Genomic DNA, 57,653 nt, shown 5'->3' on the forward strand with positions numbered 1-57,653 from the left:
TGGTTATGAATAGATGTTTCATCCTCCTCCTCTAATGTTTTTCCTCTCTTAACATTTGCAATGTATCCTTCCTTGTCTTTGATTCCTGTATTTGACAGCACGGTAGAAAGGAAGTTACCTATTTCCAAGGCGTCGCACACGCCTTATTTTTTCCCAGCCGCATTCCGCGAAGACCCGCCCTACTCTACCTCTGATTGGCTTGCACTCGCTGCCTCCGTTGGTTAGATTGGTTAGATTTAGGCATGAGGAGTGAGATGGTTAGCGATAGGCTAAGAATATCAGCATTAGAGCCAATCAGAGGAAGAGTAAGGCGGGTCTCCGCAGAATGCGGGTGGGAAAAAATAACGCGTCGCACACACTTAGTTTGGCTTTGGTATAATGACACATATTCTTAAATCTTCGACAATCTTGTCCTTGTGAGCAGTATCCATATATTATTTAGCTATTCATTTACCAACCGCGAAATATAGTAGGTATGTACAAAGCTTTCATTTAAGCTAGCCAAGCTACCACAAGGTCAAAACAGTAGCTTTCGAGTGAAGCAGCATGGGAAGCTATTTCTTTTAGTAATGTTAGCTCAGTATCGTCAGCGAAATGTAATTTAACAGGAAAGTCTGTGTGTTGCTAGCACTTGGCAATACACAATGCAACTTGCACATTAGACAGTATCAACATCTGGTTAGCTAGTAGAGCATTGAAGTTAAGCGTGAGTCATGTAGTGGTGACTAACTTACAGCTGACAGTTGTAAGTTACAGTGAAACAGTGGCAGCGCATATGCTGAAGTACATCAAGTTTTAATGTACAGTAGTCCTGTATTGGTCTTTAATATACAAAAGTCATGTTTCCTTATAGTGCTGGTTTACAGCAGCTGCACAGTCTGCCCAAGTTATGGTTGCAGTATGACATGAATGCTAAAACCAAGGAGGACCAGAAGCAAAACTTTCCTTCATTCTTTATGGTAGACCAATGTGAACTAAATGTGGTGAACAGAGTAAGATATTTGGGTCACATCATCAGGAATGATCCATGTGAAACTGTATGCACAAGCCAATATGCTGGCACGCAAATTTCATATGTGTACATACGATGTTGAAACAGCCCTTTTCTAGAGCCTGCTATACTCCACTCAATACAGCCCACTTGTGGTGCAATGATAGTAAAGCAAACATGAAAAAACTTCAGGTCGCATTTAATGATGCATTCAGAATCAAGCTCCCAAGATGGACAAGTACAAGTCATATGTTTGTGACCTTTAATGTTCCCACCTTTCATGTTGTGTTGAGGAATTTTATGTACAAATTTATGTGTCCATTAACTTTGGCCTTAACTGAGCTTACATGAAGTGATACAAAGTTCTCCTCTTGTTTTTGGAAACACTGGAACAAATGTCTGTATGCGTTTTTAATCACTGTGGACTTGTGAACTGCAATGATTATATCTCTGTGTTGTTGTCCTGGTATATTGACCTATGTGTCTGAAATAAAGTTAAATTGAAAGTAGGTCAACCAGTTCTACCTGTATGCTTTGAGTATTTGTGCCTGTAAGTTAGGTATGTTGCTCATGTGTTGACTGCAGCATAAAATTTGTGTGTTGTTGTATCTGTAGATCAACAATAACAGGGCCACCATGGGGTTTCTGCTGTCTAAATCCATGGATGCAAACTTTAAAAAGCAGCAAGAGTTCATGCTTCACAATTCACGGCTGCAGGTGAGTGAACGTGTACCCACACATAATATAGATAAGAACACACAAGTTAAACAGGATGTGTCAGTTAAGGCTGACAACTTCCCCCAGGGCTACCAAAAGCCTAATGCTCACTGTGCGGTAATTTGATAAACTGTATGTTTGTTTAGCAATACGGAAAGAGTTCCTGTGTCAAAATCTAGGTTTAAGACTGTCAGTATCTTAGTTGATACTGCACTTACATGGTGCATATACCTAAAAGAAAATCTTTTTAATTCAAAGTACCACACAGCAAACACAAGGTTTATTCCTGCAGATGCAGAAAGTGTCGCACACATGAACCATAGTTTTGACTTTTGGTCATGATACAGACTCTGTTTTAAGCCTCGCATTCATACTGTCTGTCATGAATTGAACTACAATTAGTTAATGAATCGATTAGTTGATCAACAGAAAATTAATTGGCAACATGAAAGTAAACTGAACATCTTTGGATTTTGGACTGTTGAAAAAACAAAACAAAAGACATCAACAGAAGACATCATCTTGGGCTGGAAGACATTACAACATGCATTTTTTACTGTTTTCTTACATTTCATAGACAAAACAATTAGTCAATTAATCAAGACAATAATCGGCAGATGAATGGATAATGAAAATAATCATTGGTTGCAGTCCTGAATTGAACAATGTCAAAGCCAGGGATACAAGCTTTGGTTCAAAGCAATGCTTTTCCAGGTTTTATTGCATTCGTTATGATTATTATTATTGTTATTATTCTTTTTTAGTTTTTTCATTTAAACAAGAGATTTTTACTTTGATTTATTTATGCCTGCAAGCTGCTGAGCAGCAGGTGGGATTTGTGACTCTTATAACACCAATGATATTATCCGACTTACGCCCAAAAGGTTGGTTGTTTTGTTTGCCCCTTCATTTTCTCCTCCTCTCCCAGCTGTAAATTTGGTAGATGATGACAAATATTATTCAGTAATGGCAAAGGTTTGGCAAATGAGTTTCATAGTGCCCTCATTTGGGTCATGATGATGACAGGTGAGTATTTGGTGCATGATTAAGCATCGCTATAGTCGATCTGCATTGTTTCACCTACTTAACTTACTACAGATAGTTTGATAATTATTATTCATACTTACTTTTTAATTTAAATTATTAAGATAGGCTATAAGCATTTCTCATTTTACCATTATGAGTCTGTGTTCTTAAAAAAATTGAAAACATACTTTAGCCCCTATTTCAAATTTTGATTAATACATAGCCTATAACTTTTTAAATCATGGCTGAACAAAACACACTCAGACGTCAACAAGAAACAAAAATCTTAAGGATTGCTAGGGGTCAAATCAATCAAATAATCAAATAATTTTGCTGCTTATTCATCTTGAACATTCAAATTGTATTTTGACATCACCAAATTTAATGGATGAATTGACCCTAGCAATTTCAGAATATCTGTGAAGCATCGCTGTTGCCTCCCCCTGCATTAAGATGTCAGAGATGATTGCTTGTCAGTGTTTTCAAGTCACATCAGTCATAGCTAATTGATCCTTGCCACTCTTGCTTTGTGGACTCAAAGCATTGTGCTTGAATCATTGGATCCAATCATTGGGTACTTGAAAATTCAGTGAAGATGAGTAAGCTTCTATGACGCATGTCTTGAAAATAAATGGCAGCTCTATAGTGACGTAAATTATGTTTTTGTTCACTTTATATTGACGAAAAAGCCATGGCTGCTAATAGCAGGGTTGTGCTTTCTATTTGCAGTCATTGAACTTTAGTTGGTTTGTACAGCTTATGCAAACACCAGATCACAAAATAAATAAAAACTGTTTGTGTTGAATTTTTCAAAAACATACATTTTGAAGCACTGTAAAGAAAGTAGACACATAAAACACAAAATACATGTAAAACATCCATGATTAAACAAAGCTAAAAGCAAAACACGTGGAGGAAAAACAATAAAAAAAAAGATGAGTTTGTACTCAGATTTCACCTCTACAGATTTAGTCATTCTGACATACTTGGGTAACTTTTTCAAAAGGTCACACCATCACTGCAAATAAATCCTGTAGTTATAAATTTGGTTGGAAGTTGGTCAGATTATTGTAAAAGTCTTGAAACACTTCAGGAGGTCAACACTGGGTCTTCTGCCATGTAGTGGTTCGTAGGTGTTCTGGCAATAATCATAAAATCAGTTCTAATAGGTAGACAGGGAGCCCATGTGTATTGGCTTAAACAGAAGCACTACATGTATGATCTGATCTTAGTTCAAACCTGGTCAAGCAAGAGCAATTCAATTCTTTGATTGTCCACTACAGGAGTTTGTACACCCCAAAGTTAGATAGCAAGCACAAGAAATGTTAAAACAGCTTTTGCAGTGGTGTCATTGCAAATAGATAAAATTCCTGTTCTATCAGAAAGGGACCAAGAATGGTGCCTTGGGGAACATCCACAGCTTATCAGCAGTGTTGGGCAGTAACACATTACAGTTATGTAATTACTTTTTTCACTAACGACAAGTGTAAGGGATTACGATTTAAAATTCAGTAATTATACTACAGTTACAAATCCCAATAACGCTTTATTACATTTACACTGGGGGTGCAGCTGATGTCGGGACTTCTAGAGTGCTGTGTGCAGTCACTGAGGCTATGCTAACGCTAGCTGTTGGATGCGCAGTAAATCCTTCCAAACTATGTGCTACCTGGTTGTCAAACCACAAATTTCTGTTTCTACTGTTCATGTGTTAAATACAGAAGACGCAACATGTGAGTGCGGAGGATTTTGAGTTGTTTAAAGGCAAATTGGACGGAGCTGATGGCTGACTAATGAAAGTAATGTAATGAGTAATTGTCACGTTTCTTGTGCTGCTGAGTAATGAGTAAAGTAATGTGCTTTTACAATGAGTAATGTGTAATCCAGTAATTCAAAGCATTAACCACCATTCATATCGTCAGAATTTTGTTGCTTCGACTTCAAAATATTTTGCTTGTTGGACATGCGCATCTAGAATTATTTGTATTTGTTTTTCAAAACATTTACAGATGATGCGAAAGATGAAAAATATTTTATATTTGAATTGTCAGGAAACTTGGATTGCTCTGTCTCTCTCTTTCTCTCTTTGTTACGTTGACTTCTTTCCCTCCTTTCAGTATGTAGACCGTGATGATTCGCGAGCATCTGTTTTCCAAGTATTGTCTCATTCTGCATGTGTTTGTTGCCTTTAGGAAATGTCAGTGAATTTCCCGCTTATGTTTCAGCTCTGCTCTCACTTTGTCACCTTCAGAGTGGACTCGTCGTGGCTCATTTCTTCTTTTCACTTTTTCTTCACTGCTTTTTCCCGTCACTGTCTCACAGTTATCCTCCACCGCTTGTCCAAGCTTGCCACAAAATCTATTGGTCATCCCTTGAGATGTTGACAGTGAGAGACAGGATGTATATTTTTAAAGTGCACGTACGTCAAAGGTATCACTATGTTGCTTCGTCATCTTGTTACTGTAAGTGCTCATATTTTGCCAAACATGGGTTTAAAAACTCAGTAAAACTTACTTTTACACTTATAATCTTAACATGGAAACAGAAAGAGGGATCATGGATATGAAAAATGATAAAGAACAGTAATACCAGACAATTACCATTTCATTTAGCACTTGAGAAATACAGGAAGAAGGCACACATTTTCTTGCAGAAAAAAGCAGAAATTAGATGTCAGATCTGTGGTTTTGGTTTTGGTTCTGAGGACTTTGCTACTGTTTTTGACTAGGAGTGTGGTGAAGTGGCAGATGGAGCAATAGAGGGGGACTGGCTCTTCAGTGCTTCGACTCAAGGGGAGCAATAGGTGGGGTCCAACAGAGAGGGTGTTGAGTTTCCGGATGGTGGCAAGCTTAGAGTTATGATTGTTTTTTATGATTTGAAATGTTTATTATCAATGGAACCCAAATGCTCATCTGTGTATGCATTAAATTTTAATTTAGCCAAAAATTGTCAAAAAAATGGACATGTGGTTGTCAAAAGTTAACCAGGGACCGATATTATGTTCATGGAAGTTCATACGGTGGAGGGCTCAGACTTTTAAGAGTCAGCAATACTTTTGTTGTTTATTTGTGTACAGATTACAACAATTACATCAGGGTTAGCTTTTAGCCATTTAGCATATGCGGTCCATGACACACAACCAATATAGAACAGGATTGCAATCGCCTGGGTCTTTTATTAAAGGGGCCATATTATACTTTTTTTGATTTTCTGTTATTTATATACTGTTACGATGTTGGATATCTACCAAAAATGGTCAAAGTTCCAAAACTTGAGGGTAATGTATGTAGAAATGCTCCGTTAAAGTCAAAAGCCAGGGTTGTAAACCTGCCCTGAACGCTTCATTTGCAATGGTTTTACGCATGTCCCTAAACAGCCATCCGCTCCATTGCCTTTGTTGCTAAGGTTGTTGCTAAGGTTTTTTCCATGTGTTGTTTGCGTTGTCTACTCTCATATTTCAAATCGGATTTCATGTGCATACATGTACGGATGTATTTTAGGTGACATTTTGAGTAAAGGATGAAAAAAAGTTGTGAAATCCTACTATTACTATTTGTTGCCGTAGCCTTAGGAGCTGGCGGATGTCTGCTGAGGGGCAGCTTCAAAGAGCTGGCCAATCACAACAGAGTGGATGGGAGCCTTAAAGAGGCTGCGTAAAAAGTTAGTAAGAGTTAAAATTAGGGTTTTTTAAACTGTAAATCATGCAAAGATATAGAGTAGTAGTGCTCCAAAATAAAAAAGTATTCACCCGTAAATTTGTCCCCTGTAAGATGATTTTACTACTGCACTTGAATGCATCACTCAAGAAGACTTTTAATGAGCCAGTTTTTTGTTTTTTGGAGAGAGATGGAGATGGAGAGATTGGTGTCATCCAGTCACACGGCAAGCTGTCAATAATTAGGTGTTGGCTTTTGTTTTAACAAACATCTTGGCTACCAGATTTTGCAAGTCTAAGCTACAAACTTGCATTGGTCTCAAAACAGACCAATTCTGTCAGAGTCCAAAGTGATCCCCTAGGCTAGTTCAAGCACCTTACAGACAGTTTGTTACCTTTTTATCAGAAGAACACTGTCAGGTTTTTAGACTCAGCTCCAGTTATCTTTAGACTAATGTTTTTCACTAACGCCCAGTCCAGCCATTGGTGTCCATTAGTCATCAATTTACAGAGACTTGATACTTTGTTGTGAAGAGATTGTATCCTTATATTTCTGTCAAAGTCAGGATGTGTTATCTTTTTGTGGTAAAATAGTCAGACAATGTGTGTTCAGGTAATTTTTGCAAGGTAGGAAAATTGTAGTGATCCACAAGTTGATTAATGAATATTTTGGAAATCTTCATTTGCTCTGGAAAATATAAATGCAAGTTTGTGAGCACTGCATGAAATGGTCATTTTACAGTATAATGTGAAAATATTCTATATGTTTCACTTGACCTCTCATTAAAATTTTTGAACTGAAATAATCCATCTTGAACAGCTAATCTCCAGCTCCTAGTCCAACAGAAATACAAATTAACAATGAAAGGTTATGTGTTTACTTGCTGGACAGACAGTTCGTCCCAGCTATATTTATTTACTTACTTGTTATCTAATTATACTGGGATCACCTCTTCTAAGACAATTTCCATCTTTTTCAACTACTTTTATCTTCATTCGAGTATTCTTCACCCTCTTTAAAAAAGTCCAAAGACTTACATGCTGGGAATTCAAATGAATAAAATAATGATCACTAACAGGAATCTGGTAGTTTCCAGATGGTTTTCAACATCCAGTATCTCTGACCTGCTTCCTGTTTCATGATCCAGATGAGTGAGGGGAGTACTTCACAAGATGAGACATCACCAGAAACTCTTCTTTACACATATGAAGATTCTGTGAATGGACGTGCAGTTTCCCCTCACCTCCTAATTGAAACCTTGACTCAGTACCTGCTGCATTAGGTTTTTGTTTCAGCTTTCTCTAATTTAAATGAGGCACCCTTGAGTTCACTATTGTTCACTAATTTAGCTCAGCAGACCCTGCAGTTAGACAGCAAACACAGATGTTGTTCCTGTGATTTCCATAACCTTGAAACAATACTCTACCAGCTGTGTCTCTTGCACACCAAACTCTCACTCACTCATGTGGTTTTAAAAAGTTTGTCGCTTCCTTCTTCCTGCTGCGGGTAGCGGTTGTAGTCAAATTGGTTACCGCAGTGGATTCCAAAGGATATCCAGTTTCACTACAAAAACGTTTGTACATACATGGGTGTTCCTGCATTATGAATAGGTGATATTTATGGTTGTCCCTTCTTTAATGTTTACACCTTAAATGTGTTTTTTAAAGTTGTGAACCAGCATTTTTTTTTTTTGCAATAACTACACTGTATAAATAAACTGCAACTAATGCTTACTTTCATTATCAATTTATCTTACAATCATTTCCTTTTTTAACTCTTTTGGCTATATCATATAATATCAGAAAATAGTGGAAAATGTCCCAAAGACACCCAAAGATATTCAGTTTATGATCATATAAGACAAATAATCAGTTCATCAACTAATATTTCAGCCCTAAAAACAGTCATCATCAGTTATCATTGGAGGTAACTAATATTAAATGTTACCAGGTAAATTTTAGACAAATATAGGAAGGTGGTTGCTGACCTACTTACTTGCAACTCGATATACCGAGTGCAGACTCACTGCTGTGACGTTTGTCTTACGCAATAAAAAGAGCAGTTGTGATCAGTTCTGCTCAATAACAAAATCATTAATTCTGCAGCAACATACATACAGACATGTTTCGTGCCAGTGGAGTGGTGTTTGACTAAATTAGTCTTAAATGTTCACACCTGTTGATTGAACTCTCAGCAATTAGACTAACAGCGTGCATAAAAAACATATTAGATTTATTTTAAGGCTTGATTGTGCTTCATTAACTTTAATTGTACTTTTACTTACCTGTGACGTCGTAGCACAATGATTACAGCCCAACCTTTCTCCTCTACTACCGGCATTTTAGTCAACTAACCACTCCACTTGATGCTCTTCACATGGTTACGTTTTAAGTGTCGACCACAAAAGGTGTTTGATTAGTGCTGCTACAATTAGTTTTATTAGGTTTACCCACTGGCATGTAGAAATGTAGAATGCAAAGCTTTTCATAACACAATTAAAAAGGACTAAATTAGAATGACTCCATCGCATTATATCAAACTAGTGCAGTACCCATTCAAAACATGCCTATTCGAAACAGGCCGAGTGCCTATTATTTCTCGAGAACCACATATATATGTATCAATTGACAAATGTATCAATTAAAGCAATAAGGATTTAATAAATGAAGTGATTTAAATCCAGACAAAAACTTCACCAGTGAGACTAAACAGAGGTTGAGCCGTAGAAGCAGTTTATATCCTTCCATTGGTTGAAGCTGCTGCAAATCAAACGTGTCTGCTCTCCTAGTGGCTTTTTTTACTGCCTCCGTCTCTATTTTTTCTCCTATGTGCACTTGTTCTTCTCTCTTGGGTAGTTTAACTGAGCGGGGCCGCTGTGATGTGACGGTGTTTATATCAAACAGCCTCTACTGCGCTCAGACACAGAGCTGAGCAGCTCGCTGTTAGCTTGTTTATTTAAAGTTTATTAATATTAAACATGTCAAGTGTCAAAATTGCACCAAATTCAAGAATGCACCCGCCAAGTGTGAAGTAGACCAGATGGTTCTTGAGATATGCAAAGGACAAACAAACATACATACAAACATACAAACAGACAGAGATTCCTTGCTTTATATAGAGAGATATTTAGTTTGATTTTTTTTCCCACCTGGCTGGAAGATAGCTGCCCTGTTGGAAAACACTTTTCCTGTGTATGTGTCTATGTATGTGTCCTTTCCCTTAGTGAAGAGTGGTCCTGTCAAGTTAAATAACAGCCGTAACTCATGATGCACTGGTATTGATACTGAGAAAGTATAAGTTGAATGAAAAAAGTAAACACTTCCTCAAAACATGGAGGTGATGTTAAGCTAGATGAACATTAGGAGTGACTATGAAGGAAAAAGTGTGCAATAGATTTATGAATATTGCAAACTAGGCAATCCGGGCAATTATAGAGAACCAACAAGCAATTTTAAGAACTTTTATATAGTAGAACTAAGGATTTTATTTCCTCATTATCACTCCAGTCGTATATCTGATGGCCGCTTTTCTGTCAACTAAAAGCTGCTGGCTGCCAGCCTGGAGACTGTTTCTCATGCCTACTGTCAGGCTCTGAGGGAGGGCTGACTGATCATGCTTGTCCTTATTTATCATGCTCGACAAGTTAAACACATTTAGATCTGGGAGCTGGTTTTCAAGAAGCCAACTCCCTGAGAAAATAAAATTAACCGGCTTCTTCACACAGAAGCTCTTGTACTGTGTAATCTTGCTAAAAAATATCTCATCCTCCTTATACCAGTACTCTGTGTTCAGGGATTTCCAGTAGATATACCAGTAGAACCCCAGAATATAAATATATAGACATGGAAATGTGCATAAGTTCTCTTTACAGAGTTTTAAGTGTATATAATGTGCACAGTTATATCAATCCATCAATGTGGGCGAAGTGTAATGTGTATTTGTTTGTTTTATAATTCCATGTATAATTAGATACAGTTTTTACACAATTAGTCACACCAACTACAGTATGGTGATATATTAAAGCCAGAATATGTAACATTTGATAGAGGAAATAACACATTCTTCCTCTTACAAATGAAAAGTTGAACTCATAAGCAATAAAATGCACCTCTGCTCAAATCATTACACTCAGGGGTTTTGCAGCTACAGTCATATTTGTTCTGGTATGACCAATAGCTAACAGTGGCTAATGTTACTGGTAATGTTACTTTAAGTAGATATTCCTCTATGATGGACATTACTGAGTCTCTTTTTTGACTGACTTTTGTTTACTTGTGCTACTGATACACTATATTTTAGCATTTATTATTATCCTGCAATTACACAGAGTCACTTTAAGGTGTTTTTTAAATTCACTCACTGGCACAACTTCTTCATATCATCATATGTTCCTTCCTTTTCACACTTCCTGTGTGAAAAATGTTTTATATGCAGACAGAAATAGACACTGAAGAAGCCCCACCTTTATAATGTCATTCACTTTAACTTCAATACCATGTAATTTTCAGCCATTAAAGCGAATAAACAGAATTGTTCATGAATACAGTTTGTGGTGCAGACTGACAGAAATCAAGACGTTTCTCCGACATGTTGTAATTTATGTCATCCACTTACTTGAATGGCACTTGGGGTCATTTTGTCTGACCTTTGCATCACCAGTGAATTAGAGTCACTTTCCTTTTAAGTGGAAATAAAAGCTCATCTTTGACACATTCACTTTTTGAGAATAAAAGCCCTTTAAACGAGAGTGTCAGTCAGCTCGTTAGCGATTGTCATGCAGGAAGGATGTAATGTAGACGTGAGTGTGTGTGAAACAGGAAACGGCAGACAAAAGACTCATCTGACTGAGCTCATCAGTATGGATGCAGCGTGTCTGGCTGCCGACTGTACTGTTTTTATCTCATTACATGTGAGCAGACTTTATGTTCAGAATATTTCTCTCACTTGCTTTGATTTCTCTGAAATATGTAACAATGTCCTCAGACTTCTCTATTGTACATGTTTAACACGTCGTCCTTCTAATAAAAAATGTGAAATGTACTGTGTTGCAAAGAGTTTAAATGGTCAGAAAATGACATGTCAGCTGATATGAATGTCTTTCATAAATACATAAGATCAATGAACATGTTGTCCTTTACATTTTATTATTATTATTATTATTATTATTATTATTATTATTATTATTATTCAGTTTTTAAATTGTGACCTGCAGGATATTTTACAGTTTAAAAGGCTCTCTGGTGGACAAACCATTAAACCAAACATATCCTCTGCATTTCTGTACTGCACAGTCCTCTTACTTACTATCCATCATGTACGTCACTTCCAACATATGTGCAATATCAATCAATCAATCAATCAATCACACTTTCTTTATATACAGTAGCACCTTTCATACTAGTCGAATGCAATTCACAATTCTTTATAAGTGATTGATAAACGCACCGGATGATAAATATGGATTGGGAGACTAATACACACCAAGATACAAGTAAAATACCAGAACTAAAACAAGCTGACTTGTAAAATGTTTATCAAATAAATAAATAAAATATAATATAATAGAAAGAAATAGATTTAATAATAAACTAATATCAGCCTATATATTGGCCTGGGTGATTTAGCGGTCGTGTGTGTACTATATTCCTGCTAATCTTTTTTCAGATCATTAAATATTTCATGTTATAACCTTGGGCATTGATTCGCAGTGTCCATATTTGGCTTTAAAGGTCTGTTATGCCTGATGACGTCTTTGGTGTCCTTTTGTGTCCTGTGCGTGTGTTTTTGTGTGTGTGTGTGTGTGTGTGTAGATGGAGCGTCAGATCCTGATGCAGAACCAGATGAGAGAGAGACAGATGGCTATGCAGATCGCCTGGTCCAGAGAGTTTCTCAAATATTTTGGCACTTTCTTTACCGTGGCCACAGTGGGACTCACTGTAGGGTGAGTTTTGTATGTAACAGCTCATAGAGGTCCACTCAGAGGTGTCTAGTTTAAGATAATGTTCACCCGGGGATGATCCTTTTCTACCACACACACACACACACACACACACACACACACACACACACACACACACACACACACACACACACACACAGTAATAATCCACAGTGCCAGTTAACCTGGTAAAGTATGAGCCTCATTGAACTCTGAAGTCTTCACAACTTCAGTATTAAATTAAATCACGCTTTGTAGTCCAGTGACCTTTACTGATAAAGGTCTGTATGATGTTTTCTAATCAATAGTTTCAATAGTCACATCAAGTTAAACTGTTTAACAATTTAACAGTTAACATTAAAGTCTCATTAAAAGCCACAAGCCACCTATAGGTGGCACTATGGCAAAAGGACACATTTACAACTCAGTAGCCATGAGTCTGACTCACTTGATATTTTGCACAATTTGTCCTTAAAATTCAAGGTATTCTCCAAAAATCAACATGCTGGTCTGTTAGTTTGTGTATTTTGATGCAAATCAAAGCTGTTATTGTCTTTTTATCGCATGTTGAGAGTGAAAAATATTCAAACTTTCTTCTCTTTGTCTCTGCAGTGCCATTAAAAGAAAGAAACCAGTCCTGTTGGCTCCCATCGTTCCTCTCGGCTTCATATTTGCCTACCAGATGGACAGCGCCTATGGGACACTAATTTATCGTATGAGGGGTAAGACGAAGCAATTATCATTATCATAACACCCACATAAACAAACACTTAATGTCAGCCATAAAAAATAAGATTTGTCAGTTTGCTTCACATTAACGTCTCGCATACAACTTTGAATCCCAACAGAAGGAAACACCAAAAGCAGCCGTTTTCTTTTCAAGAGTCATAAGATTTCTGCCAGTTTTGCCTCAAGACATAAAATCTACCAGAGCTGTTTAACTGCTATCCACAATCATCAAAAGAATATTAAACAAAAAAATCATCAAAAGAATATTAAACAAAAATGCCTCTATTACAAAAGTTAAATGTTAGTGTAATTCTGCAGCACTATTGCAAATGTATAAAAATGTAATTGGTCAGACATTAATATATATACTACTAGATATATCTGTGTCTTCTCAAAATATGCCCACTCACTCTTCAGCATCCTGTTGTTGGGCGGCACAAACACTGTGCCACACAAACATGTGTCTGTATGTCACATGTCAGACTGCAGAGTAAAACCAGCTATGATACAAACCTCAACTACAAACCCCATTAGTGCTCACCTAATTTGAGCAGAAACCCAATAATTAACACTGATTAGCTGACGCATGGTACGTGTGTATATGTGGGACAAATTAAGTTGGTTTCACAGACACCTGTTTGCCACATCACATGGGAATTGATTTGTTTTTCCATCACACCTTTAGGGGAGGCTGAGAGTATTATGACATCTGAACATGACCGACTGGACTTGCCTAACGGGACTCCAACGTTTGATAGCATAGAGAAGGCCCGCCGCGCTAGAAGCACCCTCACTTCCTTCCTGGAGAAATGACGTGTTGGTTGTTTGACAACTGAGACAGAGTCCGAACTGTCCAGTTGGTGCCTTCATCTGTACTGCTTTTGCTTAATTATGGGAAAAACAGTCAAATACCACTTGCCTTTTCTGAAGTTAATGAGTCCATGGTTTGCACTAATTCTATATCATGGACCTTAAGTTAAATTAGTCTCAATATTATAAATATAATAGTGATGTTGCTGTGTTTGTGGGTTATTGTTGTTCGAAGTGTATCAGTTGCCAAAATCTTTTTCAGCACTGGAGCTTGTACTTTATAAAGGAGACTGACTTTCACTAAACTGAAATACGAGTTAATACTTAAATTAGTCAGTCAGTCAAGTGTCATATCATGAATTGAATAAGTATTTGTGTCAATAACATTTATCCGTTGTAACATAATCACCTTGAGTGAATATGCCTCCACAAGTTGTGTTTCTATGCTTGTTAATTACATTTTTAATTAAAGCTGCATTAAGGGATTTTTGAACACTGGAAGGAAGAAAAACTCCAAAACAAACTCAATAACCCTTTCCCATAATCCCCTTTAATTCTAGTTTGGTTGACAAACTCCTAACTTACTTAAATTTTGGGGGTTTACTTTGATTTGTGCAACAGCTGCCTGCATTCATGGAGTGATCAAATAAAATCTTAATACCAAAAGTATCACTTAATGAAGCTTTAATTGTAAAGAATCTCAACACTGCAAACAGCGGAAGATGCTTCTTACTCTTAATTAATTGTTTAGTTAATCAACAGAAAATGAAGCTGCATAACACATTTGAAGGCATCACTTTGGGCTCTCAGACCTTGTGATGGGATTTTAAAAAAATATGTTTTATAGACTAAACAATGAATCAAAAGATAACAAGCCAGATTAGTAAATTACAAAAACAATTGTTTCTGAAAGAAGTGCATTTGTTAAGGTGATGAGCTTTATACTAAAGGTAGAGATACCATTGGGGCATCAGTATGTTTTATTTTTATTCTTATAATACTATTCAATGGATGTAAAATATGACATGGTGCTGCTATTTATGCATTGTATATTTAACATCATTTCAACTAATTTTTGACATCATGGAAACTACATTTGTAAATTCAATAAAAAGAAATATTGTTCTTTCCTCCAGTCGAGTTTTGTGATTAGGTGCTACTTGGATGCAAAGCACAGAACTAACTTAGATAAACACCTTTCTAAAATTTCATTAACATGTCTTTTTTTTTTTTAAAGCAAGGATGGACACAGTGGAAATAGAAACCCAAACCTTCACAATGAAGAGTACAAGATGTCACAAGTTCCCTCATATAGTTTGTTTCAAAATGTCATCACAGCTACTTGCAGGTTTCCCAGCAGTGCACACGCACACTTCACATTAAAAATATTCCTCTAATATTACTACAACAAAGAAATAACTCCAAGTACGTCATTGTCATCAATCTAAATGACGTGTGTGTGTGTGTGTGTGTGTGTGAGAGAGAGGGAGGGAGGGAGAGACGGAGAGACGGAGGGAGGCTTGGGGTTGAACGCATAGGTCGATGAGTGGACTAGTGACAAGCACTATATAAGCTTGTGTCTACTGAACAAGAGAGAATAAGAAGAGGAAACAGAAGACCGATAAATAGAAGCAAAATCAGCCTCAACAGAACTCACCTAACAGAAACAACAAAACAAGGAAAACCAGCAGGATTTGAAACACTCATCAGATCTGAGGTGGAACTCAGCTGACAAGGAGGCGGCTCGTTTCTGTTTAGTTTCAGCAAAGTGAAAAAAAAATGCTCTGGAGGTTGAGTCTTGCCGTGGCCGTGGTGTGTGTAGGTGGCATATGCAACTGCGTGAAGGCTGATGTGATGAGCAGACTGATCGTTCCGAGGGACTACGGGGTGAAACTGTGCGGGAGAGAGTTCATCAGAGCCGTCATTTTCACCTGCGGCGGCTCCCGGTGGAAACGCTCCGTAGAGGGAGACTTGGGTGAGTTAACCTGACAGATCATTTTCCACAAGAACTCACTGTAAAATCTACATGTACTTAGTCACAAAATATATTCTGTTGCAGCAGAGGTGTAATATGACAAATTGATTTCTCAGTAGGGCTAAAGACTATCAAAGAGAAGAAGAACTGTAGTTGATTGTTTTCCTCATTCCTAAATAAGGAAAAAGAGTGTTAGATGTGTGTTATTGCACTCCAAAAAGGTTTCAATCACATTAAAGAGCCTGACAAAATCGAATATTTCAGCACCATGGTCAGCTCATGTTAATCGTTTCATTCATAATCTCATCTGCTTTGTTTTTTAGTACAAGTAAAGGTGCTAATGACAAATGATATGCATCAAGCTTTGTAAATTTGTTACGGTTAATGAGGAGATTTCTTCATTGTCCTTGAAGTAAATAAATACATTCAACATTTATCTTTTTTTCCTCCTCCAGACCCCTTTCAGTGGAGTTCCACCAGTGACGTTACAGTGGAAGACCACCAGCATAACTGGCAACGTGACTCAGAGTTCACAGACAGCCGTTCTCCTCTCCACGTTCCCTCCTCTTACTCCGTGGCGGACCTCCTGGCCCTTTACGGGGCGTTAGGAGACTGGCAGCAGCCACTGACTGACTCCAACCCACTGGAGAAGTCTCAGCAGTCCACAGTTTTAGGCAAGCAAGAAGGTAACCCAGCGGTTGCTGACTGGCCCATACCCAGCAAGAAAAAGAGGAACTTTTCTCTGGGTGTGGCGGGTATGTGCTGTAACCAGGGCTGTACTAAGAATGATATCGGACGCTTGTGCTGAGGCAGGGAGGGGAGGGCAGGGGGTTGGGAGGAAGGTAGAAGGGGTGGGTGATGGCAGAGGGATGGTAGCATAAAGGTAGTATGTACAATAAGTAGTAATAACAAACTGACTCATCGCGTCACTACAACTTCATGTCTCTCTTAATTAATATTTTCTTAAATGTTTAAAAACATATTTTGTTTAAAAAACATGTTCTGTATGGTGTTTACTGTTTGTCTCCCTTCCTTGAGAATAAATTTTAAATACTGTGTAAATATGAAACATTGAGTGGTATCATATATTGTCTACAACACTTGCGGCAGGATTTGGAGCAATAAAGAGCATCTGTATTCTCCCCTGCAGACCAACTAAACTGTTTTCATACTAGCACCGGCTAATATAGCGCATTAATGCCATTTAGGCTGCTGTGAACTTATTGCAGGTCTATGCTCACAATGCCTGCATGATCATTTTCTGTCAACACCCTGAGGACACGACAGCAAAGAGAGGATTTTAACCCAATTAAAACATACATTTGACCCTCTGCAGAAAACCCCTCAAGACTAACCAGCTTTGGTCTAAATGTAGAAATCATTTTACAGCCTTCTGTTGAAAACTTCATCTCTTTCCACACATTCGGAAGATGTGTAAGCTGTGTGACCATGGGTAGAATATGATGAAGCTTCATGTGTAAAGCAAGACACGTTTAGATTTTAAAAAGGTGCAATGTCCATGTCCATAGTACTACAGTATGTTTTGTTTTAGTAAAAGCATTTACACACCTGGAATATACTACATATCTATCTTTCAATATTTACATCTATCTACACATTAATGTAATAAAAGTAACTCCATCTGGAGAACCAGGATTCATTTCATTCAATCTGCAACAAACTTGAGATTAAAATTGAAATGTTTTATCTGTTCAAACATCTTTTATTTTTTGAATATCTTTAAAAAAAATAAATTATGCGTATTTCACAAATAATCATATTTGGTTTTACAAAGCAATGGACACATATCACAGTAATAGTTGTAGGACTTGAAAATGATACAATTATGAATTCAAAAATAAAAAGTCTTTTAGGCAGCAACATTTGCACTCTCTACAAACTGACAATCTTAGTCAAAGCAAACAAAAGTCTCATTCATAACCCCCCCCCCCCCCCCCCCCCAAAAAAAAAAAAATTCAGGATGACCAGATCATACTGTCCAGAGGTTATGGTGTGTTTGTGTGTCAAAGTGCGAAAACTTGCTCTTTACAGTGACTCATACTAATATGTGAAAGGGCATCAATCCTTTGACATTTTGTGCATGTGTGTGTGACCTGTGCTTGTATATAGATATAGATATAGATATATATATAATGTGTATATATATGTACTAACACACTCTTGGAAAGTCTTTTTTTTTTTGAGTTTGAAAATAAAAAATAAAGGTACTGTTCCACAATCAACTTTTAAAAAATCCCCTTGTGACCACTGATTTATTTATGGCAGACAATGTAATGAGACGTTTTGACATGTCGCAGCAGGAACAGCACAGGTGTAAATAATTAAATTACTGGGACACTTGAATAGAACAGAGCCATTGTTTATGTTATCGTGTTATTCCTGCTGTGACAAGTCAAAATGGTACACACATTCAATATATATACATGCTCAGCAACATCTTTAAGGGGATGCTAAAATAACGACAAGTCTTGCAACAAGCTGCTACAGAAAGTAAAAGCGTCTCCCTTCAGTACTTTTTTTTTTTTTTTTTTACAACTTCTGCAACATATCCTTCTCAACTTTTCACATGACATATCTACAGGTAAATAGCCTCCCAACATTGTAAACTTCATACTGTATTTATGAAATATATACATATCCATTAGTAATTACAATGGCAACATCATAAATTTCTGAGCTTGTTTCCTTTAGAGGGAAGAACGATACTGTGCGAGTGCGTGATGTGATGTGTGTGTCCATTTTTCAGACATTGACGAGCAGTTATTGCCGTCTCTTGGACATATTTCGATGTTTCCACATTGCGTGAAATGATGTAAACAAATATTAGGCAATCGTGTGTTAAGTTTGACCTCTATTGTGTAGCTGGTGTAGTTATAGCAAAAAAATACCACCACTCAAAAGGAAGATCTCTGGATGTTTCTGCTCGGAAAAAACACTGAATCATCCTCGATGTGTGATGAATATCTGTAAAACACTCCACTGTCCATGACTCCAAAATCAGGTGTAGGAATCGCACAAGTACAGGTGGTGCTTTAACAATCATGGACTGTCCTTTATCAGTCAAAATATCAAGCATGAGTCTGTCTGTGCATCAGCAGGAGGAGCCCTGCTCAGTTCCACTGTTGACTTCAGGTGCAGTCAGATGACTAACAGTCTGTTAAGAATCCCATGGCCTCTTTGGTTAGACAAAACAATTTGCTGCTCATGTTATCACACTAAATGTACAAAATCAAAGGACTTTTTGGTGATCTATACATGTTGGACCAAAGATTGATTTTAAGGCTTAAGAATTCAACACAAGTTACTTAAAGTATAGAAAACATCAGGTTATTAGAGGAGTATCTCCTCTCTCCAGTCAATGACTGTCGTCAAATTCAATGTGTAAAACACAGCATGTATGAATACCACAAACATAACACAATGAAATCACACAATGAAATGTTCTTAAAAGCATCAACAATTCTATTTTGTTTGGTGTCTGAGTCAGATGTAGTGTTCTAATTTATCAGATCACTCATACACTTAATATGCTAACAGACAGAAGTGGGTACACTGCTAGTAGAATGGATCATCCTTCTTTGAGTAAATGTTAGTTAAACTGACAGACATACAGAGCACCAAAAGAAGAAAAACAAGTATACTTCAGACTAGTGACTGCATCAGAGCAGTAAACCCCAGACATCACACAGACATTCATCATTCTGTTGAGGTCTGCATGGGCTGACTCCCAGGAGTCGACAAAGGTCAAAGGTTCAGGGACCAATGCCGCTCATCCGTCCTTGCTGTCTCGCGCAATCTCCACACTGTGGATTAATGTCTTGAAAGTAGGCCGCAGTCCTGGGTCACTGCTCCAGCACTCTGTCATAATCTTGTGAATCTGAGGGAAGAATCAGAACAAAGAATATTAACGAAGAAACAGAAATAAAATATGCATCCTACTTCTACAACTACAACAGAGTTCTCTCTTCTATTTATATTTGATAAGGCATTTTAATATCACCTAGTTGTGATGCTTAGGGATAGGGATAATATTTGCAGGGCTAACTGTGCTTTAGCCACACTGACAAAACAATCTGTGTTTGCACTACCCTCAAACCAAGAGATGTCTTCATTGCATCATATTGTACACTAAAAAAACCCTTTTGCAGTTTTTTTGTAGTGTGTATAGATTTACTGACCTCCTTTGGACAATGATCAGGTGCAGGTAACCTATATCCTTGTTTCAGCAGGTCAATCAGATGGTAGACAATCATCTGGCCCTGCTTCTCATTTCCCATCTTGTCCATAAACACCTTGAAGAAAAAAAAAGAGGTTTTTGTTTGGTTTTGCAGAAAACAGCTTCGAAAAACTTCACAAAATTAAAACTGCCAAAAAAAACTGTTGAGAAGTGCCTCCTGTTATTAAAAATCTCTGCAATAGAGCAGAGTGCTCAATCAACACTATAGCTTTTATAGCTCAATGAAGTTTGCCATGGCCTGTTCTCTTAAACTTCTTTTAACCTGACACCTTAACAGGGCTCTGCTTCTTGACTCACACATTAAACAGCCCAACTCACAACGCTGCAGCTGCCGATTCTGTTGCCTTCATTTCGCTGATTTATTCTCACTTTTAACATAACAAGCATAACAAAAGACATTTCTGAGTCTAATGTGAGGTCAAAGATGATACCAATGCCCTGTTCTACACGTTTCCTACATGTTTGTTGAAGAAGCCTTGACTCAGTCCCTTCCTTCCTTCCTTCCTTCCTTCCTTCATAGCTGATTATTACTGGTATCCCGTAAATAAATGGGCAAATTGTGAGAATATAATTTGCAACCCACACAAAAAATGGGTCTAACAAAGATTGTCAGAGGGGTGACAAAGCAATTAAGGTAGAAAATGACAGAAAGAAGTAACAGAAAGGTCAAACTGTTGACCTAAAAAACTACAGTCAGAGTGCCGTACCGCTGGTGGGCTGCAGTTCTTGTCGCTGTAAGTGAAGAGTTCGTAGAGGACGACACCAAAACTCCAAACATCTGATGCCACAGAGAACTTGCTTTCTGTCAGCGACTCTGGAGCATACCTGGAAAACACCCACAACACATTATATATATAAAAGTCTTTTTTTTAATGTTTTCTCTATGTAAATCACATGATCTTATTTATTACACCTTTTCATAGCTTTGTCACAAAGGGTCACAATATTTACTACAACTGTAGCAAAAGCTGCACAAAAACATTCATAAAGTACCATTTTTTATGTTCATAAATGTCAACCCACAAAACTATGAAAACACTTTTTGAACTGCTAAAAAACAGGTGCAGTGCCTCTTCCTTACCAGAAGATGGGGCTTTCCCCGGGCTCTCTGACAGTGTAGTACTCTTTGTCCTGTGGCAGCACCTTGGTCAGACCGAAATCACCGATCTTCACCCTCATCTCGCTCTCCACCAGAATATTTCTCGTGGCCAGGTCTCTGTGGATGTAACGCTTCATGGCGAGGTAGTCCATACCCTGGAAGAAATTGGTTAAATCATATCATAACTTATACCATAATCATCATTTTAATGGTATTTGAGACAGGAAAGATGAGAAACAGAAAGCTCCCAGACCAGATTTGAACCCTGGACAATTACCTTACAAATCTGTGATGCATAGTGTAGGAGTTTCTGGGAATCAAAGCGGTCCTTGTGTTTGATGAGATAATCTCTCAGGCTGCCGTAGGGGAGATACTCCATGATCAGCCGAAGGTTTCTTCGCCCTGAAAAAGAATGGCGTTAAAGTGCAATATGTGCGAGCAGCAGAAGCGGAGACCTCGCCTAAAATGGCATTTCTAGAGAAAATCTAGATTTATTTGTTTCATGGGCATGGTCACTGACGCCCTAGGCAGCAAATGTGGGGACTGTCAAGATGTTATTATGTACAGTATAACATAATATGCTGGGGTGGTAATATCAAATCAAGGAGCAGTTGTAGGCTGCCAGAATCGGAAAAAAGGGACTGAATCCCTTCTACTGTACATCTTCATTTAACAAGCTGTCATCTAATGTTTGTCTGGAGCCATATCTGTGTAAAAGGTGTGTTCTTTTCATACGTCAAACGTTTGTGTGATTAATCTTCAAATACGTTTTAGAAGGAAACACATTTTGAGACACAGAAGGAAAGTACATACAGTATATAATCTCAAACAGTGGTTGTCCACTGTAGACAATGTCTAGTTGTGATCCCTCATGGTTAAAGCCTGCTCAAAACAAGAGATGTTACTGTGAGCAACCAAATAAAGATTTTTCCTTCCCAGACTGTATCATTTGAAGTGTTTTTGGGGGCCTGAAAAAATGTTGGTATCCAGTATTTCATGAGAAAAAGCTAAGATTAGAAAAATGTAAGAAAAGAAAAAAACATAATTAGTATAAAAGAAATATACTTTTTATCTTTTATTACATTTAATCAACCCTGTGGGGAGCCCATATGGTGAATCACTGATCCACATGAGTTGTATGACTAACATGGGAAAGGACGCAAAAAGCTTTCATTTTGATTACTGAATCATAACAGGTTGGTGAGTCATTTTATCATATTATTTTATGTCTCTCAAGTTTGCTAATAAATCAAGTTATAAGACAAGTTACACAGGTTGAAAACTGAAGACTTTCTGGCCATTTCATATCGCACAGGTAGAAACGATGTGCTCATACCTGCACTATAGCAGACTCCTTTGTATTTGACAATGTTTTCATGGTGGAGGGATTTGAGGATCTCGATTTCCCGCTCAAAGTCCCGGAGGTGTTCGGCCGTGCTGTGCTGCAGTTTCTTCACCGCCACCACCTCCCCTGTGCTGTCCTGCAGTGGGTCATACCTGCACATCTCCACGCTGCCAAAATTTCCCTGTGGTCAGAGGGAGAGCAGAGATACAGAGACATTTCATCTAGCTGTTGAGCACATGTTAAATGAGTTCCTCTGCTGTCAGTATAGTCCATTTAGTCAAGTCATTTACTAGGATGGGATCAATGAGCTGCCTAATCACAAGATGAATTGGTTGTGACAGAAGGTGTCATCATCCACAAAGAGAAAAACTGAAGAATTGCCTTCTTTCATATCAAATAGTGCTGACCATACTTCATGCTGTCTCAAATGAGAATATCTGTGATGACAGCTGAAACTGCTGATTAGTCATGTGGGTTGAATGTTTGCCACAGTATATCATAATTTATCTGACAAAGGCATTTCTGTTACCCATTTATTGTACCACATAAACACCAGCAAAAACAACCTCAAGAGAGGCTGAAACTCTCTTGTAGTGTTGAGGAAGTTTTAACAAATCTAGCTTTTTCATCCAACAACTGGATGAGTGAGTGAACCATGTGTGTGTTTGTGTGTGTCTCACTTTGCCCAGCTGTTTGAGAAAGATGAGGTGTCTCTCCTCAAACTGAGCGGGCTCCTGGTTCTCGGAGGTCCACGGGAAGCCGAAGCCTCGTGTCCTGCTGGGCACCATGTCGCTCTCCACCAGCAGCTCGTAGTCTGCAACACAACAAGATGCAACTTAGTTTTTTTTATACATGCACATATATGACTGGGAAACACAAAAATACACTTTTGCATATATCAATGTCTGCCAGGAAGTAATCTTCACCTATAATAGGTGACTCTGACACATGTTTGTCTTCCTACCTGGTGTGAAGAGACTGTTGAGATCTCTGATAATTGCTCTGAAGGTCGGTCGGTGTGAGGGCTCATAGTCCATACAGCTGTTAATCAGATTGGCCAGTTCTGTCCATTTAGGAGCCGGCAGCTGGTGCCTGTCCTCATAGAACAAGTTCTTCTGCAGAGAAAATAAAAGAGCAAAAGTCAGCACCTCCATTTTTCAGCTTAGCTTAATTTATCATAAAGACAAAAAGTGAAGCGTAACATGGTTTTGTGGGGAGGTTATGTGCTGGAACTACTTCTTGGCCAGAAGCAGTGATTTCCTGGAGTCTGTCAGGTTGCAAGATAACCAGCCCTAACACTTAATTTGATATCTCCCAAAATGTCAAACTCTTCCGATAATAGAGATTATTGTCATTAACTGAATTAATTCTCAGAACATCCATTGTTTTTGTGACCTTGGAGCAGTCCAGGGTGCTGAGTGGTTTGTCTCCGCCACTGCAGATCTCCCAAAGCGTGGTCCCAAAGCCCCATTTATCTGTGGCTAAACTCAGGCCTTGAGGGTTTTCAATGCATTCAGGGGGCACCCATGGGATACGCTCCACCAGAACTGAAGGACAGACAGACAGAAAGAAGGAGATGGAAGTTCAGAAAGAAGAGCAGGGAGTGAGAAAATGACAAATAAGGGAAAGGTGATTTAACTCGGTCCCTAAGGTGACTGAGACGATCACACCAAAGCAAAACTATGTTAGCTGACAATAATCCCACATGGCATCACACAGGTGTGAGGTACAAGTCGTGTCACACCAAGACCACACATGAAGTCGTGTTTCTCACCTTCTTTGGGCAGCACTGTGATGCTGATACCAGGGTCACTGAGCTTGATGAAGGGCAGGCTGCCCGTCTTACGATCCTCCTTTCTGATCAAAAGAACGTTCTTGGCACAAACATTTCCGTGAATAAGGTTCTTATCCTCCTGTGAGCAGAAACGGGAAAAATCACCTTGGGTGTATTTAAATCACTAATTCAGTCTGGGTTAAAGGCTATACTGGTTTTATTTGCAGTTACTGTATGTAAGAAACCTTACCAGGTAGTGCATAGCCCATGCGAGCTGTTTAGCCACTTCGAGCTTCCACGTGATGTTGACACAACTTTTGTTCTTTTTCAGATAGATATCCAGAGAGCCGAATCTACCATACTCCTGCACCATCATGTCTGACAGAGAGATGAGAGTGACATTTTATTTTATTATCGCTGTAGCTAAACTAAATATCACAACAAAACTATAAAAACTCTCAGGCAACCAGATTGTGTTTTACTGTGTTTTCTTCAATGTCACTGACACTATTTTGCCATCTGGTCCAGTTCAGTCTCTATTATCCCACATGGAAAGTGCGGTTTTGGTCAAGAAATCTGAAGTGAAAAGTTTAATTTCTTCTCATCTTTTAGGGTAATTAGAAACATAAGCTGTGATTTATATAAGTTGACAGTTGACCCTGATAAACAATGACAATTGCTTTGGATCTCTTGTGAGATAATGTAAAGATGGAGAATAGGTGTATTCTATTCAAACAATCCAAAACACTTAAAACACTAATCCAAACAAAAACATTAGTCCTTTAAAACACATTTCAAATACATTCCAAAATCTTTCAGTACAAGTCTTTTCTACATTATAGTCTTTCTTTTTCTTTCTTGCTCTTTATTGGTTCTCAGAAATAGTAAAGGTTTCCAACGAAGCGCTCCGATGACGTGGGCAGTAGCAGATAGAGTAAAGATCAAGACTACAGTGGCCCATTAGTGACTTGTTGATCTGGAGGGCTTAATCCAGTCAGAGTGGGAGGTCAAGTTACAGCAGAAAGCAGGTCAGCATCCTCATTTCCTCTCTGTCCTCTGTACTCATCAGATGTCAACACTATTGTTTAAGTGCGAGCCTCCTTGCATTTCTTTCTACTTATTCCTCATGTATGCTTCACTGACCACCTGACTATCTTGATTACACTATCCTTTTTATATGGCACATGTGAGGATAACCGCAATGATTCCTTCTTTTGTGACCATCACTGCTTGTGGTTAAGCTGTGACCCTTAAGTAGTGATTGTTTCATTGTGTGTGTGTGTGTGTTTGTGTGTGTTGTAGACTTACTTTCATCTCCACAAACACACACACCATAGTTGAGGAGTAAGTGCTTGTGGGAGAGCTGGCTCATCATGCTGGCTGCTTCAAAGAATGACTATGAGGGATAAAACGAGAGAAGGGATGAGAGAATTTACATTTTATTCTGTTAATTTGTCTCCTCTCTGCATGTGTCTTCAGAGTGAGAGAAAAACTAAATAAACAATGAAAAAAATGTAAATTTAACCAGTCAACCACTGAGTCATTCAGTCAACAAGCCAACCTCTGAATAGTTGCGGTGAGCCTTGTCCAGGATCTTAATAACGACTTCTATCTGATGCATCTCTCCGTAGTCTCCCAGCTCCTTCCTAACACCGCAGAAGATCTTCGTGAACGTTCCTTGGCCCAAACTCTCGCTCTAAAACGTTGAAACAAACACTGTGTTATTGTTATGTTAAAAACCTATTTTTTTTGAAAAGGAGTCAAAGAGACTATTTCCTGACCAATACTCCCTAACCATGAAGTTACTTAAACCTTCCAACTCATATTATTAAGGGACATGATGATGGTCTGGCGGTATACTGTGCCAGAAATTCCAAAAACATAATGACAGTGCTGATATTTTTATAACTGACCGAATAACATACTGTGGACTGTATTGTTGACACAAGAACGTTGCAAGATGTCAGTGTCTTTAACTAAAATTTGTCAAGGGAGAAACTGGCATAGCCGTTTTCAACCTCACCTCAAGTTATCTGAATGAAAATGGGGTCTATGGGTACCCATGAGTTTGCCCTTTACAGACAAGCCCACTTTATGCTAATCTAATGCAGTTTTTGGCAAGAAAAAAAACGTGCAGTTTTTTATGTGCAGTATAAATGTGTTATTTTCGCCTATTCGAAAAATGGTGTATTTGAATATTTCTTCATACTGCGGTCCCAAAACAGTCTTGGAATTGCAAAAACAGGTTATGACTGGAAAGCCGAGACTCTCGTGGATTCAATGAACCCAGCTGTATTGTGATGATGTTAGTCCCCATAGTAGCCATTTCATTGTAGTGGGACCGTTTTTGAAACTTGACCTCACTATATAAAATGACCTCTGGCATAATCACAGCCTCATGAAACTTTACAACCACTAACTAGAGACCGAGGACATTCAGAGGACACCATCCATGAAAATGTAGTTCTTACAGAAATCTCCAAATGTCGAAGGTTTTTGATACCAAATCACAGCATATATTTTTCTACAGTGTTCCTCAAGGTTTTGGTGCTTTACTATGGTATTTTGGAGGGATTTTAAACCATTTTTATCAATTCTTCAGTGGTCAAAAGTTGTTAAAATTAGCACCAAATCTGTGTAACAAATGTTACCAACCCAAAAATTGCTTATGAGACATAATTGAGCATGTGAATGGCCATCATATACTTCCATTATAATGTTTTAAGCCCTTATGCACTCTAAACGTTCGCCTTTGAATAGGCACCTAGCCAAAACACAATGTTTATTACAGATTTATGACTAGAAAAACTTGACACACAGTGCTGAGCTGCATCTCAAATTAACTTTCAGGCTCCCAGTTTTCAGATGATGTACACCACTTCTATGTGGTATATACTGTTGACCCGTTATCTCCCCCTAAAGATCCCCCCCCACCCCCCAAAAAGACAAAAAATGGGTCTATGGTGGGTCTCTAAGGGTTAACAAAAACATGTTCTTCATTATTTGGAAAAGTTACGAGACAAATAAAACCTTCACATGGGCACACATGGAAACTCATATCATCCGATATCTATCTTTGATTTGATAATGACATTTTTTTTATTGAACTCCTGAATACATCTCACACACTTTTGAGTTTACTCGTTGTTGCCATTTCAAAAGTCAAAGCAGGGAGCCACTGAATCTTGGAAAATGTCTCTGAAGTTTAGAGATTGAAGGGCTGCAGGAAGAATCAGCTGATTAATGCCAAAAAGCCCAAAGACAAGTAACTGTCTTTCTCACCTGCAGCCTGGAAACCAAACTGCATAGTGTCACCTCCTGTCTATCTTTTTTACCAGGACTGAACTGTGACTCATCCAACTACACCTTTCAGTATCTGACCACATGGATTTGACCGAATTTTAATTCAAAACAGAAGTAAGGTCTCTCCATCTCTCATCTAACCGCATGAATAAGCTGAACAAAAGCTCAAAACAGGAAGATTAAAAACACATGTTGTACCTGCTAAAGAACTGGTGAGAAGACAATATTGCAATACAGAAAACCCCCTGAGCCATGAGATTAGTGGAACTGCTTTTGTGGTTTTCCTGTGACAGACCTGTTATACAAAACTTCAAGTGAACAACAGAAAACAGAGCGAGACGGAAATGGACTAGTCACCAAAGTGAGTGCACGGCTGACACGCTCGTCAACGCACGACAAGCGTGTCAGCCGCATGCACAGCACTCACAAAAGTCCACAGGGATTTCTATTGACACTGATCTTCTGTAGGAGAGTCAATTAAGGAAGTCTTTTTGTTAAATGCAGTGACCTCACTAACCCTGCAGGAATCTTTGTCTCCTCTGATTGAGAACAATGGAACGCTGGCTCCTGTTGACAAGCTCACAATGGGCTGTGTCCTCTTTCCTTGTCTGCAACGGACTAGTTTGCCTTCCACAACTAGAAAAGCACTGGCGACTCACTTATGTACAGCTCACATTTGTCTACAATCTACAGCTTCTGTAGGGCAAGAAATCACCTTTTCAATACTCTTGTTGGCTTCTACAAAAAAAATGTGTACATGAGGCAATGTGTGTAAAACTAATACAACCTACAATAAATAGACTGAAGAATTGGCCTTATAAGGAGTGTTGATATTTTCTGCTGAGAGATAACACTAAAGAAAGAAGTCAAAGAAGGTTATCTTACAATGATGAGGTCCTCTTTTCGGATCTTGTGGAAGACCATCTGGCTGATGTCGTGTTTTTGAAGTGAGGGAGACAGAGGGACCTCTGCCCCTTGGTTACTCCTACACACCAGCATGTTGGATTTGTCTGAAGAAATGTTAAGATGGATATAGATTAACTCACACTTTAGTGCTACATCTGATTAACACCAGAGTTATTGTTTTTCCATGTGTGACACTGTTTAATTGCAAATTTAAGTACAAATATAACAGCTACCAATTGTAAAGTTGGACTGCTTAGTTTAAAGTTTTTAATCACGAATATCAGCATGAATAAAACCTATGTGTCTTGTTTTTTTTTGGCCCTTATAAATGGGTAACTTCACTCAGAAACAAGAGTTTTTGCCAGAATAGCTTTGACAGCTGGAAACCTGGTGAAGTAATCATTGAGTCATTAGTATTCATCAGTACCTCCATTAAATTCCCACAGAGATGTAATGGTCATGTTGTGCTGGTGGGCAGAAAAAATCTTGCTTTTTTACCCTTTTAAAGGATAGTATTGATTCTGCTGCAGTGAATGATACAATACAGTTAAAATAAATCAATACATTTCTATCAGTGATTTAACATTTCTTCAAAAATTTCATACAACTTGCTTCACCATGGCTGACATGATGCTTGGCTGTTTATGTTTATGAGCTTCCAGAGCTTGAAACTGCCAATTATAACTGCATACTGAGGGTCAATGGTAACTTCAAAGAATAAATATTCTGTAGTCTTAATTGGCCTAAATCCGATGGGAAAATGATTGACTCAGAAACAAGACCTCTGATATGAGCAGAAGCTTGGGTAGAAGATGGGTAATTGGCTGCAGGAGGGATGTAAGAGATTTGGGAAAGACGCTAAAAAATAACAAAATGACAAGATAACAGTGTCAACGACTCCTGTGGGACAGGAATTCTGTGGGACTTTCAACAAGGGGTCATCAGTTGAAAGGCAAACACGGCTTATTGTACACTAACTGATTCAATCGGGTGAGTTTGAAAAAGAGTTCTAGCACCCGTCACCATTTTCTTATATTTTCTAATAATTGCTTTCACAATGTCATGAAATATGACTGTAACATCTAACATGATCCGGATTTTGAAGCCTAAACGTGATCAATTCGATATTCACTTGTGCGAATCATTGGCTGATGGTTTTAACAGCACTCACTCAAAGTTTTACAGTTGATCCAATATGTGCATCCATACATAAAAAGATGAGATGCTGTTGCCAGTTTTTGCAAAATTATTGTGAACTGTTCTATGCTGACCTTTGGGGCTAGGTGCGGAGCACCTGATCAGCTGGAATGTGTATCCATCGGTGCGAAGCGCCTCCTTTTGGTAGCAGTGCAGAAGTTCTCTAAGGGAGCCGAAGCTCCTCTTGGCACCGCTCAGGATGTACTCTCCCGACTCCGTCTTTACGATCTGACAGTGCTTATAGTCCACCATAGTTTCATACTGAAAATAAAAGAGAAATTTATGGTTAAGTTGTGCTAAAGCTGATTTTAACTGACTACAGAGAACACTCCCTGAGGACGAGTCAATCTAAGTAAGAACACATAAGTTCTTATTAAACTTACAAATCTACTACTTCAATTTATTCTCAACTTCCTTCAGATTAATTACATTAAATACACTAATTTTGTATTGATGCCACAATTTTGAAACTGCATGAATGGACTTTATTGTAATTTCAATAATGTAAAACTGCTGCATCTGATTTAAACAGAAACAGTATGTCATTGTGTGTATGGTGCTGCTTATCAGCTGAGTCGTCCATTTAATGTGAAAATCAAACCTAATTGCTCCCTCCAGTGGTTAAAATTATGGGCATTATTTTAAAGGCTCTGGTGTACACACCTTTAAGACTACCTGTGTTTCAGTGTACCAGTGAACAAACCCAGTTTGCTTTCACAAACAGCCACTCAGTTAAATGTTGTGATGCCACAGTCACTGTGACTGACCATCTTCCTCCTAACTAACTATTACACCAGAGCACTTTAAAATGTACTCCGGCACTAGAGTACATTTACAATACAGTCTAAAGGCTCTGGTTGTTGTGACATGATGCTAATGGAGGAAGACACATTTTAGTAGTTGCTGAGATGCATGTGATCATGGGCTCCGGAAGCGAGTCAGTAATGTCAATCAATTAGCAAAGACTTTGTTGAAGCCTGTAAAGTCACATGTGAGAAATACAGTACTTCACATTGAAGATGAACCCAACATTAACAGTGCTTACCCCCACCACAAACGACATGAAGAATTTGTCATAGTCCCTGGGGCTACAGCGAAGGATGTAAAGGCCTTGGTGGTTGCCAGAGCGCCGCAGCTTACCAATCGTAAACTCCATCCTGTGATCAAAGAGACAGAATGTGTCTTTGTGTGTGTATGAATCTTTGGTTGTGGGGGTACGAGCACATGTGCGACGTGCTGTATCTGTACATACTGTCTGTGTGATACTCACGACACAGGGCCATGGCAGTAGCTCTGAATGCACTCGAGAAGTCTTGGCGGGGCCACTTCTTTACAAAGATAATGATGAGCATCTGCAACCAGTCTGTAATATCCATCAACTAATGATACAAATGACAGAGCCTCTGAGAGAGACGGAAAATCCAGTTCCTTGAATGAAAAGAGGGGAGACAAAAGTAAATTATTCAGTACCTGCTTTTATTATAATCATTGTATAACAGCTTATCGAGACAATTTGTTTTTTTGGACTGGCTTTTTTTCTTTCCTACTCTGTTGTCATTTATAACTTTCATGAGGAAACTAACAACATTTACACTTCATATTCTTGTTGATACACAACATTCATCTCTCACCCTCTGCGGTAAAGGCAGAGCAACAAACTAAACAACAAAATCAAAAGAGGAACAAACCATAACACAGCAACACAATGATCGAGATGACGTAGATAACACAAAGGCAGTTCCTTAATGAATCAACAACCCAGAAGGACGTTAAATTAGTAATCACATATTCACGCCACAGATGAATACACAAAACTTCAGCACAACCAAATTGAACATCTACGTGTCCTCTAACAACCACCCCAGTCCCACTCCACCCACCAATCCATCGCCCATTAACTGTCATAAACTAAATTACTTCACAGGTCGGTATAATGGGTCCAACCTAGTTTTTTCAAGATTATCTTTTTTGTTACCATGCAAAAAGAGACACAATTGTTAAACTGGGGAAATCCCTATCCCTTACATCCATACATCTTCATTAAAGAACATAGTTAAAGATAGGCAAGTGTACGAAACTCGTGTGATAGTCACACTAATTAAGCTTAGTTAAATCGTTTATCTTCGTGTGCGTAATTCATTTGATCAAAACAGATTAACAAATGTTGCTGAGTCTCATAAGAATACTCCAAAACCTGGTGCCTACATCATCCACAATCTAACTCTACCGCCAACAGTTCAGTCAGTGATTTGGGTGACATTTGGTTCACATCGCTAACCTCAAGCAGAGATGAGGAGCAGGCTACAGAGAGTCTGATAACCTCACTTCTTTCTCTTTCATTTTCAAACATGTAGTTTTCAGGCCCAACATATCAGAAATTACACAAATCCCATGAGAGCCACAAAAATTTTTTCACATATCCTTTAGTCCTTATCCTCAACCTCTGTGAACATTTTGGTTTTTAACATCTGTGGTATTCAGATGCTGTTGAAAGCCACTTGAACAACAAAAATAAAGCAAAGTAAACAAAATCATTCATCTTGGAGTGAAAGCAGAGCAATGTGGAGCAGATCATCAAGAAGATTAAAGTGTGTACTATACCAAGATCTGGTTGTCCTGTCTGGTGAGGGTAACTATGCGACTCTCCACAGAGCCTTCCTGATTGGACTGCTTGATGCTGATGTCTATCACCTCTGAGAAGTCACAGTATGTCTGCAGCTCCTACAGACACAAAAAGAGTAAAAATGAGTGGGTTACATTTGTTTTAGATAAAGAAGCACGCACACACGTACTCTTCTTATTGGCAATTAATTGTAATAACCAACTACTGGAGCTCCATCTATTGGTTAAAACCAGCCAGGAAAGCATCACAGTGTGACTGGTATTATACAAATGCATTACCATGGCAACATGAAACCATCTCCTGGGCCTCACCTCCTCTGCTCCCTCCGCCTCTTTCCCTTTTGACCACTGGATGCCCTTGTTGCCCATGACGACGATGGTAACCTCGCGTGCGGAGAGGTCGGTGACTTGGAAGCGCTCGGAGTAGAGGGATGGAAGCAGAATCTCGAGGCTCATCAGGTATTTGAGCTTGAGGTTGCACACCGTGGCCTTGCACTCATTAAACTGCTGGATGAACCTCTTGAAGCGAAAGCGGATCCGCTTCCGAGTCAGGATGTTGTATTCCTGGATGCGGTCTCGCATGCATCTCGGCAGGAAGGACTTGTAGCTAAAAGCAGCGAGAGGGTCGGGGGTGGGTGGTTGATCAGGAGGAGATGGAGTTGAGAATAACAAAAAGGGGAGGGAATGAAGGACAAATGCAGAAAAAGAGGGAAGACAAAGAAGAGAGGGGCAGGTGAAAGAAGAAACAAGGTTAAAAGAGCTGAATAGGGCTGAAACAAATAGCTGAATAATTGATTAGTCGATTGACAGATGAATACTATTTTGATAATCAATCGTTTCAGTCATTTTTCAAGCAAAAATAGTGAAAAAATGCTACAAAGTTACTGCGTCTCTTCCTCACATATAATAGCAAACTGAATATCTTTGGCTTTTGGTCAGACAAAACAAGATATTTGATCGCTAAAATGCTGATATGGGCATTTTTTCACTTTTTTTCATTTCATAAACCAATTGATTAATCAAAAATAAAGAATCGGCAGATGAATCGATCATGAAAATAATTGCAGCCCTAGAGCTAACACTGAGTGCTTTGTGCAGGTTCAGCTAGTGTGCATGCTGAGTTTAACCTGAGAATCAATGCGTAGCCATCACGAATTGTACTAAAGACTCACTTGAAACAAAAATAAATACAATTAGGGATGAATTAAAGAGAAATTAAATTATACTTAACATTTCAAGTATGGACACAGTGCATAAGCACAGTGCAGGTCAAATATTATAGACACACTGAAACATTATCTCATACACCGAGATAATTGATTCAACTGCATGAAACTATCTTGATGCTCACTGTATCCCGAGGAGTTTGTCACACTGCTCTGAAGTTGTCATTCATAAGCTTTACCACATGCACAACAGCGAAACAGGAAGTATTTTACAATATTTAGGTGGTTACAGTACAAATGTGTGGAAAGTACAAGTTAAATGGGGGTTTTTTTCCCACATTTTAAAGGCTGCTTTATAATTAACACACATTGCTGAACTTTTTAGATTCTTCTCAAATACCGAAAATATTGTCACGTACTGTAATTCAAATCAGCAATTTGCCATTATGGCTAAAATAACATGCTATTACATTCAGTCAATATTGTTCATCTCTTGTGAGTGAGTGCATCATACCTGGTATCATTGTAGATGTCTACAGGTGACTGACCACTTTCTTTGGCGAGCCTCATCATGTCCAGCACCGCCATGCCCAGACACTCTTCCTGAGCCTCGTGGCTTACTGGAATATGAACCCTGCCCTTGAGAAAGTCACTACGCCACTGCAGGACGGAACACAAGATGCAAAAAAATCAAAAATTAAATTAAAAAGAATCTGATGGATATCAGATCTGTGGGAGAGGAGGAGGGTCAACATATTTACTGTCTTATCTTAAATTTACAGTGTGAGTATAAACATTAAAGAGTGAGTCATTAAATAAAAACAAGCACAGAAGTTTTTTGGATATGCTTGCCACCATTTTTGGTGATACAAGTTTTCAAAATACATTAAAAGTCCGTTTTAGAGTTAAAGACCTTTGAACCAAACCAGTTGAGGCACGGATTCATTCTGCAAAAGCTTTATTATAAATAAAAAATAAATGTTACAGTTTATTTAAAGAAAGCTTTTTGCAACCTGAAACTCCTTTTATTCGATATTTTCATCAAACAAACAAATCAGCGGTTAAGTTGGTAGGACTGTACAAGCTCGACAACAGCAGGTGTCTGTGAGTAATAAACACTCTGTGGGTCAATCTGTTGACACCCAGCTCATGGTGTCAATGTGAACAGCGGAGATAAAAAAAAAAGCTGAATAGAGTTGTGTGTTTCAAGTTCTCGCAAGCATGTGGAAAGAAAAAAAAAACGCACCTGCAAACACACACACACACGCATGCACACGCACACGCACATACTGTATGTGGGCAGTGACACAAGAAAACAGTGTGAAAGAACCCTGACATATCCTTGTTCCCCAATTTGTACATCTTAAACACTCTTACTACCCCACTTCCTGTTTTCAACTTGCACAAAAGAATGGCTGACATGACAGACAGACTGGCAGTTAGTCAGAGAGTCAGGGTAAACAAGCACATTTTATCTCCCCCCGCCCAACATTTCTGCTTATCATTATATTAACAAAAGTAAAATAGGAAAATGGGTGCGAGGAGGTGAAGAAGAGGGCATTAGTTTCTCAAGTTTTGTCCTCTGGTTTAAATGCAGTTTAAAAGAAAACATTCACACATTTTGCAGCCTCCACATGTTAACCACAACTGGAACTATACAAGCATACAGTATGCGGTAGATTATTTGTGGGCTAACAGGGTGATAAGTACGCTTTTAGTTTGCGGCCTGAGAAATTCTCAAGTCTTTGTTTGACATTTACAGGTACAGTACATTCACCTAATAATCCTACTCTGGCTCTGTTGCAGCATGGTGGTATCATCGCAAAAAATGCAACATCCAAACTCCTTTCCAATAAGTTATCATACAACGATCCACACATTTCAAACCTTCTGCATGCTATTTTTTTGTGTATATATGTACAGTAAAACATATCTTAGGTAATTGGTAAAACCTGATATAGTATTTTATCTAGAGGTCCCCTCCAGACATGTTTTAAAATGTATATAAAATACTCTACTTTAAATAATATGGCAACTGTTAAGCATGAATCCCGGAGAAACATGGTTACCAGAGAAAACATAGCAGTACCAGTGAGCAGTGCAGCAAACACACCAAACATCTCGCATTACTTGCACAAATTTAACCATGAGATCATTTGTGTTTATTCGCCCCAAACAGCCAGTGAGCAACGGCAGGCAATGACTAGTCCCCAACCAGCACGGTGATGTTACTGAAGCTCAGTCTGAATGAACCCGAAATTAATTTGATTAATACAGATTTTGCTGTGATTTAATTGTAATAAACGGATCAAATGGATAACGAAATAACTAGCTTACATCATGATGCCGAATTGTAAAAGTTATTTCACAGTTTGTGTGTTAGGCTTATCAGAGACCCAAATATATAAGCACAAGCACTGAAAAAGTGACTTTTTCATAATATGGCCCCTTTAAAAACACAAATGCAAAGACTTCATGTTGATACGAGGTGTAAACTAACCTGCAAAAATTGGTATGCCATGACACAATCATCCATGATGGGGGTCTCCATCCCCTTGGAAACACCATAGCGATGAGCATGGGATGAATTGCCGCTGTTATACCAGCCAGGAAAGTAGTACCTGGATAGAAGAGTAGACAAGACAGGAGCCAGTAAGACACAGACAAAGAAAAGAGAAATATTGAATTAAAAGAGAAGTGATCCAGGCATTAAGTACATAAAGAGTCTGAAACAGGAAATGGAAATGAAAAACAAAACTGAAAAAAAAAAAAAAAAAACTATGTCTTTGCCTACCTGATTCTGAAGTGTAGGCTCTCACTATCTGACTGCTGCAGTTTGAAGATGTGATTAGGAGGGAACCATATCTGGTCGCTTTCCCTCATCAGACCAAACAAGTTGCAGAACACTGGAGCAATACCTGGTAAGACAAAGAAAACAATCATCTCAGGTCATTAAAATGTTTACTGTAGACAGAACAGACAGTTTTATTTTGGCAGTAAAAGTCACTGAAACTCAGTGTACTTTATGGAGGTTTGAATTTGTGGCTACAAAAACTGCTGCAGATACCAAGGAGCATATATGCAAGTATTTTCCATTTGGTCAGATTCACTTTGTACCCACACATGAACAATATTTACAACAAGCAAATATTTAGAACATAAACAAAGTTGCGCATGCACTGTGTGTTTACAGTACATAAACAGAGAGTAGGCTGCTGTGGCGGTAACACTGTAGACTGCAAGTGACTGTGCTTTGACACATGATTGCAACCAAGTACCTTTTCTCAGTGGTGTTTTTCGGTGGAGTTATTTGTGTTGACTCAGTGAAAACCACAGTTAAGTCCCCTGCTTAAGAGTGTATAAATGAAAAATGAAGTTCCCATCAACGGTTTAGTGAGTTTGCCTGTTTGCCAGGAGTTTGTCTAAGATTTTTTTCTATGATGAAAGTTAACGATGATACTGCTCAGGGGGTAACAACCTTAGTATAGATGACTTTTACCTCATCATCTGATCATAACAGCCTACTTCGGCAGAATTTTATTTCCAACCATTCCCACAACTCCTCTTGCTGTTTTAAAAACACCAGCACCACCGATAGCAAGGTGTTTTATCAGTCAGGCCAAAACGTCCATTAGCAGAGAAAATATCATAAAGCAACAGGAAGCACACGAATCTCACAAGAATGAAGCAATCGTATGAGGATGGGAGTGCTGCGTAAGAGGAAGTATGCTCAACCACAACGGGAAGTCAGCTCAGTGTACTTACAAGGTTGATCTACGTATAATATGTATAAGCCCTACCTTACCTTGAATTGTTTATTAAGATAAGATAAAAGAAGATAAGATAAGATAAGACTTTATTGATCAGAGGGGAAATGTGCATGTTACAGCAGTGCAGGAAACAAGGAAACAGATAAGAGCTAAGAGTAATAAATGCAAACACAATAAGAAGTCAAGTAAATAGAATTCAATCTATATACATTATAAACATTACAAAACAATATAAAATAATAAAGTAATATGCTTTTTTAACTGTTTTTAACCGTAGGAGCTGAGAACATTAATAAAATGTGAATATTGATTATGTATTCAACAGTTTTGCCATCTTTGCCTTCTAGAGGGTTAAATATGTTAATGTTAATATTCACTTCCTGTGTTCACTATGTGAATGGAAAAAAAGCCTATCAAAGTGCAATGATATACGGGTCTGCCGGGAATGTGAATACATTTTACTTCATCCTTGTGGGAATGTAGCAAGACTTCCAGTCCTACATCAACATGCATCATCAAATTTGATCTCAATAGTACGTCTACAAACTCATCTTATTACCAGACCACATTTAAAAAACCGTCAAGAATAACCAAATAGATAAAGCACAGAAAATCCCTCACATGTGATGGTTATGTGATTGTGGTTAAACCACGAAATAGAGAATGGGAGAGTAAGACAGCTGGAGGCGAGGTAGATGTTAAGATGAAGAACAAGACGAGGAGATGCAGGAAGTAGAAAGTGGTCAAATAAAAAATTAAAAGCAAGAGGATGGAGAAAGGGGAAAATAAAAAGGAGAGAGAGACGGGTTGTTTCTTATCAGCTCGAGAGGGAATGGAGTGTGGCAGGGAGAGATAGAGCTAAGGCGGAGAGGAAAACAGACACAACAGTTCCCCAACTTCCTGATTTGAGTTTGCTAGAAAGAGAAGGTGAAAAAGCAGGCTGAACACTGAAACTCTAGAAAATAAACAACTAAGGACAAAGCCTACTGGTTAAGACACAAACTGTACGACTGTAACTGCAAGGTCGTCCACAATTCTATATCAGCCGCAAGGTGTACCAGTGGTGGAAGAAGTGTTCAGATCTTTTACTTAAGTAAAAGTAGTAAAGTGTTTTATTATTATTATTATATATGATGTTTTTTGGATTAATATTACTGCTGAATCAATGTGTATGTTGCATTTTACTGTTGTAGTGTTTAAGGTTGAGCTATACTACTTTGTATACCATTGGCTGGTTTAATCTACAGTCATGCATCATATTCTATAAGATCATCATATGTTTCTAGCATCGCTGTCCTGTGAGAACCATGTATCTCTTAAATGTCAACTTTCTATGAGCTCAGAAAAACAGCCCTGCTTTCAGCTTTGTGACAGCATTTTCCAGCTAATCCAAAAGGCTTATTAATTAGTTTTCTTAGCTTCGGCATTAGGAGAATGTTCTCAACCCATAAAGGAGCACTTAATCCTTCAATTTTTCATAAACATCAAACTTTAGGATCACCAAATTTGGAGATAGTTTTCACTGGACTGGAAGGGTATAAAGAATTGTAATCTGTGGTAACTACAGCTGTCAGACAAATGTAGTGGAGTAGAAGTATAAAGTTGCATAAAATGGAAATACTTCGTAAAGTACCTTGAATTTGTACATAAGTACTTAGTTACATTCCACCACTGAGGTCAGGTGTACATGTATAACACTGACTAAATCAGGACTTCACAATGTTGAAGAAACAACCGGATATGTGATGAGAAAAGCAGGAACATCATCAAACCACTGAACTGTTGAAGAGCTTTTGAACATGACACCGCTAATTTATAAATTATTCAATTCATACATGGTTAATTAACACCCTATGAAATAATCAAATATAATAAATGATCACATCACTTAATTTTTATTGTCTTTTTTTCCTTTTCTTTGTTTTTAAGTATATTTGATGCACATTTCTGTTCTTTTAGCATCATGCAAAGCCCATATTAAACTAATTCATATGAATAAACTAAACTGTGTGGGCAGACATCAGAACTGAAATCCTCTTGTGACTCACCACATGCTTTCGCTGCACTGATGCAGAGTTCCTCTGCTATGTACTCCCCGGGTGGAAACGTGAGAACACTCTCTGAACCGTTGGCCCCACCTCCTTCACCATCCTTCCCAGGGTAGTACATGTGGACACTTAGGCAGGTGGCATCCATGTCCGGCTTTGGGTCAAGTTCGGCGGTTGGGTCAAGGTCCGGGACAAGGCCACTGTCATGTGCTGAGGGGCAGGAGGTGGGCAGGTCCATATCTGTCAGCAGAATACAGGCCATGTGCTGCTTACCACAAACATCCACCTGTAAGCAGAGAAACCAATAAAACTGGTAAGAATGATAGTGAGTAGAAAGTACAGAATATACTGGAAATTAATTAGGTAAGAGGAAGGAATTTTTTGAGTGAAGCAAGCAGTGTTTTACGGGGCTTACCAGCCAACTACAGCTTTCTGTCTGACAAACAAGCTTTTTAGATTTTAATGTGTTTTTTTTTTTTTACACATTTACAAGAGTCTACAGCCACACTATCAGCTCTGTGAGGATGTTAGGCACAGTGGTGTTTTGAGCTACATGCTAATGCTGGCATGCTAACATGCTGATGTTAAGCAGGAATATTGTTTACCATGTCCACCAGGTTAGTTTAGCGTGTTAGCTAGCATGCTAACATTTGCTAATTAGCACCAAACACAAAGTACAGCTGAGGCCTATGGGGGTGTCATTAGTTTTGCTGGTATTTGCTCCATGAGGAGCACACACACACAATGGACTGAGTCCCGCCCTCACTGAACCACAGAGAGCAGAGGGGAGGACAGAAGCAGCGCCACCATAAATGAAACAAGTGCAGATAAATTAGGTAAATCATATAAATAAACATAATCTCTACTGCTTTTTGTTCACTGTCATTTATGGTCACACTGCTTCTCTTCTCTCCTCTGCTCTCTGTGGTTCAGAAATTATGTCAATAAGTTATTTATATATGTACATTAATAAAATAATAAGTTTAACCAACTACTATTTCTGATGCCGACTAGCAAAGGTAGCAACCTTCAATTGAGTAGTTGACTTTACACGTACATCCCTAGTAGCCCGCGCTGTAATGTGTATCTTAGCTGATGCTGCTTTGCTTGCAGAGGTCTAAGTAAAACAGGGTTATAGTGAACAAAAAGCTTTATATTTAAATGTGCAAAAGTGAAAAGTAAAGCTTGAAGTCTGCTCAGTTTGGTTTGAACATTTTCCCCCGAGTACTACTAGTTGCATCTGTCAGCAAGCAACGTATTGCAATTGCACTAAATATAAAATTTTTGCAGACCAAAACAATTTTGAGCAGTGACTCATCCAGATGCCTGAAATTCTATTGAGTCCCTGTCTGTTAGGTGACACGAAATAGGCATTATCAGTATCATCAATTACATTTATGGTTGCTTATCAGAACATATAATTACTTGTCACAAGACTGACTATACAGGCTACCCTGAATTGCTCTCTCTCATATTATGCATACACAATATATTCTTTGCAGATGTGGTGCTGTCGCTGTTCCAAGTTGTAATATTTTAAGCTGTCAGCAGATGAAAATATTGGATATCTGTCCGATACTGACTCAAATAGCTGGATTGGGTGTCAATGACAATGGGCTGATCTGGTATTGGAAAACATTATTTTAATAAAAAACAATTCAGTAAATTTGTATCTATGTATTTATTTGTTATATTTTGTTTTACAAAGTTAGGAAAGCAATGTTTAAGTCAAGCCTGATTTTGCCTGACATATAAAAGAATGATCCCAGTCTCTTCAACACAGGGAGGCACACAGCTTATTAATTTAACACTGGTATTGGATCAGTACTCGGTATTGGACAATACCCAAAGACCAGGTATCGGTATCCGGACTGAAAAAGTCGGATCAGTGCATCCCTAGTTAATGGGATGTGCTCTATACTGTACAGATGAGGCCGAAATTATTGGTACCCTTGCATTTTATTAAAATAATGCGCCATATACCCTGAACAGTGTTGAAATTAAATTTTATTATCAATGCATGTCTATGTTTGGTTTGCAGTGGAACAAAACAAAAACGTTGTGAAAATAACTGAATCGCCTGGACAAAATTATTGGTAGCCTTTGGAAGTTGTAAGAAATAATCGATTAGTAGTGATACTTTAAGCAGACTATTGTGTTTTAATTAGTAACACAGGTATTTTCAATCTTATAATCACTCATGCAGCCAGTTTAAAAGGAGAAAATTACTCACTCTGCTGTTTTGTGCCACTATGTGCATCACAGTGAACATGGAAAACAGAAGGAAAACTAAACAGTGGTCTGAAGACATTAGAAAAAAGGTAATAGCCAAGCATGGTGAACATAAAGGTTACAAAACCATCTACAAAGAGCTTCACATTCCTGTGACCACTGTTGCCAACATTATTAAGAAGTTTAAGGCTCATGGAACTGTAGCCAACATCTCTGGATGTGGTTGCAAGAAGAAAATTGGGCCGAGATTGAACAGAAGGATTGCTCGAATGGTTGAGAAAGAACCAAGGAAAACTTCAGTGCAGATGCAAGCTGATCTTCAAGTTCATGGTACAATAGTTTCAAGTCGCACCATCCGTCGCTGTCTGAATGAAAATGGGCTCCATGGTAGAAGACCCAGGAAGACCCCACTTCTAAGAGGGACACAAAAAAGGCAGACTGGACTTTGCCAAAATGCATGTTGACAAGCCACAGTCCTTCTGGGAGAATGTGCTTTGGACAGATGAAACAAAATCAGAGCTTTTTGGTAAATCACACCAACCCTATGTTTACAGAAGAGCAGATGTTTACCATGCCTGAGCAGAATGCCTGAAACATGGAGGAGGCTTAGTGATGTTTTGGGGTTGTTTTGCTGCCTCAGGCATTGGGTGCCTTGAATCTCAGCAGGGCACAATGAAATCAGAGGACTATCAAGGCATTTTGGAGTGAAACATACATCCCAGTGTCAGAAAGCTGTGTCTTAGTTGCAGGTCATGAGTATTCCAGCAGGATAATGACCCCAAACATACATCAAAAAGCACCCAAAAGTGGATGAGAAGAAAACGTTGGACCATTCTGAAGTGGCCTGCTATGAGTCCTGATCTGAATCCCATTGAACATCTTTGGAAAGAGCTGAAACTTGAAGTTGGGAGACAGCAAGCCATCAAACCTGAGAGAACTGGAGCAGTTTGCTCAAGAAGAGTGGAGAAGTATATAAACCTTATTCAGAGTTACAGAAAGCGCTTGACTGGAGTTATTGCCTCCAAAGGCTGTGCTACAAAGTATTAAGGGTACCAATATTTTTGGCCATGCCATTTTCATTTATTTTATTGTATTAAATAATGTTATGTTGTAAATCACAAGCAAAGTTTCATTTATATTCAATGTGAAATAAAGAATGATGGATGCCATATACTTCTGTCAGTTTCAACTTAGTACAGAGAAAATGTAGCTTTTTAAAAAAAAAAAAAAAAAAAAGAAGGTGGAAGGCTACCAATAATTTCGGCCATGTCTATAACTGGGCTGAAGGATGACTCCAACTGTGCCATGAAAGGTTTGGGATTCAACAGATTATTCCAATAGTGCACCTTCAGTTTTCATTGGATGGGGTTTGTGCCATTTTTTGCAACAACTGAACATTGTTTTGCAGTTGTATGTTAACTGTTGACCACCAGAGTTTTCTTCTAGGATTCAGTATCAAAGTGCCTGGAGTCCAATGTTAGACCCAGTTACAGTTCCCATTTAAATTGCATCATGGAGTGTAATAGTGAAACAGTTTCTCTATTTCTGGCAATACATTTCATGATCGCTCAAAAAAAGGGAGGTTGACATTTGAAGCAGAGACACAAAAGCCAAGGCAATTACAACAACCAATAAAATCAGTAAGTCAAATCTGAGAGTGAGCTGAGAGTTCCAACATCTGTCCTGGTATGTATTTTAAGATATGCATGTAAAAGTTAATAGTATTTATTGGTTTTTGGCAGATGTACACTTTCAGCTGAAGCAACCCCCCAAATACAGAGATAATAATGTTAATGTTGCTACAACTGTGTTTATTAAGGTATTTATTCCTGCCGCACATTATAATCATACACATAGAGGAAGTGAAATCAGCTACTGTATTATATAGTTGATATGAAAGCGCTTGACAATAATGGTCATCTCCCACACTGACTGGAAACTTTATCTGATAACACAGGAATGCTTAGCTCACATCTACAGTTGTTGCCTTCATGCTCTCTTTGTTTGTTGTTGTGAGCTTCTTTACCCTCTGGCTGACCCCGAGCTAGTCAAAAAAGGTAAAACAAGGGCTTTGCATCAAATAGCTTACTGAGTGGCAGCTCCACAACATACATTACTTCTCAAACTTATAATTGTCTTTAAAATATCTAAAATATTTTACCTTGAAAAAAGTGTGTGTTCATTTTTTGGAATTTGAACTCAGTGATAACTTATAAACACTGCCTGAGTTACAAAAGTTGGCAGGCACATTTTATGCAAATGTTGTAAATGTAGCATTTGTTTAATATTTGAGAGAGTAGCTAATCCCATGCAGGACACAGCACAGAACCTGGCACAAGGTAAAAGTAAAAATAAAGACATAGAAGCAGGAGTTTGTGATACTACATAGTTTGATATGTGGCAAGAGGAAGCTCAGCACATGTTTAAGATGACATTGCTCTCTCACCATTTTGTCAGTGTGTTTACACACCCAAAACGTTTATCATGTAGCAGACAGGCAGAGAGTTAGACCAGTTCCTTCTGTCTTATCGGGGCCTTGGTGCTGGTTTAGGTCAGTGCTATCAGCTCAGCCACATTTTTTGCCTTTTATGCCTGCTCTGCTTCACTACTGACCACAAATGCCACTTCTTCAATCAGCACTCTGGACATTTTGCACTGTTGGGCTTCCTTTTAAAGTTTTGATAAAGTTGCACTGTTGGCCAATTAAAATACTTGGAGAAATATTTTTGGAGAAATTGAAATCTACAATAACTGGCTATGTTGTAGAGGTCCATGTTAAGATATTTAGAAAAGTGCAGTGGCCTGCAAAATCAGATAACACTGCATTGTTGGCTGCTGTGCAACAACCTTGACAAAATGTCAGTCGGAAGAATATAAATGAGCCCACAAATTCAGATGTCCCATGCATACATACATGGTAAGGCCTAAAACAATTGATGGGCCTTGACAAACATATCTAATTCATTTTGATATCTGGCTCAATATTTGCTTTCCTCTCCTACTGTAAGTCAGGGAATAGCATTATCCATACCTTACCGCAAAGCCAAGGCAAATAGCATGGACAAAGTGGTCAGGGTATTAAAATTACAACAATGTACACACTATACTAAACCTAAAATGATTAGTCGATTGACAGAAAATTAATTTTAAGTAATTTCTTAGGCATAAATGAAAAATATTCCCTTGTTCCATCTTCTTAAATGTGAATATTTCCTGGTTTTCTTGCCCTCCTATGATATGTACCCTTTGGGTTTTAGAGTGTTGGTCAGGCAAAAGAACTAGGAAATACATGATTGTAATGGCCATTTTTGCAGAGTGATGGAAGGTTTTGTGGTCTGATAAAGCCAATACTGACTTTTTGGACCATAATACTAAATAGTATGTTTGGTGTTAGCCAACCGGACACATCACCAGAAACACATCATGCCAAATATGAAGCCTGACATCATTGTGCTGTGGAGCTAATCTGTTCATGGTTCACTGAACTTGAGCAGTTTTGCAAAGAGGACTGGAGAACATTTCCAGTGTCCAGATGTGCAAAGCTGATGATGGATCCAAAACTACTCTGCCATGGTTCCTAAAATGACTAGGAGGGGCTGATAGACAGCTGGTTAATAAAGTGTCAAAAATGTGCAAGCACTTATTAAATTATGTAAAAAAAATAAAACTGAATTATGTCCGATGACATAATCATTGCATCAATGTAGCTTCACACAGGCCAACACCAGTAAACTTAGGTGGAGCTCTCTAGAAGCCTGAAAAACACTGATCAAAAAGGGCATCATTGGGTGAGTAATTTTTATATACATGCTAAATAGGGTGTGGTGATTATCATCTCAGTGCCATCAGTCACCTAACATCTTTGGAAGAAGAAGACCAACTTTGCAAAGCAGTAAAAAATACTACTGTTGTCCATCAGGTTCTGAATGGCATGTGTGAAATGTGAACACAGCACCACAAATATGCAGCCAAGGACTAATGATTTCCATGGATGAATGGCAGATGATTATTTCACAGCTAAATGTCACTGTCTCACTGTCACTACACTGAAGGCACAACATACTGCATGACTTTCTCGTGAAGAGAAAAAATTCTTGAAAATGTTGAAAAGCTGCTGTTCATTATATATTGAGGGCTTAGATCCAAAGGGGCGTAAGTGACATTTCGCCAACTTTACAGGAGGACCAAAACAAAAAAAGGGGCGTAAGTGACATTTCGCCAACTTTACAGGAGGACCAAAACAAAAAAAGGGGCGTAAGTGACATTTCGCCAACTTTACAGGAGGACCAAAACAAAAAAATTACCATAGTTTGATCTGACTTTGTGTATTGATTTCAATCTTTAAGAGAAAAAAATGATATACACATGGATGACAGTATGCTTAATGAACAATATTTCATCATTTATTCAAAAACTTTCTTTTTTTTTTACATTTTTAAATTTGAAAAAAGTCACATGTGCCCTTTTGGCACCAATGTTTCATTCTATTTTGACTGTAAAATAAGGTGACATCTGGTGACAATATCAACAAAGCATTACATTAATGACTTTAAAAGAAACAATCCATTGTGATAAAATAAAATATCACATGAAAAAAATCCTTACATCAAATTAGTTTGTTTGAATGTTATTAATTTGGCTAAAATAGTAATCCCAGCCACTTAACCATTTGGCAAGATGGGTGACTGAAAAAAAATTAGATACATTTGTAATAATAAAAAATATGATAGCAAATATCATTAACTGAATGATTAATGACATTTAATTACTAACAATTAAAGATTAATAACAAATTAATAACATTTATCCATAATACCAACTGAAAGTAGGCTATAGAGTATTGGGAATATCAAATAGGCTACTGAATATTGGGGATATAATAATATGACAAAAACAATGTATTTCATAGAGAGAATGAAACCTTTTGGAAAGGATTCAGAAAGGGCTTCAATCCATGAGAACATCTGGTCTCCTGTTTTCTAACTTCAAGCATTCAAAATGCTTGGTCACACAGTTCATAACTGAACTGAATACCATTTGTGTCCTCTTTCATGTTGCACAGCCATTTGATTTTCTGCCAATGTACTGTTTCTCTCTCTTTGATTTATTTTGGACCATGTGTTGTGAAAAGGACTTGAAATACAGAAAATCACAGTGACTAAGCTCAATCACCTTGAATGGCATGCTTTTCCTCGCCATCCTTACGAGAGTGTAGTACCCCTCTGCTCTGTGCACAAGCACATTCTTTCTGGCTGCATCCAGACTCCATGAATTTGTGGTCAATAATGGAAATTGTTTTTTTACTGTTGGTATGTTTTTTACTGAGTGGAAATACATGGCACTAAAATCAGCATTCCTGTTCTGAGTACAGCACCACATGCTCAGTGTCTGAAAGAGAAGCCATGGCCCCCTTCACCTTCATGCCACATGTAGCAGTTTACCTCTTTGCTGCCTTACTCATAGATTGTCAGGTTGTAGGTGCTAAACTTCCCTGAGTAATACAGACTGCTCACATTACTCAATGGAGTGGTCAGCACTTGCTCAAGATCAAAAGAAACTGTTTTGTATGAGGACTGTTCTTGTGTTCGTCTTTTATCATGTTCTTTATGCTCTCTGGCCTGTGTCTTTCTGTTTTAGTGGGGCATTGTATTGTTCTTCGTGGATTTGTTTGTCACTGGTATTGTAGCGCTCCCAGAACATGCATGCATCTTTTGTGGGTTGGTGAAAGTTGAATTCTGTGTTGAATATATGCCTGTAGAAACTGAGTTTCTCAGGATTCACTTTCCATTTCTTGTTGCATTTCTGCACATAGAGATCGTACATCTTTGTTACATTCAGATTTTCTTCAAGGTACTGCCTCGTTGTGTCTTTCCTGCAGTAGTGTGATTGAACCGTGGGGAAAGACTTAATGTGATCTCTCCGATTTTTGTTCTGGGATTATTTTGTTTCCAGGTGAATGCTTTCCCTGCAGGTTTGTGGGGGACATTCCAAGATTACTTGACTGATCAATGCCTGCAGACCTTGCAAATTTCTCTTGGTACTCAGTGGTGTTCTGCCGCTTTGACTTTTCATTTTTGTCACTGTGTGGTTGATGATGGCATCCTTCTGTCTTGCCATATCTCCCATTGCCCAGAACTGGTCACAAATTCTTTCTTTCTCTGACTGAGGGAAACTATGATTAACTTTGTAACGACAGGAAGCATAGTCTCCTGACATTTCAAGCTGGGACATAAATGTTTTTAGAATTCACATAACTTTGCCCTGTGTTACGCAGCCTTTTTCGTACATTTTTCTTCCAGTTTCCAGGGTCTCTCTTTCTTTTCCTTCCTCTTTGCTGGATCTCACTCTCACCCTTCATCTCATTGTCTGTATCCTGTGCCTGTTCCACTGCATTGTCTGTGTCCTGTGTCTGAGCCCCTACATTGTCTGTGTCCTGGGCCTGCTCCTTTGCGTTGTCTGTGTCCTGGGCCTGCTCCACTGCGTTGTCTGGGTCGTGTGCCTGCTCCACTGCGTTGTCTGTGTCCTGTGCCTGAGCCCCTACATTGTCTGTGTCTTGAACCTGGCTCACTGCATTTCCTGTATCCTTTCCTCAGTCATCTCCATTGTCGGTGGGTGTCTGTCCTTCTGAGTGCCTACATGTTGAAACATACCATTAGAATTTAAGCTATTGATTACTACTTGCTGGCTAGCTAAAGTGCTAGCTTTAACCTTACTGAAACACGTTGAGTTTAGCTAGCTTTAGTTTGGGATTGCAAGTCTTCTGGTTTCCGTTCCGGCAATTTCTACAGGAACATACTTCGGTATGTAACATACTTGCGCTAAGCACCTGTTGTTGCTTTGAGATGAAGGGGTTGTATAGTTGACTCTGCAATAAGGCTGTCGCGATAACCGCAATATTGCTATACCACACTATAGACAAGCCAACCGCAGTGGATGGCAAGCAACTGCCACAACCGTGTTATGTTCACGTTTTTTCTTTTTTTCATGAGGCTAGGCCATTCTTGTTTACACTTCAATGCGTGTGTACTGAATATTCGGCAGCTCTCTTGGTCGGGTCCATCTCCGGCAGCTCCCCTGGTTCAGTGGCTGTGGAGGATCCCACCTGCCGCATGCAGCATTTTCGTGCGCTGAGTTGTCGCTCATGGGGCTCCACAGAGCCTCGCACAAGCCTCCCGCTGCTAGCATACAGGCAAACAAGCTAACCTGGCATCCAGCTCTTATAACACAACAGGGCTAGCTAGGGGTGTGCTGACCGGGAGTCAGTGCTGATGCTCAGTAGTTAAAAACACATCTGTATGAATATTTTCAGTGTTTCCCCTATATTTCAAAATTATGAGCGCCGCTGCTAAAATTTCAGGCGATCATTAATATCAACACCCTACGTTATTGTGGATTTTTTCCACATCCTCCCTCTCTCCGTTCTTCAAAGGACATCTACGTGAAAGGTACAAGAGTAGCGTAGCTCTGTTAAGGAATAAGGCAGCGCCTGTGTGTGTATGTGTGTGTAAATGTGCATAAATGTGCATGTGTAGTTGCGCGAGCGCAGCGGGTGAGCTGCAGAAACATGGCGTGAACGCGAGCGGAGCAGAGGAAGAGTTTAGCAGTAAGTTGTCAATCTGGCAGTAAATGTAGAGTAGAGGCTGTGTGTCAGTTAATAAATGCTCCAGCAACAACGCGTTAACTTGATCAGGCTCACTTAAGATGGACTGACTTTTAAGGTGGACCAGCAATTCTCATTTTAGTGTCAATCTCAGGCGCTCTTTAACAGAGAACGGAGAAATGTCTGATGAGTCTCTGTCTTGAGTTTTTCCATATGCCCCCACATATGACAACCCCCCTGATTTTGTCTCTGTTATGTTTAAACACTCTGTTTTAACTGTGCGGACAAGCAGGCTGTCATTTAACCTGCATCCACCAGTCATACAATCTAAGGGGGCGTCCAGTCAGAGTCCATTTCATAAATCCAAGGTTTAAGGGGACTCGGCTGTAGGCCAACATTGTTTCCTGCCACAACATGATTTAAAGTGTTTTCTGTGCTCATCAGGTAATGCTGCTCCATTTGGCCGACATATAATCAGACTAACATATTTTGATTTTCACACATACACACACAAAAAAAAATCTAATACCACATATGACTGCATACCACACTGTTGAGCCACCCTAAATCACCGCAGGGGAAATTCCTTTACAACTACAGCCCTACTCTGCAATGTGCCAAGCAGGACTTGTTTATTTGTGGTGGCTTGAGTAATACTGCAGAGTCATCGATGATACACTGAATGGGGGCTTCAGATTGCAGATGCTGTTGTTTACATTATTTCACTCCACTCCACAAACGACAGTCTGGAGAGGTTTTTGTTTTAATAATCTTGAGTACATGCTTTTAAAACTAGCATTAACCAATCCGATGCTTTTAGTCTGTCATACCTAGTTATGTTTTAACCAGTAATCACATACTGATCTAATGAAGCACACTTTCACATCTGTCTTGTCTCTCAAGAGGTTACTTACGAAAATTCCCCCCTTTATCTTTTGGGATAAAAGGAAAATCAAACAGAAAGAGGGACAGATGTGGGCTGGAAAAGCTGACCGTGGGATGTAATCTGTAGTTACTAAGCAAACAGTACAATAAAAGAGTTGTGTCTAAAGTTCATATTGTCCTTTGCATCACTGCTCACCCACTTCCCTTATACTGATGCAATGCTCTAGTTCTTTCATGGTGTTTATACCTCTCCAAAAGTGTCTACCAAACATATGCATACAGTGTACATACTTTCTGCAATAATGATTTGAAATCAATACAATACTCTTGTAAATGACTCTTTCTTTTGCCATGACTTCCTACAGCAGAAAGGTAGCCAGTAGCCAGATCTGCATGTTGATCTATTCTGAACCAATGTAAAAACAATATCCTCTTTCTGTCTTTGTTTTTTTTTAATTGGAGAGAGAATATCCTCTTTCTTAAAGGTTCCTCTTCATGAAACCACCTTTCATGAAGACAGCAAAAAAAAAAATTAAGTGTGAGTAGCAGGCATTACAGGCAGCCTTGTCAGAGAAACTTCTCATAAATGGGACCCACAGTGACAATACCATATTTCCGAACAAATAAAGGCCGGCCACAAATACAGGTTGGGGGAAAACAAGGGTGGATAAACTCCCGGTGCCTTTATATAATGTTCATGCCAGTTAAACGGTAGTTACCCGAATGCAACTCCAGTTCTATGAGTACCTGCAGAGCCCTCTAATGTAGGCTACATTTCCACCACTTTAGAAGATAACGGTGCATATTTTAATACAAGCAAACATCCATGAGCATGCTATGTGCACACTACAGCTAAGTGGTGCACTGCCAAACCATTCTAGGTGGAACTAAAATTATTGTTCCTCATATAGGAGTAAGTCATTACCGTAATTACTGGTAATGCTGTGACAAAAATTTAACAGAGCAAGCAGAAGCAGATCAGAAAACAAGGCTTCATACCAAAATATCAGCAAATATACTTAGCAAACAGAGAGAATTAGAGATAAAGGCCTCTCTCTAATATAAGCCTGCTTCCAATAAAGGTATCTCACCTGTACCCAGTATACCCAAACTACAGACGCTTTCTGTATGGCAGTGGCTCTCAGGCTGCAGTTGATGTGAGACATATGTGTCTCTGCCTTTTTGCACATCTTGGAAACGACAGTATACTAGAAGCTGTCTGTCACAGCTGTTACTTTTCTGGGCTGCAGACAGAGGGCTTTTGCACCAGGAATTTTGCTCAGGAATTGCTAAGAGGGGATTTCCTTGTTCACCAAACATAGTGCCTTGCCAATTTTCTCTATATCGCTTCAGTGGGTCTTTATGATTTTTTGTTTCTTCATTGAATGTCATGGTGAAATATTTTGCTCCACTCTCGTCACGTTTTAGGATAAATGAATCAGGTTTGAGATCACAATTCCCCTCTTTGCCCCTGCATCAAAAGTGCAACTGAACTGGAACCTTCAGCTCGGTCCTCTTAACAGACTGAATGTCAATGTTTTTTGAGATGATATTTTTGAGACTTAGTGAAGTCTGAAAGCAGGTCAAAGCCCATGTTGTTTGTCCTATAGTGTTAGCTTCATTTTTGCTCTTCTGTAACTTGTCTAGGTCAGCTGATGTCATATGAGCACACCTGGAGGTTTGCACTAAAGTATCCAGGCTTCTTATCTTCCCTGCGTCCTCCTCTAACATCCATTCATAATTTAAGTCAAATGTTATTTGTGTAATTATGTTCATCTTTTCAGTGCAAAGTTTGTTACAATCTAAGCTAGATAAATACCTTTAATGTAATTAACGGTTCTTAGAACACCTGTAAAGCGGAGTGATACATGTATAGTTAAAAGTCCCAGCGCTGTTGTGCTCTGTATCGGCACTGAAGGAATCCCTCTTGTCCAATCAAATTACTTGGTCAGAATTAACTGTTGTACAATTGATTAATACTATTCATGGCATTATTTTTGAAAGCATCCTCACTTTACTTTCAGTGCCTAAAACTTCTGCACAGTGCTGTATATTTGGGGCTTTTTGAGCGCAAATGTGCTGCAGGCACACAATTTAGCGTTGCACTGATCCATATCGTGCCCCTCTTAAAAAAAATCATTTTTACATTACTTTATCAACAGGATCTATTGGACAGACCAGAGATAAATGTGATTAAAGTGTGATGGGGTTTTTTTTCCTTTCCCTGCTGCAAAGTGTGTGTGTGTGTGTGTGTGTGTGAATGTTTGTGCGTGTTTGCACAGCACCAGCTCTTGCTTTGCTTGAAGGACAGAGGTGCTGTGTTTAAAAGCTATAAAAAATTTGCATTATGGAAAATACTTTTGGTTCTCTTCTAAAATACCTCCCACTGTTTCAAAGCCATGGATGACTGCAATGGGAGATAACACTTACTCTCAGTCACCCATGATGAAGTCAGTAAAATTGTCTGAAGCTAGAGCTTGGTACTTTTAGGGGTACCGACTGAATTATGTCAGTACTACCGAGTACCTATTCACATAAGATCAATCAGTGCCAAATTTCCGTACCTTGAGAGCAGGTTGTGTTGTGAATTCAAATGAATATTAATAAGATTCCTCATGAGCATTTTTAAAAATCCCTACTAGTTTACCGAGACGTGAGCACCTGAAATTTCTCTTCTGTGTTCCTGTTTATACTTTCAGATATCAGCCTTATTTTACTGTTTCCTGATTGCTTTCAGCTGTATTGGAGCCATGTTGTTACTGCTGATGAAAACATTTCCTGCTGCTGCTGCTTCATATTAAAAGCTTTCCACTGACAAACTAATGGAAGGCTTTTATTGTGAAGAATGAATGTGTTTATTGCTTCCTTAGCAGAGCTTGGTTGGCAGTGCTATTCTTCAGTAAAAACAAGTTGACACAACACGATCTGGAAATATTTGGAGCTCTTTGTTCAGCCCATCTGTTAGAAAGAACATAATTATAACTTATTTTACCTTGTTTATTATTAATTTATCATTGTTTATTTTACCTTACATTTACCTTATGTGCATGGTACCCAACCTTACCTAAAGCAGCATGCTTCAAAAAATAAATGAATCAAGGCTGTGGGAAAACACAGGGCTAATTCACACTTCATTTTACCCTAAACCACACAGCAGTGTGGGATATTTTCAGATCTACAATAGCTGCAAGTCTCTCTATGATTTAACAGTCCTAAGATTGTAGTGAATGTTATTTTGGCAAACATGTGACATGGGAAAAATGAGTATCTGTAACTTGTTTCTGCTTGTTCCATTTTAAACCAAGCACCTCATTTTATTCCATTACAGCTGCTGACAGTGCAGTTCTTTGTGTCTGACCTGAATCAACTTTGCGAAATGTTACATATGATCCCTGATGCAAGAATAATGTACTTTCCCCATAACTGTCGACATGTCTGTGTCACTGATTGTGACCTTCCAGTAAAGAACTAATTAAAAATGCTAAATTGGTTGGAAATGCTTTGATGGGTAGCCTAATGAATCAACACTGCCTACATAGTGCTCAAAACATCACATTTTCAAAAGTCAAGATCATATGTACTTGCCTTTTGAAACCAGATAAAAAAACATTTACATAACTGAAAAATATTTACAATATGTCTAATCCAAAAATAGATATGCTACTAAGTATAGCCTTGTTGAGATAAAAGCTGAGTGCTGCCTTAACTCCCTAAGCCTAGCAGTTCCCCCTAACATGGTATACAGTCAATTTAAGAAACCATATTAGTACTATTGGTTGGGGATGACTAAAACATTGCAAACAACCAGTTTTTCCCTCTAAAAACCAGAAAACAGAATGCACATCATTTAGCTTGAACTGGAAAATGAACTGAATGCTCTGAAGAGAATTAACTGACTTGCCTTATAAAATTATCTACAGGATCAGCAGTCACATAAATCAAGTGGCAGCACCATCAACAAACTATACGCCTAGATAACACAGTGTAATACAACAACACTGCAATAAGTCCTACATTCATAAAGTGCAGCTTTTGTTGAAACTGTTGAGTGTTGAGTCAAGGATGAGGGAATCACCTTTTCTGCATCTCATTAAAAAGCTCAGACTATAACCGTGTGCTTCCAAACTCATCAATTCAGGTGTTGATTCAACAATTAAACAGCATCACAAAAGTCTGTGGTGCTGTTTAATTATAATGCATTGTACTGAGAAGTGTTTCTCGTATTTAGTCTACTTCATTTATACAAAAGGGAAATTGAAAAACAGTTCAACAACCACAAACTACAGCCTCCAAAATGATCATTTAGTTGAATCAACGCCTCTCTAAAACACTTCAAACAAAAACTGAACATTATAACCCTGATGAAAGCAGGATTTAGTGCCAGGCTGATATATATCTATTAGCAGGTTATATTAGCTTATCACAGATACTTCTGTATAAGAATTGATATGTCGATAAGTAACTGAGATACAAAAATGCCAAAGATACGCTCAAGATAACTGTGAAACACTGTCTCTTTTACCTAGTCTGACCTCCAGAGAGTACTGACAACTTGATTTTTCAACTGTAAAATGCCTCACCTAATATTTATCTAGGTCAAATTTAAGGTACCTTTCTCACAAATGATTGCTTATGTTATCCGTTTGTGTTAAAGAAATAAATATAGGCTGACAGTATTATTAGCAGATACTTGACACTCTCAAATATTGACATCACCCTCAAAAATCCAACATCAGTATGGCTCTAATCAAAACCTGTTCAACCTAAACCGAACATCAAAACCCCCATGAAGGTCAGACTTATTGCATAGCTGAGTGTTTCCCCTAGGCTGTGCTGTACATTTACTGCCAGGCTGACAACTTACTGCTAACCTTTTCCTTCGCTCGCATTCACTTCATTTTTCTGCCGCTCGCTCTTTCGCTTAACCACTCACTCACTACGCACAAATCTTACGCTAAAAAGGAGCTACAGTACCAGGAGTTTCCCAGACAATGACACAGAGGTTGACTCACGTTTCACAACAGTGCTCTACAGAGGCTCCTAAACACTATTGATTTCCGAATTAATGGATATTTGGTGTTATTTCTGGCATTCAAAAAACATTTCATGGCCTGGCGGGATTCTTGTTGGCCTTGCGGCCTGCCAGGCCTGTACAATCATAGGGGAAACACTGTAGCTGTTGCAATAGAATGATGTTACATCAGTTTCAAATAGGTGTCCCAAATAAATTGACAAACTGAGTGTAGATAAACTTACAGTTGAAAGATAGGTTCACATTTTTTCCAAATCTGTCCTAAAATAATAGTCAGGTGCTCACTGTGTGTCGAGACCCAAAGAGGGAATTTCATACTAAAAAGACTAACTGTGGAAGATATCCACTTTATTTGTCTAATTCTGACAGCTAAAGCTTCATATTATCTTCAGATAAAGTTTTATACATTTTTGCTCAAAACAAGGAATATGGATTTTGTCCCTCATCACTTAAATTGTAAGCAGATTAGGTAGGGATCTCTTAATGACCAGTATGAACTGGAGGAATGATTACAGCAAGACAAACCTGTTTCAATGTGCATATGGACACCTGACTGTTGTTTTAACATAGACTTGAAAAACTGTGCACCTATCCTTTAAATATCACACCTGTCAATGGGGCAAATCATTATTTCACATCTCAATGAAGGGATAAAATCGACTTCTGAATCTCAATTTCTACATTAAATTCATACTTTCATATTTATTGAATTGTTGACCACATAAAAGTAGGTCATTTGTTATTGTTTTGCTATTGTCTTGAGTTTCAGTTCAGCACAGAACAGCTGATTTAACTCTGCTTGCTAATTTTAACTGTAGTAAAGTTGGTTTGCAGGAACAATGACCGCTCCCACACCCACACACACACACACACACACATCAGATCATGGTCATTTTTGGGGACATTACATAGACTTTCATTCATTTCCTGGAGACTTAACCTAAAACTAACACATTTAAAGACAGAAAATTTGCAACATTTAAAAAGAGAGTAGGTTAGAAGGTTATAGGTGCTGGACAATCTTCAAAGAGATCTGGCATTGCTGTAATATTTCACAAGAAATTAAATTTCAAAGTTAACAACATATCACAAGAGTCATCAGGATTTTTTATCAATGGCTCATTGGAGTCAAGCAATATTACTTTGTTAAATATGTATGCGCTTAATGAAGGTAATCCATCATTCTTCAGTACAATTTCGCGTAAATTATCAGATGTTTGCAGCTCAATAACAACTCTAGGAGGGGATATGAATCTAACACTGACCATACCCACTGACCCATAAATTAGCTTTTTCCCAATTGGGGACACGTCTTTTGCCCCGAATTGGACAAGCTGTACCCAATTAACTGTTCCCAAGTCTGAAATGTGTCCCCAAACGTAGCCTACGACACACCACACACACACACACACACACACAGAGAGACACACACACAGACACAAACACACACATCACTTAACTCTACCTGTTGTCTTCTGAAGAGCTGTTGCTGCTTGACTTCTCCAAAACCAACACAGGTGACAGTCTGTCGGTCGGTCTCTGCAAGTTAGTCCGATACTGGTTGAATATTTAGCGCTATAGCTAATAAGCCTCAGACCTAACGGCTTACGTTTACCGTCAACAAAAGTACTGTTGCTTCGTTATTTGCGCCACCAGATGCCATTCCGTCGGTCTTCACATCTTCTTCAAAACTACTATCATTGTACGCGTCATACCGAGCAGCTTTCATCGATCACATTATTCTTAGTTCGACATAATGCCCCGGTTTAGGGGGAAACTGTACTATCACCCTGACTTGTCTCCTCTTGTGAGTCGATGATAGTAGCCTGCGCTGTACGATGAGGATGATGATGATGATGAGGGCGGAGCAGGTCTCCAGACCAAAGGACTGTGTTCTGCCCGCCTTATTTTTTTTTTACCCCTACCCGTATTCCGCGAAGACCCGCCCTACTCTTCCTCTGATTGGCTAGTACTCGTTGCCTTCGTTGTTTAGATTGGTTAGATTTAGGCACGAGGAGTGAGATGATTGGGTTAGGGTAAGAGTATCAGGGTCAGAGCCAATCAGAAGCAGAGTAGGGGCGGGGGGGCGTCTATCCCACTTAGATGGGTTAATACCTCTTCCGTGTGGTGCTCAGCATTGATTAGATAGGAATGTATGTCCAGTACATTATTCTTCTATACTGGAGTCCCATGAAAAAAGCCAAATCCCAGAACACACATACAAGTGGTGGAATGTAACTGAGTACATTTACTCAAGTACTGTACTCAATTACTTCTATTTTACTTGGGTACTTACATTTTGTGTTATTATATACTACTCCACTGCATTTTATAGGGAAATATTGTTACTTTTTGCTCCACTAGATCTAATTGACAGTCAAAGTTACTTTACAGGTAAGATTTTACATACTGTAGCTACAATATGCTGTATGTGATGAGCTTATAAAATTTGAAGCATTGCTTGTAGATTAAACTAACCCAGAGTAGAGCTATCAAAAGGTTCAAATGAGCTCCACCTCACTGGAGGCTTCAAGTTTCCACATCACAGTTGTTGAATATTGGACCACAAACTTG

At 38.6% G+C, this 57,653-nt stretch overlaps 3 protein-coding genes across 5 annotated transcripts; 2 read left to right on the forward strand and 1 right to left on the reverse strand.

Moving 5' to 3' along the window:
* Positions 1-317: 317 nt before the first annotated feature.
* Positions 318-24,787, forward strand: plgrkt (plasminogen receptor, C-terminal lysine transmembrane protein). 2 transcript variants are annotated; one of them, XM_067574968.1, is made up of 5 exons: positions 318-473; positions 1,607-1,708; positions 12,201-12,331; positions 12,941-13,050; positions 24,650-24,787. In XM_067574968.1, exons 2-5 carry the CDS (start codon positions 1,628-1,630, stop codon positions 24,709-24,711), a joined length of 384 nt encoding a protein of 127 aa, XP_067431069.1. In that variant the 5' UTR covers positions 318-473; positions 1,607-1,627; the 3' UTR covers positions 24,712-24,787. The 2 variants fall into 2 exon arrangements, with proteins under 2 accessions (XP_067431069.1, XP_067431068.1); XM_067574967.1 differs by lacking the exon at positions 24,650-24,787 and adding an exon at positions 13,743-14,997.
* rln1 (relaxin 1) lies at positions 15,383-17,795 on the forward strand. Its single transcript, XM_067574966.1, has 2 exons — positions 15,383-15,842; positions 16,298-17,795. The coding sequence occupies exons 1-2, from the start codon at positions 15,647-15,649 to the stop codon at positions 16,648-16,650; spliced, it is 549 nt and encodes a 182-aa protein (XP_067431067.1). The 5' UTR covers positions 15,383-15,646; the 3' UTR covers positions 16,651-17,795.
* jak2a (Janus kinase 2a) lies at positions 19,303-56,978 on the reverse strand. 2 transcript variants are annotated; one of them, XM_067574964.1, is made up of 24 exons: positions 56,545-56,978; positions 39,331-39,616; positions 36,307-36,430; positions 36,013-36,133; positions 34,027-34,172; positions 32,659-32,953; positions 32,326-32,445; positions 30,995-31,152; positions 30,770-30,881; positions 29,799-29,985; positions 28,507-28,631; positions 25,880-26,014; positions 25,627-25,714; positions 24,569-24,696; positions 24,319-24,457; positions 23,940-24,091; positions 23,509-23,659; positions 23,225-23,358; positions 22,536-22,725; positions 21,477-21,601; positions 21,182-21,354; positions 20,808-20,925; positions 20,042-20,155; positions 19,303-19,740 (listed from the first exon to the last, which is right to left on the reverse strand). In XM_067574964.1, the coding sequence occupies exons 2-24, from the start codon at positions 39,590-39,592 to the stop codon at positions 19,633-19,635; spliced, it is 3,405 nt and encodes a 1,134-aa protein (XP_067431065.1). In that variant the 5' UTR covers positions 39,593-39,616; positions 56,545-56,978; the 3' UTR covers positions 19,303-19,632. The 2 variants fall into 2 exon arrangements, with proteins under 2 accessions (XP_067431065.1, XP_067431066.1); XM_067574965.1 differs by having other exon boundaries at positions 56,540-56,978.
* Positions 56,979-57,653: the final 675 nt, after the last annotated feature.

The sequence above is a fragment of the Thunnus thynnus genome, chromosome 19, assembly GCF_963924715.1.
Source record: "Thunnus thynnus chromosome 19, fThuThy2.1, whole genome shotgun sequence".
Taxonomy (NCBI): Eukaryota; Metazoa; Chordata; class Actinopteri; order Scombriformes; family Scombridae; genus Thunnus; species Thunnus thynnus.

What these genes read in the sequence shown, in the direction of transcription:
- rln1 (XM_067574966.1), top strand. Translation starts at nt 15,647, where the DNA reads ATGCTCTGGAGGTTGAGTCTTGCCGTGGCCGTGGTGTGTGTAGGTGGC. An exon ending in CTCCGTAGAGGGAGACTTGG is followed by an intron (nt 15,843 to 16,297) that starts GTGAGTTAACCT and finishes TTCCTCCTCCAG; the next exon opens with ACCCCTTTCAGTGGAGTTCC.
- jak2a (XM_067574964.1), bottom strand. Translation starts at nt 39,592, where the DNA reads ATGGCCTGTATTCTGCTGACAGATATGGACCTGCCCACCTCCTGCCCC. An exon ending in GACATCTACAATGATACCAG is followed by an intron (nt 32,954 to 34,026) that starts GTATGATGCACT and finishes CGCTGCTTTTAG; the next exon opens with CTACAAGTCCTTCCTGCCGA. An exon ending in CAACAGTCTCTTCACACCAG is followed by an intron (nt 23,359 to 23,508) that starts GTAGGAAGACAA and finishes GTTGTGTTGCAG; the next exon opens with ACTACGAGCTGCTGGTGGAG.
- plgrkt (XM_067574967.1), top strand. Translation starts at nt 1,628, where the DNA reads ATGGGGTTTCTGCTGTCTAAATCCATGGATGCAAACTTTAAAAAGCAG. An exon ending in ACAGTGGGACTCACTGTAGG is followed by an intron (nt 12,332 to 12,940) that starts GTGAGTTTTGTA and finishes TTGTCTCTGCAG; the next exon opens with TGCCATTAAAAGAAAGAAAC. An exon ending in ACTAATTTATCGTATGAGGG is followed by an intron (nt 13,051 to 13,742) that starts GTAAGACGAAGC and finishes TCACACCTTTAG; the next exon opens with GGGAGGCTGAGAGTATTATG.